The sequence below is a fragment of the Erigeron canadensis genome, chromosome 9 (genome assembly GCF_010389155.1).
Source record: "Erigeron canadensis isolate Cc75 chromosome 9, C_canadensis_v1, whole genome shotgun sequence".
Classification (NCBI taxonomy): domain Eukaryota; kingdom Viridiplantae; phylum Streptophyta; class Magnoliopsida; order Asterales; family Asteraceae; genus Erigeron; species Erigeron canadensis.
Window position 1 is genome coordinate 4,493,223 of NC_057769.1, and position 72,089 is coordinate 4,565,311.

At 32.5% G+C, this 72,089-nt stretch overlaps 9 protein-coding genes across 11 annotated transcripts; 3 read left to right on the forward strand and 6 right to left on the reverse strand.

Annotated features, from left to right (window-relative positions):
• Positions 1-5,822: 5,822 nt before the first annotated feature.
• Positions 5,823-7,354, reverse strand: LOC122581593 (wound-induced protein 1-like). The gene is made up of 2 exons (XM_043753836.1): positions 7,286-7,354; positions 5,823-6,212 (listed from the first exon to the last, which is right to left on the reverse strand). The coding sequence occupies exons 1-2, from the start codon at positions 7,352-7,354 to the stop codon at positions 5,823-5,825; spliced, it is 459 nt and encodes a 152-aa protein (XP_043609771.1).
• Positions 7,355-9,540: 2,186 nt separating this feature from the next.
• LOC122581594 (wound-induced protein 1-like) lies at positions 9,541-10,002 on the reverse strand. The gene has a single exon (XM_043753837.1). It carries the CDS (start codon positions 10,000-10,002, stop codon positions 9,541-9,543), a length of 462 nt encoding a protein of 153 aa, XP_043609772.1.
• Positions 10,003-13,421: 3,419 nt separating this feature from the next.
• On the reverse strand, positions 13,422-13,898 carry LOC122581596 (senescence associated gene 20-like). The gene has a single exon (XM_043753839.1). The coding sequence runs from the start codon at positions 13,896-13,898 to the stop codon at positions 13,422-13,424; it is 477 nt and encodes a 158-aa protein (XP_043609774.1).
• Positions 13,899-31,514: 17,616 nt separating this feature from the next.
• Positions 31,515-35,016, forward strand: LOC122582609 (protein NUCLEAR FUSION DEFECTIVE 4). Its single transcript, XM_043755022.1, has 2 exons — positions 31,515-32,780; positions 34,481-35,016. The coding sequence occupies exons 1-2, from the start codon at positions 31,645-31,647 to the stop codon at positions 34,887-34,889; spliced, it is 1,545 nt and encodes a 514-aa protein (XP_043610957.1). The 5' UTR covers positions 31,515-31,644; the 3' UTR covers positions 34,890-35,016.
• Positions 35,017-36,065: 1,049 nt separating this feature from the next.
• Positions 36,066-39,719, reverse strand: LOC122582229 (uncharacterized protein At3g17950-like). The gene is made up of 4 exons (XM_043754595.1): positions 38,570-39,719; positions 37,521-37,607; positions 37,154-37,314; positions 36,066-36,336 (listed from the first exon to the last, which is right to left on the reverse strand). The coding sequence occupies exon 1, from the start codon at positions 39,601-39,603 to the stop codon at positions 38,986-38,988; it is 618 nt and encodes a 205-aa protein (XP_043610530.1). The 5' UTR covers positions 39,604-39,719; the 3' UTR covers positions 36,066-36,336; positions 37,154-37,314; positions 37,521-37,607; positions 38,570-38,985.
• Positions 39,720-44,713: 4,994 nt separating this feature from the next.
• LOC122582230 (biogenesis of lysosome-related organelles complex 1 subunit 1) lies at positions 44,714-48,281 on the reverse strand. Of its 2 annotated transcripts, none has more exons than XM_043754597.1 (4): positions 48,118-48,281; positions 46,314-46,655; positions 46,034-46,239; positions 44,714-45,062 (listed from the first exon to the last, which is right to left on the reverse strand). In XM_043754597.1, the coding sequence occupies exons 2-4, from the start codon at positions 46,465-46,467 to the stop codon at positions 44,973-44,975; spliced, it is 450 nt and encodes a 149-aa protein (XP_043610532.1). In that variant the 5' UTR covers positions 46,468-46,655; positions 48,118-48,281; the 3' UTR covers positions 44,714-44,972. The 2 variants fall into 2 exon arrangements, with proteins under 2 accessions (XP_043610532.1, XP_043610531.1); XM_043754596.1 differs by having other exon boundaries at positions 46,314-46,658.
• Positions 48,282-49,944: 1,663 nt separating this feature from the next.
• On the forward strand, positions 49,945-53,923 carry LOC122582496 (peroxidase 4-like). Of its 2 annotated transcripts, XM_043754900.1 has the most exons (4): positions 49,945-49,958; positions 52,655-52,838; positions 52,980-53,171; positions 53,360-53,923. In XM_043754900.1, exons 1-4 carry the CDS (start codon positions 49,945-49,947, stop codon positions 53,921-53,923), a joined length of 954 nt encoding a protein of 317 aa, XP_043610835.1. The 2 variants fall into 2 exon arrangements, with proteins under 2 accessions (XP_043610835.1, XP_043610834.1); XM_043754899.1 differs by lacking the exon at positions 49,945-49,958 and having other exon boundaries at positions 52,617-52,838.
• A 9,383-nt stretch (positions 53,924-63,306) lies between these two features.
• LOC122581788 (peroxidase P7-like) lies at positions 63,307-65,252 on the forward strand. The gene is made up of 3 exons (XM_043754068.1): positions 63,307-63,637; positions 64,036-64,227; positions 64,500-65,252. Exons 1-3 carry the CDS (start codon positions 63,419-63,421, stop codon positions 65,061-65,063), a joined length of 975 nt encoding a protein of 324 aa, XP_043610003.1. The 5' UTR covers positions 63,307-63,418; the 3' UTR covers positions 65,064-65,252.
• A 3,344-nt stretch (positions 65,253-68,596) lies between these two features.
• LOC122582960 (LOB domain-containing protein 13) lies at positions 68,597-69,784 on the reverse strand. Its single transcript, XM_043755396.1, has 2 exons — positions 69,523-69,784; positions 68,597-69,062 (listed from the first exon to the last, which is right to left on the reverse strand). The coding sequence occupies exons 1-2, from the start codon at positions 69,715-69,717 to the stop codon at positions 68,607-68,609; spliced, it is 651 nt and encodes a 216-aa protein (XP_043611331.1). The 5' UTR covers positions 69,718-69,784; the 3' UTR covers positions 68,597-68,606.
• Between the last annotated feature and the right edge of the window lie 2,305 nt (positions 69,785-72,089).

Sequence of the window (72,089 nt, forward strand, 5' to 3'; positions counted from 1 at the left end):
AAGTAACCATGTATCTTGAGCTTTCGAACTCTAATTGATTGTTGGATTTGTAACTTGAGCTTTCGAACGGGAGTTGGTGTGCCTTTCCGTATTGAGAACCGGCACACACCACTTCTTTGTTGATGTCGAACATTGGTAATCCTTTTACTAGTTGTCTCTTCATCATCATCTCTAGTTTATCATACCCAACATGGCTCAACCGAGCATGCCAAAGATCAGCACTTTGATTCTCATTTGTTTTGTTGACATAAGCCGACTCGGCGGATAAAACATAAACAGTATCATTACGCCTTCCTTGTAAAATAGGAGTAGAGGATGTTTCAATTTTTTCATAGACATTAACATCATCAGGTCCAAATAATACATACTTGCCGATTGATGTCACTTGTGGCACGGAGAACAGATTCTTTTTCATTCCTGGTACGTAGAATACGTCTTCCAATATGAACTCTTTCTTACTCTTTTCTGCTGGAAATCAGACCTCCCCAACATTAGAGATTGGATGTTTTGAGTTGTCGACAATAACCACAACGTGGTTACCCGTATACTTCTTGCACTTGCTTAACCTTTCCTTTTCACCAGTCATGTGATTGGAGCACCCGGAGTCTATGATCCAATCGCCTAATTCATTAGTTTTAGGTTCAGTTGTGGCTGTGAGAGATGAGATCTTTCCTTCTTGGGCTACCATGGCTTCAACATCCCATGTCTCTTCTTGTTTTGTTGTAGCGGTGTTACCTTCTTCCTTTGGTTGTCTACAATCTTTTGCCATGTGACCACGACGTCCACAGTTGTAATATTGTAAGGAAACCTTTTCTGGTAGCCACCCTTTGGCTTTCGGTCTTTAGAAGATTCCCATTGTTGGCTGTCTTTTGGTTTCTTCTCATCAGTTTTCTTTGATCGGTCTCCACCTCGATTCTTGTTGTTCCATGGCTTGTTTCGGTTCCTTCCACTTTCAGCATACAATGCCTTCTCTTCCTCTGTTTTAACTGTTGCTTTGCTGAACTGCTTTGTAAGATTTTCTTGCCCAGTTAGCAAGTTTTCGAACTCCGTCAAAGATGGTTGAGTTTCCCATCCCTGGATGGCTGCTACAAAGGTTTGAAACTCCGGCCTAAGACCATGTATTATTATTCTTTTCATCCGTGCATCACCGATTTTTGCTTCAGCATCTAGGTCTCCAATTTCTCTGCACAATGTTTTCACTTTGTGAAAATATTGTGGTATCGTTGTTTCTTGCTGACTAACCGATAAGAGTTCATTCTCAAGAAGTTGCATCTTCACATCGTTCTTCTTGGTGAATAGGGCAGTTAGTGTATCCCATGCTTGCTTTGGTGTTGTGAGATCACGTATGTGATCCAGCAGTTCTTCTTCAATCGTAGTCTTGAGGATGAACATAGCTCTCCCGCATTTGATCTTCCACTTCTTGAGATCTCCATTGATGTCGTTTCTTGGCTGCACCACTTCTGACCCGTTAACAACCTCCCACAAGTCTTGCCCTTGCATATACGAACTTATGCAAGTGGACCATGTGTTGTAGTTTTGATTGTTAAGTTTCTTGATGCCGCCAATTAGCTGTAAATCTGCCATTCTGGACAATCTTTGAAGCTGGCTCTGATGCCACTTGTTGAATTATAGAAGAAGGATATCAAACTTCTGTTTTGATTCTGATAGAAACCAGAATAAACAAAACTTTCACTAATGGTAGATAGTTGCTCGACTTCGATAGAAACACAAAAACGGTGATACAACTAAAAACTATTATTATTAATAACTTCAACTAAAACAAATAATATGGAGAGACTTCGACTAACAACTAGAATGCATAATACGAAACATGACCAGGGCTTTATATTTATAGCCACACTTATTTGACTTTGACTACAACTAGAACTTGGACTCCAATACAAATTAGGAATGTGAAAACACTAAACCGACAATCCTAAACTTAATAGAATAGATATTTAGAGTTACTAACCAACTCGACTTCTAATGATCTCCTCCAGCCGCCCCTCGAGATCTAACCGTACCACCCTTGTGTTAACATTGATTTACTTTCAATAGTTTACTGTGTTGAAAACCACCCATAGTCGTTTACTGTGTCAATCTTAGATGGTTATTTTTATGAATTAGGGCAAATGATCTATACTGCAGCTGCACCCAAGCTAGGTGTAAAACTGTAATTGTTGTCACATATAATTTCACTGTGGGTATTTTTTGTATATTTTAAAAAGTTGAGGGTGGTGTCAATTTGTAAATGGCTACAACCGCACCCAACTGGGTACCGCGGAATTGGTGATGCTACACCCATCACCAATAATGTTCGGCATGTCATATTCCCAACAAAAGTTTCCACTAGAAACTAAAATCAAGGCCACCACGAAGACATTCATAAACAGCTACCGTAGCTTCTAACAAATAACCCCAATTTAGGATTTATAGTACACCCGAATAGGGGACAACCATACTAGCTTGTTCAATATATCTCTCTCAACTTGAATGCCGTTAGGTGGACTTTGGAAAGTTTTAACCTATGCAGTAAGTTTAAAAACTGAGATGCATGTTTTTGGCAATCAGTATAAAATTAATAATCATACACCATTATATATGTAAATGGCCGATAATACATACAGAGCCGGATCTTGGGGTGTGCAACCTGTTCAAGAGAACATGGCCTATATCCTTAAAAAGGCCTATACTTTTATTCCATATCTTGTTAAGGCCCATTTTCAGAGGTTTTATTTTTTAATTCAATACTAGTAAATTAGTTCAAGGAAGATAGGATACATCGTTTGTTTTATGTTCACATGATTTTCCCGATATTTATGCTAAAACACTCGTCGTTCATAAAACATTAATAATATATTCAAAAACCTTTCTTACTTAATTTAATTTAAATAGTTTATATCAAAATACAAATCAAAGAAATTACTCCATTGTTAACTGAGTCCTAAAAGTATTTTATATACTTGTATATACTTTTCATTTCTAACAACAAATTTGCATTATTTTTCATTTTTTTTATTTTGTAATTCAAATTTTTTTTTTTTTAGTTTTATATACTAATAGTTAAATTTCTTAATTGCTTAATTATTATATGCAAAATTTTCATATACAAAAAACCTATCTTTTAGATATTGAGCAGGGCCCCAGGACGGGCCTGAATACATAATACATACATCATCTTAGCAATTTAATTTTAACCAAAAAACAACGAATAAAGTCCGGACAATTTTTAAATATATACTGAATAATGTCATGTGATGGATATATGGTAAAATATAATCTGATAGCAAAGTTTATATATCAGCATGGAGAAACAGTGTAATTAACAAGATAAAAGGTTGCCCGTACATACCAGGGGCATGTCGAACGCAGTGTAAACACCATTCTAACATTTGACAAAAAGATTCTGCCCTTCGCCTTCACAGTCCCTCCATTAGCCCTGATCAAACATATATATATATATATATATATATATTAACAATTAAGCATCAATATGTTTATATTCATTCATTCTAACTTATAGAAAAGACAAATAATTAAAAAACAATAAACGGACGAGGTTTTCCATATTCAAATACGTACCCATGAATATTATTAATTAACCTCAAATTCAATACCGTCTCTTGTTAAAACAAACATCTCGTTGATGAATGCAACTAACCGGCATCCCGTTTGCATATAGTTATGGGTTCCAAGCCATTTTTTAAAGTTATTGTAAATTTTAATCGAAATTATCTTTTACGAATACGCGCGGGTTTTCTTTTTCAAAAATCACAAACAGAATTCTTATTATTTTATATTACAAAAATAAGTAAGAGGAACTAAACGGAATAACGGGATTTGTATTGTCGGTTTTATGAGGACTCCACGAAACTCCAAAGCTTCGGGAATTCAATTCAAGAGAGTTATCGCACGAATCCTTGTCGTTTACTAAAAAATTCAACTTTCGTCCTTTTAGTTTAATATTTACAGTGGTGATCCTTCATAAATCATAAGAGGATAAGGCTAAGGCCTAAGGAGATGATAAGGCTATATATAAGGTTTTCCTTCAAAATAGCCTTTTATAATCTTGTGAACGAATTTATTCACGTTTTTTATTCACATGTGACAAACGGTTTATTCTGAAAAAAAAATTTCTTCTGCAACATATATTTTTATAACGTTTCACATGTGAATGAACAGAAAAAAACATGTGATCCAATATGAAAGTTAGGAGACGGTTCTTATAAAAAAATGGGCTCTCAAAATAAAGGTCCCCTATTTTATATATATATATATATATATATATATATATATATATATATATATATTATTCTACCCAATATGAAAGTTCTCTACAGATATTTGGCATAGTTTAAGGAGATTCAAATGGAATATGAAAGCTTATAATGCTATGCATGATATATTGCAGGAGCTTATTAGACTTAAAGGGCAGAATAATATCAGAATTGTTGTCAACAAAATTATGTTTGCTGCTGCTGTTTATTATATTTGGCAGGAAAGGAACTTTAGAGTTTTTCAAAAGAAGGAAAGCAATGAGGAGAAGGTATGCAACATCATCAAGGATAGTATTAGAAATCAACTTTTAGCCATTAGAGTAAGGCAGACTAAGAATGTCATTAATATTAGAGCCCAATGGAGGTTGAGATGGATGAACTGCAGGCTTGTGGCAGATTGATTTTTTGCTGTTTTGTCTTCCAAAATTTGAAATATGTGTGCGAATGGGAATAGTGAGCTGTGCAAAATGAAGCTACTTGGTCCCATTCTAGCATATTTTAAATTTTTGTTAGTATTGTTTTGTTGTTTTGAGGCTGCTATGCATGAGAGGAAGTTGTATAAGGTTGTTGTGTCTTTGTGTTCTGTTTTAGTTGCATATGGCGTTGCCTTTAATATGAGTTTTGGGCCTGTCCAATTCTCTTTTGATGTTATTGTACATATTGATGAGCAATACAATTCACAGTTCTAATTAATATTATTTTATCCATGGTATAAATATCATTTCTCATAAATAAACGTTGGAACATACATTATGACTTTCTGATATTGAGATAAAGATTTGAATTGAAAGAATTGTATAAATCTAGTGCAGGTATTATAGTAGAAGTGTGAATAAAATAAGTAAATAAATGGATGTATGCAAATAAAAAGGGTTAACCAAAAGAAAAAAGATGGCTACTTTGGAGTTTGTTAAAAATATTATATTTTTAAAACAACGGCCAAATAAATTTTAAAAATGAAAATTTCTTTCTATAAAAAAGCAAACCTACAGTCGAATTGCCATTAGTACCCATCCCACCTCTTCTTTCTACAAAAGATCGACCAATATTTGTTTAGAATGGTATTGCAAAACGGTACAAATTACATTTTAATCACAAAAATTCGAAATTAAATACTAGTGACCGACAAATTTATAAATATGATCGTCTGGATTTGGATTTTGATAATATTATCACAAGTATCTTTAACATATTAAACTAATGATTTATTAAATTATATTAACACTAAAAGATTACCAATCATATCATTCGATTTTATCAAATTAATTTTTGTTTATGTCATTTAGTTTAATTGTAAATTAAAATTTATATACACGGCCACACGGGTATAAATCTAGTAAATGCTATTATGCTCTATACTGACTAGCTTGCAAGTGAGAACAACAATACACCAAATTATACTTTAATTAACTGAATTACAGAGATGAATTGTATTAAACATATAAATTTGAATCAAGATGGTATAAACTTAACTAGTACCAATTAACAAAACTTCGCCCCCATTTATATTCCTTGTCGCAAATAACTTTTTACGATTTAGTAAACTTAAATTACTAGTAGAAGACGAGGTACACAAACATTGTCAACAAGTTCACTCTCCCATATCTTTGTACCTTTAGGAGACCGCGGTGAAGGAATACATACATCACTCGATTTTATGATACGACTAACAGTAACGAATGTGTCTAGATACTCCCTCACTTGTGTCATGATCTTGCCATTCTCCACAGTCCAAACATGTACCCAATTTGTCTTCCGGTTTTCGTGAATGTGATACCCTTCTGCCACCACCATCGACCCAATACTAACGACAACAAGAGGTTTGTAAGAATCATTGGCGTCGACTAGAACACGACTACCAGTGAGCAATTGCATAAGGTTGTACTCCGTATTTGTGAGCAGGTGGACCGTGGAACCACCAGTCGATATCTGGAGCTAGGAGACATTGAACCGTGGCACAGTTTCAATTAAAATGATTTTACCACTTTTACGGATGTATTTTTCTTCTTAATAATTTTGACTAGTTTTTTTTTTTTTTTTTTGGATTTTATAATTATAATGGTCTTTCTAATGAGATTCTAAAAAATTTACACTTATTTGTAACTAAAATGTCTGTTACAGATTTAAATTTAAATTAATCAAAAGATATTTTTTACAATTATTTCTCTTACTCATATTTGTAAAAATGATACAATTCTTCTTTTTATATAAAAAATAGTTGACTATCCAAAAGAGCTAATAAAATATTTTATTTTTTGTTAAAAATTATTATTATTATTATCTTTATTAATTATATAGAGTTAAAAAAGACCCCGTGCATTAGAAATCTGTTTAATATTTAGTTAATATTGACTACTATTATAATCTACTTAATATTTTTATTTCAAATTCTCGCAAATACGGAGTATACCGTTTTAGGTGATGCGTAAAATGAAAATTTCAATTCGAAGTTTATTTTCTTAACTTATAAATTTGTAACATATAATTATTTAACAAGGATTGAACTCTTATCGTTCTACAACGTTATAAGCTCTTAAGTGGTACAAAATTATAGTAGAGGGCAATTTTTGGCTATCAAGCCCTGAGCATCAAATAACTCAGGACCGGCCCTGAACTGTGGGCAGTCAAAATGATCAACATATTTTTCCAACAAAAGACCCCGTGACCCACATGACATTCAAAAGACTATTATTATAAGGGGTTTTAGAGAAATAAATTATAAGGTAAAAATACTGTATCTCTTTCTTCTTGAACCAAACACACACAGGAAACTCAATTGAAACACACTTTAAGTTTTATTTTCACATTCAACTTCCCGTAACTAAATGAACATATTACCTTCATTATATTGTTTAGTTTAGTTATATTGATCATCCAAAATCTATATAATGACCACTATAGATTCATGCTCAGATCTAGTTCACATATAGCCCAAAAATTTTTGCCCCTATTTGTTTCTTGCTCAGGGATGTTGCCCAGCCCGCCCATGGTCAGGGCCGGCCTTGAACCGTGCTAGCGTCGTGGGCAGCCAATGCCTTGTAGAATTCACACACGATTTTCTTGTTAACTGCTTCCATTTTCTTAATTAAGTTTGAGTTTTTTAGTGATAGCTAGAGATGAAACTTTGTGTTTATATATATATAGTAGTTTGGACTTTGGTTTGACCAAAGGAGGACAAAATGCATGTCTACTTGTCTAGTCAATGTAAGAATAGAGTGTTATTTACGTGATGAAATAGAAAAATAGAGAAGAAAATCAAACTAGTAGACAAAGCATTTCCAATTTTCACCTATTAAATTTCGTAGCTTTGCTATAGGCGGTCATAGTGGACAAAAAAAAGGCTACCTTGACTAAAGAATAAGGACCATGTTTTCCAATATTCAGTCAAGTTAACAACCAAGATTTTAATCTTAAAAAGTATGATATAATAAAAATTGCTTTGATCAATTTAGTCAAAAATCTATTGAAATATTCGAATTCGCATTCGTGCTTTTTTGATTAAAGATCTTTTGAAAAGGTTAAATTATAATTATCAAAGCGACTGAATTACAATGAACTTCAAATTAATTCCATTAACCCCAAAAGTTGTTGGGGGCCTCTAGGAGTTTTTTAATTAAGCCAACTTAACGTACGTTGGATGTAGCCGCGGTGGTTTATGGTGGCTTATGATGTAGCCGAGGTCATAGGTTCGATCTTCATTTCATGTAGAGGTTGTAGGGTCTTTTTTATCATTTATGTTGAAAATATAAACAACCTCTCTACTTAGATAGAGGTAAGGTCTGCCTACATCTTAACTTTTCGAATACACCATTGAGGTATTGGGGCTTAAAACTTTGACACACAAAATCAAGCTACCTCTTTATTACGAACTATGTAGCACCGAAACGGGTACGGGAACGATACGGGAACGGGGAACGCCAAAACTAAAAAATCTAGGATACGGATACGACAATAAAAAAAATATACAAATATAAATTATATCAATTTTTTCATAAAGAGAGACTTGAGACTTGAGAGATTATGTATAATTACATATGTAGAACTGTATAATACATGCTTGAGTAGTGATTACTCATTGAATGTTTAGTGTTTAATAATTGATTTTAGAATATAAAAAATTTAATGTTGATCAAATTGTATATAACATAACATGTTTGGGTTTGGGGATTAGAAAAAGTCCTTTAAAACCTTGGTATTAATTAGAAACCGTATGAAAACTTCAAAGAAATGTTTCGGTATCTATAGAAAATTCCAGGGAATGTTTCATACGTGTTTCGTACGAGGAAACGTTTCCATGGAGTTGAGGAAACGTTTCCATGGAGTTTCGGAAACGGGTACGGCTACCTGTTTGAAGTTTCGGTGCATCATATATTACGAAAAATACACATTAATTAACTTTTTTTTAACAGCAAAATTATATTAGAAAAGATTACTAGCAAGATGCTAAAAGTTAAATACACAAGAAAAAATCTAGAATTAATTAAATCCAACTACACATTCTAGACTCATGACGTGATAGTAATTACGACTACTGCAAAATGAATAAAAAAAAAAAAATTGTATTAATCACAGCGAGCTAAGATATGAAAAAAAAGCACATATAATTATGGTATGTCTTCGGTTTTCATTTTGTGACGTTTATGATGTAGTTCTCTTCTTAGAATTTGTCCGATCATAGATTCCTATGTATTATGTTAATTTGGTTATACTTGTGTGTTGTTTTTCCATATGGCTGGTTTATTTCTATAATGTAGAACCGTGTTGAGCTCTGTATTCATCACATATATACGTATCTTGATATACTTTTCTTAAATATCTCGATCGATTTATTAATTATAGGTATGATTCATATGAGAATTATTCACATATAAACGTATATAATTTTAGGTATAACTTGATGTTTATAAATGCTTGAATTTGTTCATATATAACATTTACATATAAATACTAAATTATAATTTAAATGTTCTCGTGAATCTCCGATTCAAATGGTTCTCACATATGTCATATGTGCATATCTTCTAAATCGGGGTACAGGTATAACCATATAACCACTTTTACTCGAGTCATTGGAAGTTTGGAACACACTTAGTTAAGAAAAACTTATGAGATATTTCGTTTGTTTAATGTAGACGAAATTATATATGTTTACCAAGTTCCTATAATAATTTTTGGTATATAGGTGGAAATAGTACATATATGGAGACATTAATATAATAAAATTTCAAAACCTATCCAAACAATGTGAGAGGATTTAGTGAACTTAAATCACTAGAAGAAGACGAGGTACACAATCATTGTCAACAAGTTCACTCTCCCACATATTTTTACATTTAGGAGATCGCGGTGAAGACAAACATACATTACTAGATTCGTCGATACGATTAACAGTAACGAATGTGTCTATATACTCCCTCACTTGTGTCATGATGCCATTCTCGACAGTCCACGCATGTACCCAATAGGTTTTCTGGTTCTCGTGAATGTTACACCCCTCCGCTATCACCACTGACCCAATACCGATGACAACGTGAGGATTGTAAGAGTCTTCACCATCTAAAACACGACTACCGGTGAGCAATTGCATAAGGTTGTACTTATGAGCGGGCGGACCATGGAACCACCAATCGATATTTGGAGATAGGAGTCGTGGCACCATGTCGGAGTCGTGGGCAGCCAACGCCTTGTAGAAGTCACACACTATGTTCTTGTTGATTGCTTCCATTTTGTTTTGAATTAATTAGCTAGAGTAGAGACCAAAGTTTATGTTTATATAAGAGTTTGATTGATGTGATGATCAATTAAAGACAAAACTAACGTCTATTTTGTTAACATGTGATGTGATCCTTTAATGGTAAAAGAGTGTTGCTTACGTGAAGAAAATTAAACTAGATAGATATATGATTTTGCTATGTGGTCATTGGTCAAAGTGGACAAAATAAAGGTCAAATGTTATCGACTCAAGAATAACGACTCGGCCTGTTGGTAGGCCAATGTAAAAGTAAAACTGTAAACATATACCTCAGATGCTTATCAGTTAAGAATATCTCAAGAACACCTTTTTATCATCTAACATCCTTCTTTCACCACTTTCTCAAACATTTATCCGTTTTTGTAATTTTGATTGGTTAAAAAAACACTTAGCTCTTCCTTATCCTCGCTCATCGTATAGATGAGGAACGCATCCATGACGAGACTCAAAAGAGACGCTGCCATCCATGACGAGCTCGACGAGTCCAAAATCCCACGGCTAAATGGGTTGGAATGGATTTATTTACCTCCAAATCGACGCATCTAAAATTCTATCTATCTGTATTAAGTCAGCATCGATAGTAACTAAAAAACAACGTGTATTAAATTATAAAACAAGTTATATTTTAATAAATTAAATAAAAATAAGTTTACAAAAAGATTATATTACATTAATTTTTAATATATTTATATACCAATTTGTAGAAACGCTTTTGTATGTAAAGGGTTTAAAATAAATACAGTATATATTACTAGTAAAAATTATAAAACGGACAGCCAACAACGCCAACTGCCATTTCGATTATTTAAAATAAGGATGATCATATATATGATTGGTACCATTGTGTACCGATCTTGACATCAACTTTACTGGTCTTGAAAGTTAACAAACATGATATCGGCTCAGTCTCGTATGACTCGGTAAGTCGGTATCAGTAAAGGACCTGTTTTGGCATTTTTCTATACCGGTTGGAATTTGGAAACTATTAAAAGTGTTTATCAGTCTTGGACTCGGTCCACTTGAAATTTAATACTACTGTACTAATTTCCAGTACTGACTACTGAGAGTAAAAGTAAAGTAAGTAACTGCCCAGTCCTGTCTTCTGCGGGTTTTTGAGTCCTAATACCTCGACGGTGTATGGGGAGGTTAAGATGCATGTAGGCAGACCTTACCTCTACCTAACTAGAGAGGCTGCTTCCAGTTTCTACCTAAATGGTAGAAAAGTCCCTCCAACCTTTGCATGTGATGAGGATCAACCCCATGACCTCTGTCTCCAGAGGCAAGGATGTTTACCACTGATCCAACCATGCTGCTTAGAGTAAAAGTAAGGTAAGTAACTGCTCAGTGCCGCCTTCCGCGAGTTTTGAGCCCCAATACCTCAACAGTGTATGGGGGAGGTTAAGATGTAGGCAGACCTTACATCTACCTAAGTAGAGAGGTTGCTTCTAGTTTCTACCTAAATGGTAGAAAAGGCCCTCCAACCTTTGCATGGGATAAGGATCGACCCTATAACGTCTGTCTCCAAAGATAAGGATGTTTACCACTTATCTAACCTATTAAGACATAACTAGAATTGAAAGAAATATGCCAGCTCAACTGCTCAACACGAAATTAAAGATATGTCTCACGTGGTGGGCTTTAAAATAGTATTGCAAATTGGGTCGCTCAAAAGCCAACAGTCTCACAGCCCAACTCCCAAGCCCCCAAAACAAAATTTTCATTAACCAACATACAAAAAGAATCCCAGCAAAGCTAAGACATTCGGTTAATCCATTAACTATTGTCACGTGTGAGCAGACATGCCAAAAAAACCGGTTTTGGAAAAATTGACTTCTTAAACCGAAATTCAAACCGATTCTGGTTTTGGAAAAATCCCCGGTTTGGTTTACAGTTTCTAAAATTGTTTTTTTGCCGGTTCCATATTGGATCGGTTTCAATTTTGGGAGAAAAACCAATCAACCTTTTAACCAAAACCGGTTTGGATTTTGTCAAAACAAATTTTTTGATCACGTAGACCAAATTCGATTTCGGCTTGTAACCGGTTTTAAGGCATGGCTACGTGTGAGCATGTGACTACGCTATTGATAGTCCTAACTTTTATCCATTTAATAACTTATTAAAAGTTAGCAATGGTGGTAAAGATTAACTTATGTTCCCTTTTTTTCCTATAAATGACCGCAATACGACATATGTAAGTAGAATTCATAACTTATTTGTCGATTAGTAACTACATATAGTAGTAGGACTAATGGTGTGGTTGCAATAAACCAATTTTTGGTTTGGCTACCAATAATCAAATGGTGACACCTAGTTTGACCAAAACAAACTAAAAACGTAAAAGGCAGTCGAACTATTGAAACCAAAAGACCAAAAGAAAGAGGCGAGATAGAACAACCCACAAAGCAAAAACTAACGGCTATAGCATCGGCTTCATAAGTTCTATTTGGGGAAAGAAACCAAGAAACCACAACCAACCTTTAGGACCAAGACCCATAGGTCGGTAATCCATTTCAATCGATCGTTAATTACTTTTAGTTAAGCAAAACCATGTACGTTTTCATCTCTCTTTCCAAAAGACTAACATAAAAAATAATAATAATAATAATAATAATAATAATAATAATAATAATAATAATAATAATAATAATAATAATAAAATATCAAATCATTTTCCATCAAATTTCATAGAAATTCAACAACTAAACGAATTTATATCACGTACTTGAATCAATTTTTGGCCTTGACAATTTTTCTAGTTACAAAATTTTACTGACAAAATTCTATTTCATAACCTTTTACAATTTGCATACAGTATTATTTGTTTTCTTGCATATAATTTTTTAACTTTAAAGGGTGAATTTTATTAACATGCACAAAGTGAATTTTATTAACATGCACAAAGAGCACAACTGTACAGATCAATAATAAAACATGAAAACATTCATCCAAAAAAAGACTCAATTCAAGTACAAAGTCATTACTGCAATTCAACCAGCAAGCTCCACATTAGTGTTAGAATGGGACCAAGAAGCGTCATCTTGCACCGCTCTCTATTCTCATTCGCAACACTAACATAAACAGCCTGCAAACCTTCAAACCATCATCTCCTTTATTCTTGCATATAATTAGATTGTTACTAATATGAGTATATGACTACTACTTAATTATTAGTACATACTTTATTGCCGTTGGTTTCCAATCGCATTTAATCCCTTTCTTTTTGTCAAACGCAAGTAATGTATGTATACTCAGACTAAAATTTGTCCATAATTCAAATAACTATATCTTTTCATACGGGTATTAAATTGAACAATATAAATTAATCTAAAGAATTCCAAAAGCCATGTAAGTGATGATGGACGAACATCCCATATTTTAAGGGTGTAACAAATTTACAGCACAAGAAGAAGTCGAGGCAAATAAGCATTGTTAGCAAGTTTGCTTTGCCACATTTTACTCGGTTTAAGACACCCCGGTGAAGCCAAATCGACGACGTCATTAATAGACTTTTTAATTCGCGTAACTACTATAACCGAAGAGTTGTGATACTCTTTCACTTCTGTTATAATCTTCCCATTATCTACGGTCCACGCATGTACCCAATACGTTTTTCGGTTTTGATGAACTTGGTATCCCTCCGCTAGTACCATGGTCCCGATACCAACGATAGAAAGAGGCTCAAAAGATATGCTATGACAAGAAGAATAACCTTTACTGGTGAGCACTCTCATGAGGTTGCACTTATTTGATGGTGGACCATGGAACCACCACTCGATATCTGGCGCTAGGACGCGTTGCACCGTGGTGGTATCACCGGTAGCTAATGCCTTGTACAAGTCGTACACAATATTCTTGTTGTGTTCTTCCATATCTTTTTTCCTTTCTTTTACTTGGAAAGATATGATGGAGTTTAGTAGTCTTTATATAAGAGTTTGGAAGACAAAAAAAATAAAAATAAAAAATAGAGAAAAGAAGAGAACAGGGAGAAATCTCACATTGACTTGTTTTGTTCAATTATTTGTATCATCATCAGTGCGGTTTCCAATTTTGTCACATGAAGGATGAGGTTAAATTTGACCTAAGAAAAACAACAAAGCTACATTCATATATTTGCTAATTAAGAATGTTAACGAAAGGATTCTTTACGAACGCGGACAAATTAAAGAGCCTCAAGGGTATTAAGTCACAAGTCAAAACATTGAAGATTATCTATACCTACTATATCAAAATTATATCATCATGTTCAAAGTATAAAAAAAAATGGGTTATACGAATTGACCAAACTACCCTAATGAATAAAATCACCACAAACCCTTAATATTAAACGAGAGATAGTGTCCGCGCGTTGCGGCGGTGAGATGGTGGAGGTGATAGGTCAAGTCATAGAGTATGATAGTCAAATGTCTTAGTCGTACGGGTTCCGCCTTCGAATTTAAAAATTCATCGAAAGTATATCGAATGACATCTCTAATGAAAGAGCATGAAATTCTAAGAACATCCATACATTTTTTTTATAATTTATCGATATACGGTTTTTGAGATAAAATATTTTGAATGAATTAGAGGAATAAGATGATTTATGGATGAGGAAAAAAAATGAGTGGTTGAGATTTGAGGAGAAGAAAAAAATTAGTGGTTGAGATTTAAATTAGTGAATAAAGAATAAGGTTATTTTGGATAGTTCAAATCATCTTTTCTTAAAAAAAAGGCAAAATATTTTATAAGATAATATTAGATATTAAATAACACCATTAGTCCATTATATTATAAAGTATCTCTACTACCCTTTTAAATCAAACACATCTACATCAATTATCTACAACATTTGACGATAGATGCCACCAACATCACCATCCGTCACCGCCAACATACCGCCGTCATCGTCGCTGCATTGCGCGGATACCATGCTCGTTAAAGGACATGCAATACTTATGATACGAACTCTTTTTTAATACATGTATCAATATTGTTAGAATAATCAGTTATACAGTATATTATATGTATCGATCGTTACATCTTAGTGGTAAATATATCAAAGTAATGATACCAATATCATAAGGTACCAATATTTATTTTAAAATGTAATCTTTATTGAATTACATCTTGTGTGGGCATTTTGGATACAGCCCCACATTGTAAAAGGTGTAATTCTAATATTAGGAGAGATGGGATGAGAGATGGCCAAAAGTTTAATGACTTAATCAAAAGTTTAAAACTTAGGGGGTGTCTGGTCCAGAACTTAGGGGGTGTTTGGTCTAGATTTTATAAGGAGTTTTTAACTTTTTTACTTATTTTGAGAGAAAAAAAAATTATTTTAAGTATTTGTGTGAGCTTTTAAGTTTTTATAAGCCGTTTTTTAATAAGCTGGTAAAATCAAAGTTTTTTATCTTTTCTTTCTATTCTTTTTTCTTTTTCCTTCAAAAACTAAAAGTTAATCAAAACATTACATAAGAGCTTATAAACTTAAAGAAAAAAACCAAAAGTCAAGCCAAAAAATATAAGCTAGGCCAAACACCCCCTTAGCCTAATAAACATGAACAAATCATCTAATTGATTAAAATAAAATTAAAAAATAATAATAATAACGTACGGTATTGTTTAAGACAAAAACTATTGTAATAAGTAAACACGCATGCGTTGGTATACAAACGTTAAAACATGGAATATGCGAAGTATCCAATTTATGGAGTCGAATCGCAAAATGACGATGCCACTTCTGAAAAATTATCGATTCACCCCAATTTCGGGTATGTTTTGTAGCCAATTTTTTGGGTTCATTTGTCATTTATTAGTAAAGCAGCTATCTTGTATCAAAAATAGGTAATTTGAAGATAGAACAAAAAATATACTATGGATTTTTTTTAGGATAGAACCTAACAAAATAACATCACCCTTTGTAAAAGTATAATAATTTCCAAAGTGTGAATAAATATAAATCATATACTAACCGATACGGGATTTGCTGATTAAAATTCATGATTTTTTTTTTTTATTTTAACAGTAAGATTTACGATTTTTAACTTTGAATTTAATTTACACCATAATTTAAAATTTCATGATGATCCATCTATTATCGCATATCATGTAGGTGTGTTGGTATAAAGCGTTTGAGTTTTGTCTTAAAAGTTGAAACGATAAGTACATCAAATTAACTATTTTATCCCTAACATTATCGATCTATACTCTATTGTAAAGCTAAAATTGATCTTTTTGTTTAATTTAAGTTTCAACAATTTTAAGTTTCAACAATTAATCAAGACCATATTACATTAATAACCTACATTTTTTGTTGGCATTGCCGCCACCACCACCAATCGCCGCCACCATTACATCGCCACCGCCGCACGCCACGGCCACCGTTGTCGTCGCCGTCATTACATAACAACGGGTATCTTTCTAGTATATATATGGGAAAGTTTCATATATGTCATTGGTAAGTTATAAAATATCATATTTGCCCAATTAAATTTTGAATTATCATATATGTCATTTCTATTATATCAATATATCAAATATATCATTATTGAATAACAAAGTATCATATATGTCATTCCTAATTTATCAATATATCAAATATGTCATTGAATAATATCCAATATACCCGATTAAACTAATATAGTCAAAATTAAAACATAAAAAATCTTTAAAATTATTAATAAAATATTTAGAAATCACAGTTACACACATTTTTTTCTCTTTGCTTTTATAATTCAATCCATGTTTTTTCCTCTAACCGTGTAAATTTAATTCAATGTTACTGACATGATTAATTTTATTGATATTCTTAAATCCGTTAGTCTATTCAATTCATAGTATATAGTTAAGTGTTGCGATCTTGGTTTCTAAGTGACTCAACTACTTGAAGCTTTTATTTTTGCACAAGTAATTAGCTCTACGACATTTGATACAAGAAAAACTCATGAATTAAAGAAAAAGATAACAAGTACAATTTAATTTTTAATGATAAATTTGAAGTATTCAATATATTTCAGTGACATGTTACATATATCGAAAATAATGACCCCATATATAATATTTAATAATGTATTTAGACACATTTGATATATTTTATCTAATAATGGCATATTTGATATTTAAGGGTATTAGAAATAACATCTCATATTTCAAAATTTAATTGGGCAAATATGATATATTGTGATTTAAGGGTGACTTATATGAAATTTTCTCTATATATATATTACAAAATTAGATAGAATAAAGAATTAAATTGTGGTTTGGTTCAGAACTTTAAGAATGAAATAAACTTTAACAACACGTATAAGAATGATCAATTGGCCGAGGAGTGAATTCTTGACGTTAGTTATTGATTTTAACATCTTCCTTCACCTAAGATAATTTACATTCGTCAATTGATCATTATAATAGTATCTTGTAGGTAATGGCAGTACCAGAAAAAAATTACAGATTAAAAAATCCGTGAAAATATGAATATAAAAGGGGTCAAAATGTTAAAAACCTATAAAAAAAATTTTAAAATCGATGAAAAATTTAAAAATACATGATAAAATCTAAATTTTAAGAGGGGCATTTACCCCTTTTGCCCCCCATGTGGTACCGCCCCTGCTTGTATGAAAAGTAATTCTCGTACCTATGATTCGAAGCAAACTATAATAGAATACAATCACATATGTATTACATAAAAAAGTTTATAAAATTCGAAGTATATACAATGATTACAAAAAGAATAAAATATAAGACGAGTTTGATATGAAACCAAACTGAAACAATTATTAAAGAAAGAAGTTAAAATAATTAAATAGCATTATCAACGCACGATAAAGCCGAGGCCCGGATGATTTCACACCGTTTTCCTTAAGTTTGGCTCGTCATATCTGCTTGAAAAGTTGTTAGGAATTATAGAATGAACTTTGAGCAAGCTTTAGAAACATCATATGAATTTTCAGGTGTGCAAATATGTGGGTCGAGTGTATTTTATTCTTATTAGATTCCTAAGGGAGTGTCTATTCATCGGGTAATAGACCTAGCGATCACCAGCCATAATTTCTGGGTTTGAGTTTTGTTAAATACAAACTTAAGATAATTAAGAGATTATTAAGTGGTTTAGATCAACCTAGACACTAACTTGGCCAGAGGATTATTGTGTACCAAATGGTACATTAGATCATGAAGTTTTCATCCAGTTACTTTTTTTTTTTCCACACATAATAAAAAGACCCATTCCTAATTAATATCTACATCCTAACCTATATATATACTAGCCAATTAACCCGGGTTCAACCCGGGCTTATAAATAAAACTTTTGTAACATTAAGTTATGTCGATATTTAAGAACTATGAGATAGTTTAACCATATTCATAATCTCGAAATAGTATATCTTATATTTCGAATATATATTTAGCTTATTAACCTGCATAATATGCAGGTAATTTAAAAATCTATTATGATGAAAAATTAAAAGACCATGTATAAAACATTAGAGTTTTCAAAGGAAAATAAAAACTTATTTTTTTTATATATAGAAAAGAGCATCATAAATAACAAAAATAAAAATTATATAAACTTAAAGAAGGAAAGTGCTTAGAATATCATAAGAAAATTAAACAAAAAAAACTTAACTTTAAAAATAATTTAGAGATGAAAATTAAGCTATTTCACTTTTTTTTAAATGATAATTTTATAACAATTATTTTATTATTTAATACAGACGGGCTGATTGATAATACTAAGACGAAAATAGATGGTGATATTATATTTAAAAATTGACATATAGTCGTTTAAAAAAAATTTAGATAATTACATTTTATTTTACATTGGACTTAAGCTAAAAATAAAAGATATCATAAATCTATTAAAAAATAATTTAAACTTTTTAAAGAATGATGTCATAAATCAAGAAAATAAAAAGGATATAATTGATAGAAATGAATGTAATAATGACAACTAAATATTATTTAAAAAATCATGATATCATTAGAATTTTATTTTTTTTATATAATAGATACAAGATGGGAAATGATAAATTTCCCTAATTAAACATTTAAACCTCCTAAAAAATCTTTTAACAATAAGATCATGACATGTGTCAAAATCAAGAGTTGAAATTAGAAAAGAGAGTTAAAGATTTTTAAAAGAATTAATCATTTTCAATACAAAACACATTGTATTTGAGAAGCATTTGAATTTTGTCTTGAAACCTTAAACGTTACGTACATCAAATTAACTATTTCGTTTCTAAAATTATGTTACTTATCTATACTATCTTATAATAATTATTATTTTCTCTTTCATAAAAGTATTAGATAAAAAATTACCATTTTACCATTTATAAATTAATCTACATCATTAATCATTTATCTTCTAAACTATATCTACTATCACTTTACATCAATTACATTTACACAAATTACTTACAGAGTTGCACCCACCATGAACGCCATCACCACGGCCACCATCACCACCGCCAATCGTCATCAACACCAAATTAACCGCCGCTGCATCGCGTAGGTACAATGCTATATATATATAAGAGTTAAAACAACTTGACCATATAGTGCGATTCTTCTATAGTGACATGGTATGTTATTGAGTCCCTAAGAATGTACAGTATTGTGAGAAGGAGGTTTATTTGTGGGATAAAATGTGGTTCCCTTTTTTTCCTTATACAGTAACTATTTCCTACATTGGACCCGAGAAATGACATCTATTTTTGGTATTGGCGTTTGTGTGGTTTTGTTAATTTTAATTTTTTTTTACCCTAAATTTTTGGATCATTAACGGATTACTAGAATATAATCGTGTCACGGCCCTCCAGTGATACTGGTAGATCAAATTTAATATCAAGTCATCAATTTATGATGCAATCCGATATTTTGAAAAAAAAATCCCCAATATCTTATGATTAATGAGCCTTGTCCACTTCCAAAATACCCGTTGATCTAAACCAAAACGGTATTTTGCCAATTTCTAATAAGTCTTCTACAATCAGCATGATCTGATTTTTAACATGAAATATGTTTTACTATTTAAAATTAACTTAAAAAATAATAAATATATTAATAATACTAAAAGAATAATAACCAATATCACTTATTCATTTAAACACACAAGTAACTTCCACGAATAAACTTGTAATATAGTACATCATACTCGTATTTCATAGCCTAATCTCAAACATTTCTTTATATCCATTCAAATCTCAAGCATTTAAATATCGAATTGGTCGTCTGGTCTTAACAATTACGGAGTAATGATTAACAATTAATGATCGGGATTATCCAATATCACAAAACATTCAATTAGTATATCGAGCCAATGATGACTAGTACAACTGGTCAGAGAAATCTCAGGTTTTACTCAAGGTTTTGAGTTCGATCCTTAGGGATGATAAGTCTTGGGTTTTTTTCTCCGAATACTTATAACGGCCCATGGTCAACATCTCGTTGTTCAGGGTACGTGCAAGACTTCACCATTATACGCTAAGGTTTCCCTGATGTCGCATACCGACTGAATGTTCGGAAAAAAAATATTTAGTATATCGAATATTCCTTTTTGGAAAGTAAAGAGTTAAATGTTTTTAAATGCCAATGGGTTGATAGCCCGGTAACATCACAGACCTCCATTGAAGGTTTGTTCTTTAGGCAATCAGAGTTCGAATTCAAGAGGGCGCATGTTTTACCCCAAATGACAATGAATGTCGTAGGTGTCGTGCCGTTTGACGATTTATCCTTTAAAATTTAATAAATTAAAAAAAAAAAACGTTGTACGTTATAAATGTTCCCAAGACACATGTTAAACAATTTCTTAATAATAAATGTTAATGAAATAATGATATTTTAATTATATACGTGATTGTTAAACAAAAGGTTGTAGTCACTTTAAAATCGAAGAACGAGCATTTATGATATATATATGAGACAGTAATATCTCTTGATGTTCTAGGTACAAAGAAAATGATTATATCACGCTTTGTAATAGTAGTCAAACTACGTATGGCTATCCTTTTAACAACTGCCGTCGTTCTGTGCACCATGATGTTCAGGGTGTATATGTTACGTACATATACATCTATATCTATATCTAAAAGGCTATCTCCAAGTGCTCACGTGACAGTCTCTGAGCTCGCCACATCAGCATTTTCTTACGTGGCGTCACCATATTAATCCGAGCAACACGTTAGCGTCCATGTAAACGCTATATCGGCAGCCACATAAGCATGTAAGTAGGAGCAATAATGTTTTTAATTTTAAAAAAAAATGTTGTCAAAGGGATTGGAACCCACGCCAATCTTTTAGGAAACATAGAAACAAACCACTTCATCTATGTTTCTTTTTGTTTATCATTGTTGATGTTATAGTAATTAAAGGATATTAAAGTTATGGCAAGTTTGACATGTTTTTCATTCCATATCAAATTGACATATTTACGGATCTTGCTGTCGTATTTTTTTTAAAATTTGAATATTAGTTAAAATTTAGGAGAATTTAATTATAGCTTTCCACCTAATAATTTCAACTTTTTTTTTATCAATTCCTTAATTTTATTGAAATGGAAGTCCCTCATTTTATAGGAATTCAAATCCCTCACATATATTTTCATTGCCTTTGGATCATGATCTAAGTTTTTTTTCATCAGTAATAAGTTTCAAGAAATATTGTCAATATCATTTTCTGCCTTGGACTGATACGATTTTGAATAACAATAGATAACTTCAAATCCATAAATTTTAGGATTTGAGGGTTTTATATTAGAAGACGTTTATCCTAATTTTTAAAAGCAAAACCCTAGCCTCATCACTGCATGGATTCCAAGAGCAGGCATGTTCTTTTTAATATAAAAAAGCATTAATTCTTGTGTTTTTATGAATGAATTTTGATTAGGCCATCCACAACGGAGAATAGCTTTTAAAAGCTTTTTATTTTGCCACCTAATCCATTTACCATTTTCAACGTCTTAAAAAGTTATCTCCTCCAATGGATAGCTTTTTTTAAAGCCTTTTTTTTTACCACTAAACAAGAAAAAACCTTTTGATCAAAAGGTTGAGGATTGTCAACCTATTCATCAAAAAAACCATTCATTCCAATGATATCAACTTTTACAAAGACTTTTTGTTTCAAAAAAAGCTTTTCATTAACTCACCATTGGAGATGCTTTTAGTCCATAGATATAACTTCCTTCATAATCGAATTAGTACGATGCTCTATTTTTAATTTTTTTTCTTTGTTGGTGTTAATAGTTTTGAAATTGGTTTTATGTGCCTTCACTTAAATTGGTGTTAAAGTTTTAACAAAATTAGTTTTAATATCACATTTCATTTTAATAATTGACATTTTTAATATTTTTCATTTACATTTTAGCTGTAGATTACATTTCAATGTTGTCTATCTCATTTGGCATTTCGTCACTAAAAGTATCCGGTTATTAGTTTATCCATGCTATCTACTCTATCCTTTTTGTTCTCATTAGCGTATATTATAGCTTTGTATAATATACTAGCTAATCAACCCGCATATTATGCAGGTAGCTGAATAAATTTGATGTTAAGATTACAATGCTGAATAAATTGATGTTAAGATTACAATTTGTTTAAAAATCATAATATATAAATCACATTAGCTATGTTAAAAATCTAATAATGATTCAAATCTCATATTTCTAAATCCAAAATAATATTACAATAATCAATTTTAATTTACAAATCTGTTTTCTATTTTCATTAGGCTATCTTTGTCACAAGCTTTTCAAGAGATTTTCAAGACCTTTAACTTTACTTTTAAACTAAAAGCTCATATATTGTTAAAACTTTGTTTAGATGTAACTATCTTTAACTTTTATTTGAAAAAAAAAATTCCAAAACACAGTAGCGTTTCAGGAGCTTTTAATTTCGATGAAACTTTTAATTTTTTAAATTACACAAATACCTAGCTACATCAACCATATAAAACATATCTAGGAAATAAAAGCTTTAGGTAACCATTTTGTTTAAAAGCTAGAGCTTACAACTTTATCTAAAAGCTACATCTACCTTTGCCAAACATACTTTATAGTGTTTAAAATGTACCAATAATCTTAAATAGAGTTAAGATGAACATATGAGATTCTAAATGTATGCTTTTGTGAGGTCAGTTAGCTTTGAATTACACTAATATTAAAAAACAGTATTGAAAATATAAAATTTTATACACACTATATGGTTGCTACGACCACTTTTGCCCTCCGTGTAGCTCTGCCACTAAATTCTATGATCGTTTTGTTGTATATTATTTATGAGAAATCAATGAGAAATAAAATAGCTTGGGGCAACGCCCGGGTATAACCTAGTAACTATATATGTTAAAAATACATGGCTACATGTTTACATCTCTCCACGAGCATAATACCCGCACGTTGCGGCGGAATTTTGTTTTAGGAATGACAATTTGTTATCAGGGTAGATACGGTAATTTAGTGTTGTAGTGTACAGAGGATCATTTTGAGAACCATATATATAGTGAAAGGGGCTTTTTGGAAGAAAAAAAAAAGTTATTTTAATTTTTTAAGAGATGCCATAAATAAAACTTCAAAATGCTTTATAAGGAAGTATAGATATACTACGATTTACTCGTCGGTTTTATTTAGAATTAATTGATTTTTGATTGTGATAGTAATATCAGTTTTATGGGCTACATGTGTACCTCTCTCCATCCTCGATCGATTGATCCGGCCCAGAATGAGACCTCCAAAGTATTTGGACCATATATGCTATTGTCCATTGAGGGATTGGGATCTATTTTCAAAGTATCAGATATTAAACGCGTAATAGTTTTTAGAAACGTGTATTCATAGTGAGCATAAAATATTTATGTCTAATTAACCTGTACTAACCAAAATACGTTAGTACTAATTGAACTTGTCACTCTGTAGCTTTATTTTTATCTATATCTATATTATATTATAAAACAGATTTTTATTAGATTTTTAACATTGAACTTAAATTTTCAATATTCATTCTAAGTACCTGACCAAAATGTCCTTCCTATCTATTCTATATTTATCTAAAATAACTATAATACTCTTTCTTTCTCGTCAAATATCTACCAATCATTTTTTTCTCTCCTTCATAAATCATTTTATTATTTTAATTCATTCAAAATCTTTTATTTCTAAAATCGTACATCGATAAATTATAAAAATTATATGGTGTTCGAAAAATTTCATGTTCTTTCATTAGAGTGATCAGTGAGTCAGTCGATATACGTTCGATAAATTTTTAAACCTCATCCCCGTCACCACCGCCGCCATTGCCATTACATCACCAGCCTGCCAGCACCTCCATCACCGCTGCAATGTGCGAGTACCGTTCTCATGTATTTTGACGTTTTGTTAGATAGTGTAAATAAAATCTATCGTTAGAAAGAGAAAGAATTTGATCGTTTAAACATCGATTTTTGTGTAAAGAATAGTAGCATGGAATTTTTACTTTTTTCTATATTTGGGCTTGCATTATCCAATTTGTTTTGGACCCGCCTTAATTTTTTTTACTTTGGGCTTGGTAGACCGATTTTCGTAAAAAAATATATGTTTATCATTGTTGATGAGTGAGTTTTCTAACAATAATATGTTCCCAAAAGCTCATCAAGGTAAAATTTGAGTGGTATCTTAGTCCTCTCATGAGGTCTTGGACCTAGGTAGACTCAGCTTTGAATCTTGATGGAGTAAGGTTTACTCCTATTAACCATCATGACATTTAAAGGATTAATGAGAGGTTTCCTTTCTTCTGTGATTCCCTAAAAGTTAAAATGACGTCATGCCCGAAAGACGTAGGTGTCGATAGTGGAATAAACAGTCTCTGACCATTCGCACATCAAAAATAAAAATGTTATTGCTCCTATTCATATTACTTTTTCTGCTTTAACATTTCTATGCATATATCATTTATATATTTATTCAACCTAATCATTATATCCATATGTGAAATTTGTAGAAAATTAAAATATTAATATTCTTGTATGTCTGACAATCGGAAGTCGTTAGCTAACAAGTCGCCCATTGACCACCTCTTTTACTTCATGTACTGACATTTATTTTTGAATTTGATTCACACCAAAATTTGAAATTCTTTAAAAACTCAATGATTATAAGGGTATAAGGGTAATTTTAGTAGTTGAGATAAAAAAAAAAGTAGCTAAGGCAATCAAAAAAATTAAGAATTGTTTTGTGACATAAATAAAACAAGATAAATAATACTCGTAAAAGTGAAATTTGAGGGCATAGTAAAGTCTTATCTAATCATCACATTTTTTCATTTCTTTTTTATTATCAGGATCACAGGTGGAGATTTCTTTTAAGTTCCCCTACTTGACTGGGGGAATTTTAACCCTTGAGTTAAAATAAAAGATTATGATTCAAAGATTAACTTTTTTAACTTTTGATTTTAATCAAACGGTTGAGATACTTTTAACTTAACCCTCAAGTTATTTCCAACTTAAGAGAATTTCAATCCCAAAATCACATCATTTTTTTCATTAATGGTTATGTTAAGAAGACTTTTAAGATGGAAATTGATAATAGTATCACCTATTTTGATAAAGCTATCACAATTATGCATTATATGTTTGCATTGTTTGTTATATCAGTTGTACAGTGAGGTGTATCAATAAAAATATGTAATACAAGTATGTGCTCCCTTTTAAAATGATTGAATAAGAGAATTTATTATTTTCCTATAAAGTATCATTATCCAAAATAGTTTTTTTACATATCTTTCTTACTTCTTTCTCAAATAATTAATTATGTTTTGGAAAAAGTTAAACCTTTTTTCTAAATTGTAAAGGCACGTTTAGTTGTGAAAAAGGTATTCTAGTTTTATATTTCTAATTTTCTAAAAAATGAAATGAGTTTTTCATTTATAGAAAACAAATAAAAATTTTGAAAACATATTCAAAACTTTAATTGAAAATGTAAAACAATTTGAGGCTTTCAAAATATAAAAAATGAAAAATAAAAGGTGGAAAATAATAAAAAAGGTTTTTTTTAATTTTTCACAGAAAAATGGAAAATAATGTTTTGTTTTTTCATGAAAAACATTTTTGTAAAATTATGATTTAAACGCGTTTTTTATTTTTCATGTTTTATTAGAAATCAAAAATTAAAAACAAAGGGTTTTTTTCCCAACTAAAGCACTCTAAGGATTTTAAAAAGTTAATGCCCACCTCTTTTGTGAGAAATGTTTTCTCATGAGAAAATGTATACTTCTTTCTGACTTTCTTTAGAAAATATACTGAGAAAAAACCTTTTTGCCATTCATGTTCTTTTATAAACGGTTGAGAAAGTATGAGAACGAGAACGTTGTGCTGGTAAAAGCCTTATTATTGTCGTTCTCTATCTATTTTTGTTATCAAAGTAAATGTTATTCACTTATTTTTTTTTTTAAGAGACTTGAATATGAGTTTATAGAAAAAAAAGGTCAAGAAAACGTAAACAAAACAATATCCATGAGGAAAGTAGGCATGCCTAAATTAAAAAGAAAAAGGGGCCAACTTGAGGCTCACAAGAAACGTTTTTTCTAAAGATGCAATTTACGTTAGTAGATTTTGGTATCTATATATATGTACAAAATCATATTATCTAACTTCCCTGCCTTTGTTAGGATCCATCAACAACACATGTATTGAGGATCATTTGTCATGTTTTGCATGAGGAGCATTCTTGCTCGATAGTTTGTGACAATTCCCTCGACGAATATTTTATATATATATATATATAAGGATTTTTACCCCACACGATGCGCGACTCTTGAATTATATTTTCAAAACTTTTAGTATTGAATCAATAAAATCTTTAATAAGCAACGCTTAGATAAAAAATTATATAAAATAATTAAAAATATTTAAAAATCAAATATTCAAAATTTTCTTGATAGTCAAATCCACTGCATAAATGAGTGGACAAACAAAATATTAGAATACATACAAACAATTAGCAACAACAATTTTGTGAAATAAACTTGTTATATTGATTTAGTATAAAACACATATTGATATAGACGCTTCTATATGTTAGTAATTAACAAACTTATATATTGGAAAAAAGGTGCTAGCAATTATTTATTTGGAAACAAACTAAAAATTGATTATTTTATTCATAATATGTTGTGATTTTATTTTATTGATATTGTAACAAAAAATGAATGTAGTATATATTAAATGGGAAAAATTCATAAAAATGACATATAGGAAATATCTTATGTGACAAAATCTAAAGATAGCTTTAAGTTGAGTTGGATGACTTTAAAAAGCTAAGATAACTATTGTTTTATTAGATATATAGATATAGGTGTTGAAAATATTTGTCCCCCTATATATATATATATATATCTAGCGTGTACATATGAGTAATTTTTATTATTATTATTTTTTTTTTGATAAGGTACTTAGTGTGAGTAACGAAAGAAATCTAAAAGGAAAATATTCAACTTATGTATTTTATATTGCTTTGGAATACAATTATACAACAAGTCAACAACACACTTTTGAATCTTAATGTTGGAGTAACAGAACTGTTGTGGATGGGCCAAATTATGGCTATAGCGATATCTAAGAATATGTGTTTGATGTTTGGGTTTTTAATGGAAAAAGATTTATCCTCCTAAATAATTAGCCTAAAAATCCTTTTAATAGTTTTAGATGGTGACATGTGGATATTACTAATTCTCTTTCTTAATTTCATCTTTTGATTTTTCACATGTAACAATCTTATTAACTAAGAGGATTTTTAGACTAACAACTTAAGAAGATTGATCATTACCCGTTTTTAATGTTATCAACTTAAACGATATGCATTCTTGTTGTTTATTTGAGGGAATAATGAGGAGATCTTCGAAAACCTTCTCTTGCACGCATCTTCATTCATTAGTCTCTGTTTATATGGGTTTTTTTTTAACAACAAATCTTACACTATCTATACTATATTATAAAAAGAATAACCTCATGTTGAAAATTACATGGGGGAAAATATCTAAAATACCCTTAATGATATATTACACTTATGGTCTTTAATCTTTTAAAATATCTCGTTAACTCTTTAATCAATTACATTTACATCAAGTATCTATATCACTTGACACCGCCTCCACCACCAACCGTTGATTCCACCACCACACCGTCGCCGCCACAAACACCGTCGCATATCGCGGGTACCGTGCTAGTTTTTATTAAACTACATGATACAACATTTACTAAAAGTTAAATCTTGGTTTTTCTCGAGAAGCCAAAGCCTTTACCACTCTACCTAAGTAGTGATGACATCTCAATTTTTGAGACATGGTGTTTTGATGCCCAATCTGTTTAAACCCGGTTTGCGTTTCTAGCCCATCTTGTTATTTGTTTATAACTACTGTGTACTATTCAATATAAACTCGATCACTTAGAGGTTTATATATAAATGACCTTATATAAAACATAAATGTTTTATGATATTGTAACACCCCGAGCTAGGGCTTGGAATATTACAGAAATTAAATAGCACATGATAGAATTATCGTAGGCAACTAAATAAGATTAAAGGAATTCAGTGAATTCAACAAGGTAAGTCAAATACAAGCACAAAATGCATAAGGAGCAAGTAGTCATCAAACGTTTACAAAACAATCCAAAAGATGACAAACGATCCTAAGCATAATGCAAAAGAAGGGCAAATAAATCCTTGATCCATGTAACTCCAAGCCCGAGTCCAATCAATCTATCAAATCAAGCATCTTGCCTAGGGTTCACAAGGAACCATTGTCACTAATCACAATGTCAAATCACAACAAAATCCTATGGAGTAATGTAAATACGTGTAAGTAATGAGTACAAGTGATGCCAACGTCAAATCATGTATCGTATGTATGCAATGTCATAATCTATATCAAATGTGTGTCAACCACGCCATCAATGCAACAATTTAAGTATGCTTGCGTGTGTACCGCTCAAATAAGGTATGCTCGCGTGTGTACCGCACAAATAAGTATGCTTGCGTGTGTATCACGTAAATAAAGTAAGCTTGTGTGTGTGCCGCACAAGTCAAGTGTAACAATGCATAAATGTTTATTCCAACACAATCCCAATATTCATCAATTCCCCTAAAACAACACATACATACACTTCGGAGGGTTTTACTTTCATCAAGTTCTAGATGCTTATATATAGGGTTACCCGCAGCCTTTCCGCCACATCTAAAATCCTTTGAAGGCATAACTGACTTCCATGTAGGCAAAACTACCCTAAATAAATCATAATGTTACAATGATGCGCAAAATCAACCAAACAATCAATAAACCGTCAATCAATCAAACAAACACATGTACACTTTCCAGCCCGAATCTCAAGCGAGTAGAAAGCTACGGAACTCACCTTTGTCAAGCAATAACAAGTTAAGATTAAGTTATAAACATTCAATCGTCACGCACCCACAACCTATCAATGTACATAACATGTTTACGAATCAAGACTTTACATATGGTTTTTAAATAGTTCGTATAAATGTTATCAAACTAAATCCTTAGAACTAACAGACGTTAAAAATTAACAGATCTGGGTTCTGATTAGTTCATATGGGTTGTGAACTGTTGTCAAAAGCAGTCCTCAAAATTATCGGGCGTTAAAAACCTGCACAAAATCGACCCAAATTACACCCAAGTTTTTTTTACCTCAAAATCATTTAGGAAATACTCCCAAACTAATTTTCAAGCATAAATGAACATAACCCAAAACACAGACTCAATCCATAACATCTAATTTTGTCCAAACTCGTTCTTGACCCAAATCATAACCCTTGGAAAACCCTAATTCAACCCAAAAATCGATTTGACCATTTTAGAACCATTTGGAAGCCATCAATCATGTTATCAATATAATTTGAGCAAAACTCATCTTCAAACTCTTTCCATAACACGAATCCAAGACAAATCACACCCAAATCCACTTCAAAACACTAATTAGCTCAATTAATTCGTTCTTTGATTCTTTAAACCCACTTCATACATTGTTACTCGTAATTAATCATAACCAAACAAAACCCATATCACCAATTCATTTATGAGACTTAATTTGTGTTCAATTCGTTCTTAACCCATTTTTGACTTTTTGACAAAAACCCTAATTTCACTTAAATCCGGATTTGGAAAGCTTGGACTCATTTTGAAAGCTTGTATGAACATATTTAAACATAGCCCACTTCAAAAATTGACTCAAAACAACCTTTTTTAGCCTAAATCCAAATTTGACTGAAATTACTCACTTTGTAACCCTAATTTTGACCCATTTTGGTTTTGACTTAAACTTTGACTCAAGAATACTTAATTTTGACTAGAAACATGATTTTAACACAAAATGATGATTATGAGATGAATTTTACTTACCAAAACCTTCACCAAAAGCTCAAATCCGATTTTTGACCCGTTTGAAGAATTTCCTACACTTTGACTACCAAATTTGAGATATGATGATAAGGAGATGGGAGTGAGTGTGAGGAGAGGGTGGATAAGGTTAGGTCAAAAGTTGAGTCATGGGTGTGGGTATGATCCATGGGTTGACCCATACACATATTTAGTTAAATTAGATATTCGTCACGTATTGAGTCACATAATAAGTCGGTCAATCGAACTGTCAAACACGTAATCTAGTCATTTAATCATAAAATGCACAAAATCGTGTCATTAAATAAGAATATTAGTCAAATTACATGTAAATTCAAACGGTCAAATTTCGCGGATGTTACAGATATACTAGCACGGTACCCGCGCAATGCGTCGGTGGTTGTGGCGGCAACAGTGTGGTGATGGGAGTGAGTGTTGGTAGTGGAGGCGGCGTCGAGTGGTGTAGATAATTGATGTAAAAAGTTAATGGAGATATTTTGGATAAATGACTGATATTGTATTTTAATCATTAATGGGATTTTAGATAATTAATGTAAAAAGTTAATGGAGATATTTTGAATAAATGACTGATATTGTATTTTAATTATTAATGGTATTTTAGATAATTCTTCTATAACATTTAAAAAGAGGGTTGTTTTATTTATTAAATTGTATAAAAGTATAGAATAGGTGTTTAAGGGGAATTATGATTAAGAAATAAGGGTACATATTTTGAATATAAAGTGTTGAATTTTCTAAAATATAAGAGATCAATATGCTTTATAAGGGGTTATAGATATTGTAACGTCATTTATTAACTGAGAAATAATTTATAAATTTTAGAGAGCGCTTAAGTGCATAACTGTCATGGTGTATAATTATGCATTTCTAAAGTGATTTTTTTCTATTTTTGATTAAAAATGATTTGACTCTTTGATGTTTGATGTCAAGCAAATGTAATCCTTGCGAATGCAACTCCATAATAAATGACCCCTTTGCTGCATTCATATTCGTGTATGCATCTCCAAACAAACACCATGTGTACGTAGTACAAATGGTGGTGGCCTTTCATTAAACCACATGATCATATCATATACATATGCTTCATATATATCACTCCTTGTAACAACTTTTGCATACATAAACACACACTAATTCACTACTCCATATCTTATTTCCATCCAATTCTTGCTTAACAAAAAAAAAAAAAAAAATCAAAAAACACTCTTTATAAACTTCAAGAAATTAACCACTTCTTTAAATGACTCTTCAATGGTTAAGCTTAGTAGGTACAATTTGGCTTCAATCCATAAGTGGGACAAACACAAACTTCCCAGCGTACTCATCTCAACTCAAATTCCTTCTTTCACTCTCACAAATTCAACTCAACAACTTAGCTTTCGCTTCTGACGCTGGAAAACTTTTCGGTTTTCTATCTGGCATAGCCGCGGTGTATCTCCCTCTTTGGCTCGTTCTTTTGATAGGATCCTCGCTCGGGTTCATTGGTTATGGCATTCAATATCTTTTCCTTCTTACAAATAATATATCCTCTTTGCCATACGGTCTTGTTGTATTGCTAACAATTTTGGGTGGAAACAGCATTTGTTGGATCAACACAGTTTGTTACGTGATCGCTATAGAAAACTTCCCTTTTGATCGACAATTAGCGGTTGGGTTAACGACTAGTTATCAAGGGTTAAGTGCAAAAATATATTCGGACGTAATTGATATGTTTTTTAAATCCTCTTCATCATCAATAGAAAGAGCAAGATCATATCTTTTGTTGAATTGCATTCTACCCCTTATAGTTTGTGTGATATCCTCACCGTTGGTTCGTGTGACTAGTACGCCACGATCAAGAAGATTATCTAGCGGATTTCTTGTAATATTTGCAATCACAATATTTACAGGAACTTTTGCCGTGATTACGAGTTTAGGATATACTAAACGAGTATGTCCTCCTTTAGTAATCTTGATTGGTTTGTGTGTGTTCTTGGTGGCACCATTAGTGGTTCCATTGATGGAGAAGTTAAGAGAAAGAATGGAGAATAAATGCTTGATAAGAAACTATGGCAAGAAGGTATGTGATGAGAGTTGCATGGCAGTAGAAAATGGAGGGGTAAATAATGAAGATGTGGTTAAAGATCAAGGACTGTTTGTGAGTAGTGATGAGGGTCAAGAAATGGGCTACAAAGTAATGTTGAAGAGATTAAACTTTTGGTTATATTTCTTTGTGTATATGTTTGGTGCAACAGTTGGCATGGTGTATTTGAACAATTTGGGACAAATCGTGGAGTCTCGTGGGAGTTCAAAAACTTCTTCTTTGGTGTCATTGGCTTCTTCTTTTGGGTTCTTTGGTCGTATCTTTCCTTGCCTACTTGACTACTATATATCAAGGTACGTAATGACTTATACTGTTTTTTTTATATATATTCTTTTGGCATTTTTTAACTTTATTATAGAACAATCAAGAACAATCCAATAACATGGGTTGAGTAACCAAGAGGTCTTTTTGGCCCGAGAAAACCAAACAATTCACATGGCTCTAGCTAATTCTAAATCTTTTGAAAAATAAAAATACATTGGTGTATGATTATTGTAAGAAATTGATTAGATAAATTTAGTTCTTTTGGCATTGAAATGTGAAATTCGGAATAAAATTTGTCAAACTTAGCATATCTCATGAAGAGTCGCATATATAATTGGGTTTTTACCACGTGCAAACAAAAAGTATATGGGATCTTCGAAAAGTAAACTAGCTAGATACTTTAAAGTCACAAACTACTTTTATAAATATTTATTACCGGCCAAACCCATATGTTGGAATGGTGGTTCATTAACTTGATATTCTATCTTCTTGGTTTGTGTCTCATTTATAAGAACGTACCATAAATCTAACTACCAATATCCCTTTTTTTAATGATGGCTCCATTTACAAATTTGGAAAATGAAGTTGAAAATACAAATCGGATACCTTGATAACATGAAAATTTAATGATAACAAATGGAATGAAGTTAGCTATTCATTTTGTCCCATCTTTTTCATATCTTATTTTGCATTGTGAGAGTCCCATTTCCATTTGTTAACGACTTATGGAGTACTCTGTAACAGAATATGTTTTCATTATATAATATAAGGTCTTCTTTGTTTAGATTATCCAATAATGTGATTTAGTGGAATTCAAACATGAAACCCCATAAATTGTTACACAAATTATTACATGGTGATCTGTATATCTAGCTAGTCTAGAATCAGAATAAAACAAAAGTTACTTGGAAGAATTTACCCTATGCAAATCGGATATTTGACCACTGGATTTATGGTTAAAGTTGATTTAACTTTTTACTCTATGTAAATCGGATATTTTGACCATTGGATTTAATCCAATGGTTAAGTTGATCTAACATTTACCTACAAAGTTAGATCAACTTTAAAGGATTATAATCTATGCGAATCATCTCATTACTTAAATGCATAATAATAACCCTAATAATATCAAGATTAATATGCGGCTGTTAATGCATAAAATGTAAGCCGATATCGTGGAAAAATGGCAAACCTTACAATTTAGACTCCCAACAAGGTTGTGTTGTACATGAATATTTAATGTGACATTCAATGTTGACATAGAATGTTATGGTTGAAAATAATTCAAGCCTAGGTCTCACTTTTGCCACCATTTTTGGTATTCATTTATTCAGCATTGCCACTATTCCTACCAAACTTCTTTTTAACATTTCGATAGCGGAGCCATTCATCTGATCCAATGGACTATACATTTACTTTTGAACGAATGTTACCGCAAAAATTACAAGAAAAAGCCTTTAATAATCCGTCAAACAACACGACAACGTAACTTAATTAGAGGTAAAATTTTCACCCTTAAGACTCGAACCCGATCTCTTGATCAAAAAGTAGAGTAACTCCCAATGCCGTCTTCCACGGGTTTTGGGTCCCAATACCGTCTTCGACTTGCTGAAAGACTTGGGAGACCCACTGGGCTATTGTCACTTGCTACCAAACTATAATTATGGAAACTTCAACATTTACGATTTCATTAATGTACTAAGACCCCAAAAATGTTTCTCTTTTTCAGGACCAAAGGCAAAGTTTCAAGACCAGCACTCATAGCACTTATGATGGTACCGATGACCTCCGCCTTCTTCTTACTTCTCAACAACAGTAACATGTGTCTTTACATAAGCACGGCAACCATCGGGATATGCACGGGAGCCATCACCTCGATGTCTGTCTCAACCACGGCCGAGCTTTTTGGGGCCAAGAACTTTGGTGTGAACCATAACATTTTGGTCACTAATATCCCTATAGGGTCATTCTTCTTTGGAAACTTGGCAGCGTTACTATACCGCAAACAAGGGCTTAACGATGATGGAATTTGCATGGGCACGACATGTTATCAAACAAGTTTCATAATTTGGGGTAGCCTTTGTTTTTTAGGGACAGTTTTAGCTATAATTCTCCACTCAAGGGCTAAAAAGACTTAATTACATGTAGATTTTGACTTGTATAAGTTAATTTATAGAGACGCATAACATATACGACTAGATAATGAACGCACTAGTATATGTATATATCTCTTTTTCCTTTAAAACAAATACTTCAAGTTTGGTATCGGTTTCTACCAATTATACAGTTTAATTAAAAGGGTAAGTAGGAGCTAGAAACATTAGAAAAGTGGACGCAACAACAAACATGATATTTTAGACAGCGTATACGAAGTAGCTTGATAAACTAAAGCGTGATATTTTAGACAGCGTTCACATGGTTGGGGGAATGTTGCCTAATTAACAGTTGAGATATGAAGGCGAAATACACGTTTTTGTTTGTTACATTTGTAATTGAAACTTAGATCCGAATCATGAACATGAAGTCTTTTCTGAACCTCCCATGTGTAAGTTTTTGTGTCATTTCCTAGAAGAAAGAAAGTAACAACTATTAATCATGAACACAAAGAAACTTTTTGATACTTTACGTAGAAGCCACAGCTTTCATCTTTATTTTGTATTTGTATTTTTTTTGTCGAAATCCTACCAAAAAGAATAGAATTCAAGTCATTAAAGGTTCAAGCCTAGTGTTGACACGAGATCGAATTAGTCATTATATAACGACAAAAGAAAGCCGAATCAGCAAGCTTTGGGTTTTTCTATTACAGGAAAAAGAATTATTGGTTAAATATGACATGATCACAAACGATCAAATTTAGTGTTTGTTTCAGAGGCAAAAATATATACTCGAAGAGTTCCATTATAAACAGTTACAAGCAACTAGTTATAGCGCTGTGAACATAGTGCGTAGCGGTGTAATCGAGCTGAGTAAATTCGAGCTCGACTCGATTTCTAAACTTGAAACTCGACGAGCCTTTGTTTCCAAGCTGGAACTCTGTTAACTATTTGAACCTATATAGATTGGCTCGATTTGACTCAACTCGATTTAGGTGTTAAACTAAGTACTGATTAAAGCTAGCAGTGATGTGACTGTGTGAGCTTGATAATAACATGCTAGACCCTACACTTTTGAGGTCGATGTCCTACAAAAGTTTTTTTTTTCCCCTCTTATTTTTATCACTAAGGTTTATGGCCATCAACCAATAGGTTTAGATTCAAGTCTCACTAAAGATAAATAGTGTAAATAATTCGGTGGTATAGAAATGAAGTCTTTGCTTTTCAAAAAGAAAAATACGACTTAATTCAGATAGTCAATATCAACACCTCATGAATAAATTTATGAATATGTTAACTACACGATTTGAACCCACAACCTTTTAGTTGAATAAATTCAGATATGAGGCCTTTAGATTGCTAAAGAGATTATAGACTCGTTCAACTCGATTCACTTGAGTGTGATCAGCAAGGACAGTTGACACACGACATCTTCACCCAATTGCTTTTGGTATCAAGAGGCATACAACATCAGCAAGCAATATGAGCATCCCTGTGACATCGTGAAGTGTGCTTAGTAATTTTCCTTTCGATTTTTTTTTTTGTTTACAAACCCTACTCCTTTCTTCTTCTTGTTGGTTGGATTATGGTGAAAAAATTAAGATACAAAAACTAGCAAATACAGGTAACAGGCCTATAAGAACGTGCAGCATGTTTAGCATTCTAATTCAAATAGTATACTAACAACAAAATTATACTTACATACTGGTATCCGATAACACCCTTAATTTTCACCTACCACGGCATGCGTTGTTGATCATAATTATCGACTATGGCAGATTAAAACAAATCTTTGGAAAAAAAAAAAACTTTAGATCAAGATAAAAGATGCTATTCAAACTTGAAACCTATCAAAAATTATACTTAGATTTCTAATTCATAAAGCTTTGCAATACATTGGATCGATAAGAGGTAGGAGTTCTAAGCGCATACTTGACTAGTCTAAATGAATTTGAAGTGCCCAAAATCTGGGAATTGCTACGGATATGTGTGTGTGTGATTATTTTGCATTTGTTGTAACTTGGTGCTTACTTTATGGAACATCCTGCCTTAATCTTGTAGACTTGTACCCACAGAGACGTTGTGTACCACTAGTTTGTGATTAAGAAAACTTTATTACTTAAAAATAAATAAATGAATTTTTGGGGGAAAAAAATTCGATTAAAAATAAATATAGACCTTTAACATTATCTATAAAAAGGTTATATTTATATAAGGTAAACTGCGAATATATGCAACAAGACAGTGGAATCAATGTTACTAAAGATTGGAATATAAGTCATTGAGTAAATAAAGGATTAGAACAAGACCTGTGATTAAGGACGTTTGCTGTCAGCCATAGCTTTTTTTGATTATGACATCATTTAAGTAGTAAACTACATCTTAGCTACTATCCTTGATTAAATCAGTTGATGTAATAGCTTCACTTCACACTTCGCAGAAATTTCAACCATCGCATCAATCGTGATCCCTTCAGTGCAATCGAAGTGCTTCACTTAGACAGTTCAAATACATGTGGATGTCCATAGGAAAGCTAAGGGTCATTTCAGGTGGCCATTAAGAAGGGTCGTCGATAATGGGTGTAATGTGTGCAATGTGCAACCATACAGGGCATCCAAAATTTATATTACTAATAAAAAAATTATAAAAACTTAAGTTGGATTTTGGGAAACTAACTTTGGTCCATACACAACTTTCAGCGCCAATCATCGAGTTTGGGCCCTCACATCGCCTCCAAAGGCTCAGCAAACCTCGACTATAGCCCTGCCATAGAGTGAACCAACATTAGTACAAAATGTAAACAATGCTTATACAAATCAACTTCAGTTGGAGAAAGAAAACGAGGGGTGCACTGAAAATCACAAGCATTCCTCAAAAGAATCAAGTGGATAAGAGGTCTAACAAGCGATATTCAATATCAACTGCACTGAAGTTAAAAAAACTATGAACTTTCACCCACTTCCTTTATATAACAAAGGCATCCGAGACAAACTTTGGTTTATGACTAAAAAAAGAAAAAAAGGAAAATACAAAACAAGCTACATTTGATGGTAGTGACAGTTGAGATCTGGTTTTACAGTTATATACACATACACATATAAACCAACCCCTACGTTTCCTCCATCTTATAGTCTCTCCAAATCCCAACATACATGTATCATCAGCCGTATAATTTTTGCAGGCCACCGAGAAAACTTGAAGCACATACATGGGCATATCAACAACAATCCTTAGACAAGCTACTCATTTGAAAAAGCATCCAAAGAAACAGGCCATGTATGACACTAATCTATTTCTGTCCTTTCATAAAGTCTCTACTGGTTTGTAAAATAGCTAAAATTGGTATTATTCTAAAACAACATATGGAGTAGCGGGTAATCTTGATCAAGAGATGCTAGCAGACTAGAACTAAATTAAGAAAGCCTTTCTATCAAAGGAGAGCTAAACTACTAATCACCACAGACTTTAATTTTGAGATGATAAAAACAGCTTGAGTAGGCCTAAACTTAATTAATAATATCTTTTTTCCTCTACAATGATATGTTTTCGCTATTGTGGATTGTGTTAAAGCACTTTGTAAGCATTTGGGTAAAATGTTTGATGGCTTCTAACGATAAATAAGCCCTTCTCATTAAGCGCCTAACTTGATGCTTATTCTAAATCCGCTATCAGAAATAAGCACAGGATCACATCAATATTAGATCATTTCAGCCTAAGGCGACTACCTGGGCAGTGGGCATATTGCTTTCATTTCAGCCGTTCTTGAACCTCTTGGAAATACTTCAAAAAATTTCTAAAACCATTTATCCGTTTAGACCGCTAAGCCACCTCCAACTTGTTTCATCTGTTCTTCACATAAATCAAAACCATCTTAAGCTACTAGAAAATTTTAAAAAATGTCATTCTATTAAGTAAGAATCAATACAAAACAACAAGTCAGATCGAATTGCATAATCTTTTAAGTATTAGCTATCAAATCAAATGTTTAGGGCAATTAACTTTTTTTATAAATAGAATCAGAGAGCTACAATAATAACGACAATAACAATGATATCAATTCCGTTAGCTACAATATCTCATCATTTCATTTCCTACATATACATACAGTTTTCCCCAAAACAATTTATAAAAAAAAAAAATCTCATCCACCACTAGTACAAATTCCAGCAAGCGAAACCGAAAACGGACAAAACGAACAAACCGATGTCGTTTCGCCATCACATTCCTCCGCCTTTTGCGGTGGAGGCAAAACCCTACCATCAGCAAACAACATTCCTTCACCATTGCTATTATTATTATTATTATTATTATTACCATTCCTATTAACATCAGCATTATCACCAAACGACACCGTTTCACATCCAAACACAGCTTCTTCACCAAACCGTCTTTCAACCTCCAAAAACTCACCTAATGACGACGGTTTCAAAAAATCATCACCGCTACATAACCACCACCACCGCCGTCGTCGTAACCGCTTCCTCCGCCTCTCCACCACCGCATCGGTATTACTCCGGCGACGTCTCCGGTAACCGGAAAATCCGCCTGGAGTATAATTAACCGGAATCGGAGTCGCCTGAGTGGCCGGAGTTCCGGTGATGATCGGAAAAGTAGTTCCGACGCCCATAAGTGTGCCTAAAGATATGCTCCGGTCATGGAAGAAAGATCCGGTGGATTCAGTGTCGAGATCGGAAGATGAGATTGATGAGATTGTTGGTGATGAGAATGGGGGAAGTAATTCCATACCTGGATCATGCATTTTTTTCGGATTATTTTGAAATATATTTTTGGAAAATAGAGATGTATAGATACAGGGGATGTGTATGTATATATTGGTGGGAGAGGTGAGTGATGAATGGACTAAACGATCCTCCTCATGTGAATAAGGTGATGTCAGAAAAGATAATGTCAGGACAAATATTTCTTTTGAAAAAATGGGGCTCAAAAAATAGGATTATTTAAAATTTTTACTTAGGGTGTTAGGCACTAATATCATCACTCACTTCCAACCAATCACATTATGTCGCCTCAAATTCATCACTCACTCTTCACTCATTCAATTTTTGATGGCATTGTCATCACTCACTCATCACTTACTACAATTTTATTTTTATTTTTTAAACTAAAATTTCATTAAACATAAAACTATTACATAATATTAAATAAAACATAACATACTTTTTTGAAAGGTGAATTTCGCTGAAAACTTCGTATCGCGATTCGACAACGAGAGATCTAACATACGTTGTCTTAACCGGATCCGCGCTAGAGAGCTCCCTCGAAGTAGAAATGCTTATTTCAAATATAACATACTTGGTTAATAAAACATTACACAATACTAAATAAAACATAAAAAACATCACATAAGACTAAATAAAACATAATAAAGTGTTACATAATAAAATACGTAAACCTAACACTTGGAATAGCCTGAGTCCACGGTATTGTCACCGTCGTTTCGGTGAATGTAGTGGTAGGGCTCGGGAGACCCTACTCTGTCGCCAGGTTGAGGAGATACGTACTCCTCCCTCGGGTCAGAGTAGTAAGGTACATCCTCACCATCACCAACACTGCCTTGCCAGAACACCTCGTGGTCTAGCGTGGGTGTCAAAGTCGTAGAGGCGGTGGTAAGCTGAAAAATAAATTGATTCAACCTACCCATCTTCTCACGAAGATACACGACATACTCACATTCGTTGCGGTTAAGAACTCGATTAGGAGCCGTCAATCGGTCGATCTGGGCTTGGTAAGCCGCCATGTTTTCAGAGACGTTCTGAATGATGTTGTTGACTAAAGATCGTTGTCTGTCGTCGTGATTCATGTGGATTTGCATCGACATTTTTACTGTGCCATTTTAGAAAGTGTGTTTGTGTTGTTACGTCACCGATGTCACGTCATCAGTCTTGATGACGTGGCACTTGACTTTGACCGGCCTAATTTCGATATATATGAGTCGGTCAAAGTCAAGTGTCACGTCATCAAAACTGATGACGTGGCACTTAACGAGCTCCGTCTGTCAAAAACTAACGATATACCCTTTATTAGGAATTTTTTGAAAATAAGATCCTATAAATAGACGAAAACAAAATAGGTTACCTTTAATAGGAATTTTATGTAAATAGGTTACCTTTTTATGAAATTTTCCCATATATATATATAACAGTTTAGAAAAAAAAAATTAAAAAAAATAGCCGTTCAAAATGGTCAAATATGCATTATAAAACTGAACCACTCACTCTTCACGCGATGTGGTCGGACCACGCAAAAGCTCCCACGCGTGGGTCGTCCCGCGTTGGCGGCGGTGTGCAAGTGAGTGGTCGGACGTCTCACTACCTCGACCACTCGGCGTTGCCAACACCCTTAGAAAATTATATACCTTTAACCTTCTTAAGAAAAAACCTTTTTCTAGTAATCCATTATGACATATGACGAAATTAAAGAATAGGATTAAGAGGGAATCAGTGATATATTTATGATATTAAGAGTATCATTACGATTTTTTTAGAATGCCAGATATTATATGAGATTTTTCGTATTAGTTTAGTTCGCTATTCTTACGAACAACTTAATTAGAATATCACAGTTTTTTTTGATACATCATTCCCACAAAACTATTTGTACTGATATCGATAACATATTCCTTTTTTTTTACAAATATCAAATCAATATATATGTATGATTAATATCTGAAAAAAGTGCGTATATGATTGTTAAACATCTAAGCTTGAGTGTGGAATCTCTCACATACTAATTTTTCTAACCACCACCCCCCCCCCCCCCCCCCCCCCTCCTCCTTCACCATGTATGAGCTTTTCTTTGAAAAGGAACAAAGCTTTTTAATGGAATGAAAAATATCAAAAACTAGATTACTAAATTACAAATGATGTAGAATTTTGAATAAACATTCGATGTTAGTGATACATTTATGGTTAAACATATAATTGAGGTAGCAAGCAACATAAATTATTTGAACCATGTACATAAGTATATTGTCGAACCATGTACATACAGAGGTGGGCATTGGATCGGAACCGATGGAACCGGAATTGGTTCCGGTTAACATGACGAATAACCGGTATGGAACCGGTTCTTGATCAAGATTTGACCGCTTTTTTTCAGTTCGAAACCGAGAAGAAACCGATTTTTGGATCTAAAAGTGGAACCAGTTCCTATCTATCGGTTCTTGAGAAACCAAAACCGGTTCTTCAAGAACCGGTTCCATTCGGTTCCGGTTCTAAGATTATTCAAATCGGTTTTTTTGCCCATGTCTATGTACATAAATTATTTGAACGACAAAACCATATAGAGATCGCAAGACCTCCAAGACACTTAGACACACCGCCAACTTTCGGTAATGCCTTTGATAACGTTAAGTTCATCAACTTCTAGAGTTCTAGTGTCGTACGAAACATAACACCATGGCATACATGATAATTGAGAAAGTTAGGCAAGAACAAGTTATAATGTACAAAGAAGTATAGCTTTAAATTACTCGACCTCTATTACATTTGTACATCCAAGTTACTTCATTTAAAACATCAGGCTATAGGCTTTTAAGAATATAATGTCACTATAAAGGTGAAACTTTTGTAGGTGTAGACTGGTCTAGTTTATAGGTAATCGCTTCATTTATTTGATGAAAAAGGAAAGTATAATAATAATATAAAATCTCTTTAATAATAGATGAATGATGATTTGATGAGTATGCTTTAATTGTAGTTACTTTTTAGTAATTATGATATGGAATGGGTAGTTACTTTTTCAAAGAAAGTCTTTGAAGAAAATGGCAAAAGTAAGTAGAGCATCAGGTATTGTTTATGTTTACGTGACTTTAGACGACCACATATATCACATCAAATATCACATTATTTTTTCATCACACCACGAGCCAATTTTGTAAAAGTTTGATTGTAAGGCCGAGTAATCGTCTAGTACCAGCTAAATGGTTAGCGACCGAGGTGAGTTGAGGAATATCAGAGTAATCGATACATGTTTCACAATTTGATCAAAATTTAGTCAAAAATAGGTCAACCAGGACCAAAATCAACAATATTTTATTGCACTTGGTGTTATATCAATCAAAAATCAACAAATTATTATGTTAAACATGTTTATTAAGTAATTGTGCAAGATGTTTATGTAAGGTATTATATTTTGTGGTTCATTACTTCATTTTTTTCATTTTTATGTTTGATCATGCTGAATGTTTTGGGTTTTTATTGTGAGGCAACTTATATCTGATACCATAGTTGGATTACATGGTTTAATCTAGTAAAAAACAAATAACACAAATGAAAAGGATGACGATACATGAGAAAGTCTAAACTCTTTTCATGTGGTTGACACCAATCCTTCTTTAAAAACAAAATGATGGGCCAAAGAAAATGATTTGACAAAGAAAAACAACACTGTGTATAATCTTCTTTCATGCACAAACATTTTATTCAAATAGAGAAATGATATTCATTTGATTGTGACTAGTAATAGAATGAAAAGTAAGATTTTTTTTAAAATGAATATATACAAAGCATAAGCTGTTAAATATAACATCGCTCTTGGCAAAATACCATAAAGTATAGAAAAAGTATGATGCATATAGAGCATATTACTCCTACCAATTACATACAATACGACCAACTAATAATTCCAAAACCAGCTTCGAAGTGGTCTAGTGGTAGGAGACCAAAAGTCTCGCAGTAGACCAGGTTAACAGGTTTCAAACCTGGGTAAACAAACACCTTGGAATGGCTAGCGAAAGTCTACAAAAAGGTCATGGAAATAACAGTTAAACCACATACACCAAAGCTTTGGCTCTGCTCTCCCCGATTAGCCTGAACAACCCCTTTGTTAACTCGTTTTTCTCTATATAACAAGGTTTGAGTCTATAGCAAAAAATTGTGAGGGACAACTTATGCTGCTAGGAGAAAAGCTTTTTGATCATGATCTGACTGAACCTATGGGTAATTGGTTATCTTCTACAAACACCATTATCCACTCACAAAATATAAATCAAGCCTACACTCTCAAACCAAAGGAGTCATAACCCGCAGCGACACTCTTGCTACCAACTATTCCAAGAGCAGTACAATACGAAAAAATGCAAGTGTTTGTACAGTGGCACAGCATCCGTGCTTTATATTGCAACCTTTTTTGTTTATTAAGCAAATTCTACTAATTTGTAATGCTTGACAATAACACAGCTAAGCTACAGTGGACATATATATCAAGAATGTGGTATGATAAAATAATCATCCACATGAATGTAACAATGTCATGTGTTTCTACCAAATATTTACAAGTTATAATAGTCTTCAAATGCTATTGTTAAACAGTCTTCATTATGTTTGGATGTACAATATTATGTAATTTGTCAGTAGTGTAATTACAGAAACTCAATTAGTGCAATTAAAGTTTAGATACAGAGAGGTAGTTTTACATTACCTAAACTCAATTCTGTTACATATCCAAATCTGTTTCAGATTGTCATGACTCATGACCCAAAAAACCATCATTATCACAGTTAGACTTGTCTAAACTTGTACGTTAGTTGCACAACAAAACAAGCCGATATTATTATATTGAACATCATATACTACCCATAGGTGATAATAGAAGTCGCATAGATATGTAGTCTTGTACTATCCAGACAAAACTTACTCAATCACAAGATCCCAATTCATAGTAGTTCAGTTTTACAATTTGTATGTGTCATTTAGGTCGAACCCAGCTGAACCCACACAGCCAGGCCATTTCGCAGTATATAGCGTTCAGACACTACACAACATTTAGTCCTGATGTTGGAATGGGCTATCTAAACTTAAAGGTAAAATACATGGCAAATAAGATAATAATCAGTGAGCACCTAACCCTTTACAAAATGCGATGATATATGGCGCATCATATAATCTTTGTAAGAACAGCTCGAACTATACTATGAAACAGATTATGGCTTAAATATATCATTTCATTCATTCAAATTATTCACATTTGAATTCCTACCATCATATGAAAGAATAAAGCAGAATATAACCATAATAGAGAAAAAATCATAGTAAATAGAACTGCACCTAAGTTATCCACTTGCAAGCAATTCGGTCACTCGTGTCACGAGTTGAGTTGGTCATGCTATCATGACTGGTGAATGTTGGAGATGGCTGCAGTGATGCTTTTACAATCTAATTCCATAGTCTTCATCCAATTCTCAAAATCTCCTATTTCCTGTGCAATCAATAGAATTTCAAGAAATTGTTAAAAAAATACAAAAGGAGAATCTCAAAGCTAAAGGACAAGCCATACAAGCTATTCTAAAGACTCAAATATTCATGATCTAACTATGGTGCAAGGATTAGGCGATTAGCCCATGTGTCTTAAAAAGAAAATGAAAAACCAATAAAGTCTGAATGTCCAATTTTCTGTAAGTAAAAAAAATAAAGTGCCCCCAAGATGTTAACTTCACCATTGAAACTTTAGTCCAGCTCTCTGTATACACCCTTAACCAAATGACCATATACATATCTTATTTCAGTTCCTACTTAGTTTAATCCTGATGAACCTAAAAATGTAAGTATACATTGGGGAATTGAGCTTCAGACTACACAGTTTTTCAAGAAAGATTTAGAGTGGGACCAAGTCTTCAAAAGAAACATTCAACACTTCGATATCAAACCGTATATACACACATAACACATTCAATAAACAAGTAAAGCTTCAGTTGAGAGATTAAGCACTGTATGTCACAAGAAACCTCACAGATATTATATTTTGATCTTCCGTGTTTGAGCAACATGCATATATTTATGCAACTCAATCATAATTCTCAATATCCGACCTATTTCTATATATTTGAGCAATTTCCTAACCCCTGTTCTCCATTATACCATAGTTACAATAGCATTCACAATTAATGTCTAATAATTACTTTAGAACAGAAAAACACTTTCGCATGTTTGGATGGAGTACATACCCATCAACACTAAGTCACAAACAGTTTGGTAATCGCTTATTGTTAAAGCAAAAGATTGGTAAAAATTAAGCAATACAAACACGCCCTTCCTTGAAAATTCGTAATTCTAGAAATTACTCTCGATTAGAAGTTCTTCAAAAAAAGAAAAAAAAAACTTGCACAAGTAGTCATTTATAATTAATGGCAAACAAGCTGGTAAAACTATAAGTAAAGGTGAACCGTGAACCTTGATAGCATTGTTAATAGCATGAGTTGAAGCAAGCCATTGATCAGTCTGCTTCCCAAATCGTGTAATAGTAGCCTTCAACGCTCGGATTTCAACTTCTATTCGCTTCTCGTTCACGAAACACTCTTCTACCCCTCCATTAACAGCATCCACTAACAGATCAGACACACGAGAAGCACTCTTGATCGCCTCTTTCTTTGATTTCTCTGTAATTATTAACTTGTAACTCTCAAAATCAAATTCTACAAAACCTCAAGCTCTGAAAGAAACAAACTCAAACCTGTCTGTTCTCGGAGTCGGACAGAGGTATTCTGATGATCATTGACAAGCCGGAGTAGAGATGACTCTAAACTTCCGGAATGAATATCTGGTCGATTAATCTCTGATGATGATCTTACGTGAGCACGTGCCGGCATTCGCCGTGGTGAACTCATTTTGGCAACTACAAACCCACTAAAACTGGACCGATTTTCTGTAGATTCCTTTTTTCGAACTTGAAAAATGTTGTTTATAATTAAAATTACATCCAACTCCACAAAGTAACTCTAGTGAAGCAAATTCTGAGAGCCATCAATAAGGAACTCAAATTTTACTTTCCTCCAGAAGTAGAACATTCCACTTACTTCTGTGTAAAAAAGATTATAATAATGGATCAATTGTTGTCATTTTTTTTGGAACAGCATAAATATATTATTGAAAACAACTAGCAAGACGCTAGTTGTTAGTAAGAAATCAATTGTTGTCATTTTGCTTCATTTTCAAATTTAAAAACATACTAACCATAGCTTACACAAAAGCTCCTTCAAACTGGAGCTTTGTGTTTCATAGCAACCAGCAATAATATTCATACCCACACCAAACCTTTGGATGGTTGAATAATACTTATTTTAGAAGATATTCCTGGGAGTTTATCCGAATAAAAGAGAATTGAAGTTCAAAGTATATAAAAGTCTGCTTGTTAACCAATAAATAAGTCAAAAGTAACTCAGCTGGATTTCGTTACTTGTAACCTCCAACATCCTTGTCAAATTTAACTTTGATAAAAAAAAAAAGAAGCATGCTTTTAAGATTTAGTTAGAATCAGTACAAGAAACACCTATAAATGTACTATGTTTCTTGTTCATACCTCTCCTAATGTTACTTTACAACTGTTAAACGATCTATACCTTTGAACACTAATAAATATAGAAATAAGTTAACCCTAACTAACTAATAAGTAATAAGACACGACTTCATCTCAAGTTTGATAGAACTCTTTCTTTGTTAGTAACCTAGTTCGTATTTCCAACTCATTTTGGTCGTATAATCCTTGTCACGTATGTTTTAATGTAGTTTTATGCCTTGGATCTGTAACATGTTTGCTAATGGCTTTATTTGATATTTAAAAATTGATATATTTGTGTGTCTGCATACACACACACTTACGTCTGAACAAATGATCTATCATTTACTCGTATATAAAACCACACACCAAAACGTTACAAATCCAAGACAGAAATTAGTACCCAACATGTTTGAAGATCACACACAAACTATCAACTCTAGGTTACTAACATAAACAAAGATCAAACAAACTTGGCATTCAGGATTCGAAACGACCTTGAACTCGACTAGTAATTTTAAACCTAAAACTAGCACAACTAAGCCGGCGGAAACACTATACTCTGGAACACTCAAAATGATGTAGTAGTGACAAATTAGTTGCTAAAGGTTTAACTAATTACTACATTAATTAAGTTTCCGAGGTCTAAACTTCACTTTAAACATTACAATCTAAATTTCAGTCGAAAATTTTTGTCGTAGTGTTGGTCTACTTGAAAGGCGAGCTAAATTTGTATCACGCCGCAACTCCCGGGTTGAATTTCATTGTTCATATTGTGTCTCAAAAACAGTATAATAAGTCTATAACTAATAAATGATTAAATTGACAAGATTTTTGCCAACAATATGAGGACAAATTAAACCTAATTTTATATATATATAATATTATCATGTATATAAGGAATTCAGAGCAAAAAAAAAAAATTAACAGAGAAATGAAAACAGATTTGAATTTATTAAATCTAAAGAGGTAAGCTGCTAACCTGAGAAAGTAACGGTGGCAGACGGAAGCGGCGGTGGATTGTGATGCGACGGCGAGACTCTCCGGGAAACCGTTTGAGATTTGGCCAGTTTCGTAATTTAGAATAGCCCGACCCGAACAGGATCACAATTTTTACAGAGGGGTGTTTGGTCTAGCAGCTTAGGGGTTTTGCGTCAAACCAAAGCCGACCTTAGTTTATTTTTTACTTTTATGAACTTAATCATTCAATCTTTATGTTTTTTTTTTTACTTAATAACATAAAATAACCGTCAATTATCTTTACTTTACCTTAATACATACAAACATTTTTTATGCATTCAGCAACTTAATGAGTAATGACTAAAAAAAGAAACGGAGCCTAGTTTGTTTTCGATTTTAATTGTATATTTTGTTTTTAACAACTGCAATTACCAGCCTCTCGTCGCTTTTCAAAAATTAAAGCATTTTGCGAGTAAGAGGTCCCCATAAAGTGTTGGTTTTTCAATCACATAAACTTTTTAAAAACCTCTTTCTTATCGACTTATAACTCACTTTTTACATCGGACTTCATATTTGTATTAAAAAGTTTACTTCGTTGGTCACCCCACTGAAACCACCGTTAAAGCTATCAGTTGAAGTTAGAGTTCAACCACCAACTACCTATCGAGTTCAATCCTTTGCTGCTGCCAAATATCGTTTGAGTTTAGCAACTAATGATCGTAAATCATCGTTGAGACCTTATAAAAGGAAGTGGGTATTAGTGTATTAGTACCGGTGGTATAAGGGAAAAAAAAGACATTTTCATGTTTATATAAAATGCATTATTACAAGTTTTTTTAAAAAACTATGTTTAATGAGCATTATATCTATGCATTAAAACTGTTATTTTGAAGATGCATGCAAATTTTGAATAAGTAAAGATATAGATATTATGAGATGGGTCTTTGTTTTTAGCCATAACAAATGAAGATAAAAATTTTTTTTTGTGGGTTTTAAATTAATTTTTTTAATGTTTTTTTGTTAAAAATTATAATTGTGTGTAGGCAAAAGGGAGTGAAAAGTTCTCATTACTTCTAGGGTTTTCACATGTGGAGTTTTAGAATGAAGTGGATTTTCCCTTTAGAGTAAGAGTTCTCATAACCCTCAAATTAAATATATATATATATATATATATATATAAAAATGCTTTAAAAAAAGGGACCATTAGGAAATGTGCATAGAGCCGTTCAACTGTCTGATCGGTAGTGGGACCCATAACATCCATGGGACAATATAGCCGGCGTTATGTGGACGTTACGTGCACTTTTTAGGCGTTTCTTAGAGAGTTAACGCCTTTCTTTATATGGTCTTATTGACAATATGATAATTATTGAAAGAGAAAATCACATGATTAGCATTTTATTGTGATTGTATCAAATTAGCCAAAATTTTTTGGATTTTTACAAAATAACCAACAAAATCGTAATAAACTGACAATATCACAATGAGATTTACAAAATCGCAATGAGAACTTCAAAATCGCAATGAGATATTGTAGTTACGCTACGAGATTCTAAGAATCACAATGCGATTATGAGAATCTATATGCGACTCTGATAATCTCGTAAAGATTTTGCAGAAGAATCTCATTGTGATTCTCATAGACTCGTTGCGATTTTTCATAATCTTATTGCGATTTTGTAGAATTTTATTGCGATTTTGATGTTTTCATTGCGATTTTGAAGATTTCATTGTGATTTTGTCAAATTATTGCAATTTTGTTGTCCAATTTGTGAAAATCCAAAAAACTTAGCTAATATGATATAATTGCAATGAAATTTGCCTAATGACGTGATTTTCTCTTATTGAAATGCTAAAAATAGTGTGTATAAACATTTAGACATTTCACAAAAAAAAAATCTATCATATTTAAATTTTAGACTTTAAAAACACTCATATAACTTATGATTCAAAAGTATCATTCAGATTCATACATCAACTTATTAAGAATAAACTTTAGGTCATGGATTAACACAACTAACATATATTTGGTATATAAATTGAATTTGGATTAACATTTGTAATCTTTTTACAACCTGTCCATTAAAATGCAAAAAATTGATATTATTAATATAAATTCAAATCTTTAGTTTAAAATATTGAGCTATTTTATTTTATTTTTTTAATATTTTTATCTTTTATACTTATTTATAAAGCATTCAAGTATATTTTCATCTAAAAAATTACTTAAAGTTCAAGATTGAAAATGACTTTTGTTTAGTCAACAAAATCATTATACTTATTTTTCAAAATGATTACTTAAATTAAAATATTGAGTATGTTTAAATTGATATGTGTAGATAAATATTATTTGTAAAATAAGTCTGGAAATCATTTTGTGCATTTTGAGGGTCACGTATGTCAATATCAACTTTAATTATTATATAAAATTATTTAAGTATTGAGAACTTAATAGTTTTATAAATAGACTAACATGATACTTGCATAATGCGGCAAGGTGACGGTGATGGCGGTTTAGTGGTGTCGGTGACGGTGACGGGTGGTGATGACATTGACAATTGGTACCGAGTGATGTAACCGTGTAAGTTGATGTAATGGGATAATGAAAATATTTTAAAAGATAATGACTTAAAGTGCAATATAAATAAAGTAAGATTGTGATGACATAATATTTTTAAAAAAAAATCTTATTTGGCATCACTAGACTTTTTCTTATTAGTTATGTATTTTTTATCTAATTAATTTATGACATCATCTTTTGAATTTAAAATTTTAGTACCTTCATTTGAAACTTTTTAAATCTTTCAACCCTAATGTAATATAAGTCTAATGTATAATAACATTGCTTACTTGCCTCTAAAATATAGACATTTTTACTTACGATTTTTTTTATATTTCATTATGATAATAAACATGTATTTATGAAACTTGTTTAAAAATACCCGGGCTAAACCCGAGATAATTAGCTAGTTAATTTATTAAAGTCAAATTTGGTAATCACTAACAACTCTTTCCATAAAGGATGTTTATTAAGGATAATGTAGTACTTTTACATATAACCATTTTTTTTACACTTTCCTAAACAGAAGGTTGATAATTATTATTAAGGAGTATAGATAAATATGAATATGAGTTTATATATTTACTTATTTAGTAGTTCAATATAAGAGAACACTATATCAACCTAATTACCTAAGAAATAATGTCTATATTAAGAATAGTACCTTCAATATAAGATGCAAAAGCTCTAGTAATATATTTCCATGATGACAAAATAAGCGCAATCGAATAATAGTATAGTATCCTTAATAAGTATTGCAAAATAATTTGGGATTGCATAAAGTTAGTGCTAGACCCCTAGCTAGGTAAAGTATTATCTATATTCTTTTATAAAGAAAAAGGCCCATTTCTATTTTGGGTAATTCTATTTTTGAATTATCAGAATTACTCTTGACTTTTTATATATATCCCTTAATAAATTAATTTACACTCTAAACCTCTATTTTAATAATTAACACTTTAAGCCCTTATTTTCTAAAAATTTCCACTATCACAATTATATCAACTTACACCACTTGACACCGCCAGCATCACGAATAGGTACCATCACCGACACCACTAGACCGCCTTCCCCACCACTGTCACTGGATTGCGCGGGTACCATGCTTGTTACCACTTTACGAGTACTATATGAATTATGACTTTTTGTAGAATTGTAGTTGTAATAACTCATCTATGGGAGTATTAGGCGGAATGGAGTGGGGCGAACTCATCCTTGGTCGCTATCTAGTTCGCCTAAAACACCATTTCCACTATGTGATTTGGGGAAAAAAATTTTTTTGGCGACTTCTACATATCGTCTGATACACATTCATCTATGAGTACCATCTCTCTTTGATTATCTTTACCATCGCTTCCTCTTTTACCTTTTCACTTCCTAACCAATCATTTAGAGCCATTTGTAGAAAGTCACCTTGCCCAACTACATAACCCAACTCTTACATTTTTAAGGGGCTACCCAAGGGGCTACCCAATGTATGACATGATAGCACATTTTACGAGTCGCCCACAATTGAAATAGCCCTACTTCTCCCAGCTTTTACAAAAGCTTTAGCATTAAAGGAGATTGTAAGAATATCTTTTTAACAAATAAATATTAGATGTGATATAAAAGTGATAACGCCGCTGTTTACCAATAATAATGTGGTGTTGTCACCCGGAAAAAATTGCCTATGACGTCATTTTTAAGAGTACAAAAACCAGCCACCATTCAATTATTGAAATGAAGTTTTACCAACATAATTACTATTAAAAAATTATATTAGTATTATATTAGAATAATTGCCTCTAAGCTAATTATAGACCGAACTAGAAAGGCAGTAAAAGGTCGAGTCCACAACTAGTCAGTTTCGAAAGTTGAAAGTAGTCTAACATACCAACCTAAAATCCCTACTATATATACTACGAGTATATAGTAAACCCTTGCCCTTTGTTCTTCCTACAATAATATATAGTGACAAAATGGCATCATCTATGACCATCTCCTTTAGACTATTCAGTTTTACCTTGATCATAATGATATTGATGGGTACTTCTTTGGCTCAACTAACTCCCAACTTCTACTTGAGAAGTTGTCCGCAAGTTTTTGAGGTCGTTGGGTCAGTGGTTTGGACCGTTGTATCAATGGAGAGGCGTATGGGTGCATCCCTTCTTCGGCTCCAGTTTCATGATTGTTTCGTCAATGTATGCATATTTTTTTTCTCTTTAGTTAATGTAAATACAGTTTCAATTAAAATAATCATGTACAAAGCTCTTTGTGTAATTTGATCATAAAAGTTAATTTTGAGAATGTCTATATTTATCTCCTGACGCTGCCTCTTGCAGGGTTGTGACGCATCAATTCTACTAGATGATACACCTACACTCGAAGGGGAAAAAACCGCCGCACCAAATATCAATTCTGCTAGGGGATTTGAGGTGATAGATATTATCAAGTCGAATGTTGAAAAAGTTTGTCCCGGTGTTGTCTCTTGTGCTGATATAATAGCCATTACTGCTCTAGAATCCGTTCTTGCTGTAAGTATATAATCCTTAAATCTATAAGCATCATATTCTGCCACTAACAATACTTCTCATGAGCAAATTACAACTCTTCACCCTTTACATCAATAATTGTCATTAACATTGTAATAATCTTACTGATTTAATTTGACATCTTACAAATATATATCTAAGATGACATATATTTTTGTGTATATGTATAGTTAGGCGGTCCTAGATGGAAAGTTAAGCTAGGAAGAAGAGACTCATTGTCAGCAAGCTTTTCCGCAGCTAATGGTAGCGCCATTCCACTACCAACATTCTCCCTCAAAAACCTCATTTCCACCTTCCAAGCGGTTGGTCTTTCCGCACATGACATGGTAGCCCTTACAGGCGCGCATACAATTGGAAAAGCACATTGTCCTAGTTTCAGGTCACGTATATACAACGAAATCAACATTGATCCTTTATTCGCCAGCATAATGCAATTAAATTGCCCACAAAGTTCGGGTTTTGGGGATAATAACCTTGCACCAATTGACCTTAAAACACCAAACTATTTTGACAATAGTTACTATAAGAACTTGGTCAAGCAAAAAGGTTTGCTGCATTCTGATCAAGAATTTTATAGTGGAGGTTTTACGGATTCGTTGGTGGAACATTACAGTAAAAATCCTTTAAGTTTTGAAAAGGATTTTGCAGCTGCCATGATCAAAATGGGAGATATTAGTCCTCTTACAGGTGACCATGGCGAGATTAGGAAAAACTGCAGGGTGATTAACTCGTAATTGGTTTCAAAATTGTCATTGTTAGTTTTTATTTATTTAAGCATTAATTCTTCTCAATTGTTTTACTAGGAGGGTGTTTGGGAATACGTTTTGAAGTGATTATCTGATTATTACGTTTGTAAAACACAAATAATTTAAAAAAGTGTTTGTGTGAAAAAGTGATTATATGCAATGAAAACGCATAATCTATTTTGAAAACGCATAATCTGTTTTGTAATCACAATAACAAACACCCCTTAGATGTGATTTTCGGTAGGAAGGAAAAAAAATAAAGTTTCTTCTTTTTCTTGTTTTACTTACTATTGTGTTCTTAATTAAGTTAAAATTTGTTAGTAATTTTTTATTTTGTGATGTGACATTTCTAAGTTATGATTTTACCAAGACAATATTAAAGTAAAGCCATGATTTTTTAGTACCATAAGAATCAGAAACCAAAAGTCATAAAAAAAAAAACAATCGAACTAAACAGCGTGATATAAAATCAAAACCCAAATTGAATATATACGGACTCATACTTTAAAAAAAAAAAAACCCAAATAAATCCGAAAGCTAAAAAGACCGTGTAGAACACTTCGGTTACACTCCGAACCGAACCGAACCGATTTTAAATGTATGTTTACATTTTCACTTGTCGAATTGAAATTAGTGGATCACCAAACAACTTTCATAATACTAATAACAGGAAAATTAAATTATAAAGTTCACCAATAGGACTGTTAGAAGCAAGGGGTTCTCAAGAACCCCAAAACTTGCACTTTTTGTGCCATGTAGGATGTCATGTCATCAGAAGGCATACCCCTTCCAATCTTTGGAGTAAGACTTCCTCTAGAATCCCTCAAGAAGTCCTCCTATGCACCCCGTCTATTTCCAGTCGGCCTCACCAAATTTTCCCTCGAGAACGTCGCTTGGAGCGGTGTAGATGGCGTCTTATTGGCGTTTCCAGGCGTTCTCGACCACTTTTTGGCCGAGTAACACCTTGCTCCTACTAATATAAGTTGGTGGTCCATTGGTAAGTTCTTAAACCTTAGAAAAATCCACGAGGATTCAAATCTTACTTTCTATATTTGTAATAGTGAATTATTAGGGGGAGTTTTCGAGAGTCATGAGTTTCATCCAAGACATGCTTATTGGTTTGAGCTCCGCATACGGTCTATTTGAATGTTACCGTGACGTCTCGAATGTTAACCCTTAAAATACTAGCTCGCTGTTAAAAAAGAAAAGTGAAATTATATCATGAATTATTAATTACCTTTAAAATAAATAAATACATAAAAATTGTATTTAAAATATAAAACTAGAATTTTATATACATTTTGAGATTGACATAAATACCCTGACCATCACATCTCTCTGCACCACTATTGTCCCCGGTAAAGCATGAAAAAGGAAAAAAAATTTTAATGATAACCGAGTCCAAAAAAAGGAATTAAATTTTATAGCTAACCCGAGCAGACAGAACCGTTTGCAGCCTGTATAATCAATTCATAATTTCATATGACCCGTTTATTTATTTCTACTGCATGGAAATCTGAATTCACTTTTCTGTATCCGATCATCCGGTAATATTTTTCACATTTCACTCTGTTTTCAGATTCATCATATATACATACTTTTTTTTTATGTATATATTTATATAGGGAAAATGAAATGTGCAGCAAGCAGAAGAAATATAAATATGTAGCAAAGAAGGTTTTTTTCAAGAAAAATTATAAACTAAACCTTTTTAATTTACAAATAAACATCTTTGCCCCCTGAATTGTACAGATTTTGTTACTTAAAAAAAAGTAAGTAACCCCAATGCGGTATTTCACGTGTTTTGGGCCCAAAAACTGTGTATGGAGGAGGTAAAGAGGTAGACAACTTTACCCTACCAAAAGGCAGAGAGGTTGCTTCGAGGTTCTACCAAAGTTAGAAAATGACCTCCAGCCTGGCAAGACTTAAGGATTGAACCCTTGACTCTGTCTACAGAGGCCAGGGTTCCAACCACTTGATCCAACCCAGTTGGTTTTGTTATAAATGCTTGATTGTTACTTGATCCAACCACAAATTTGTTACTTGATTGTTTGATTTATATTCACCGATCGATTAGGGTTTATGTATTTGTATGTATATATTGATTGTTATGCTTGTTTTTGATGTTATATTGTTTGTGTGATTATGTGTGCGCATGTGCAATATGATGCGTCTGATGTTATGTTGTGTTTTGTTATATAATGCTTTTAAGGTTGATTTAGTCGACGTCGATTTTGGAGGAAACTTTGAGTTAAGCCCCAAAATAGAAATTTTGGAAAAAAAGTCGGGATGTTTGGAACTCAATATGTTGGAATCAGGTTTGAATAAGGAAATAACGTTGCTGGTGTTGGTGATGGATAGGAATGTAGAGGTTGAGAGTGTTGTTGAGGAAGATGATGGTAATGTGTTTGGGGATAATAACTTTATAAGTGAGGATAGTAGTGATGTTGATGACGAAATGAAGAAGATGAGAGATGAAGAGGACAGTGAAAGTGATGGCGGTGTTGTGGTTAAAAAAGGTGAAAGCAAGAGGAAGAGGAAAGTTGTAGGGAGTTCTGAAATGGTGGAAGTTGAAAATGATGGAGTTAGAGTTAGTGGCAGGGTGTTGCGGTCAAGTGTAATTACGAGTGGGAGTGTTCAGGTGGATGGGAATAGACTGAATGAGAGTGTGGTTGGTTTTAAGAGACAGATGGAAGCAGAATGTTTTGACCCGACGGAGCTTGATAAGGAAGTGGATGAGAATAGTCAAGTGATGGTTAGACTGAATAGGAAACAAAAGCTGCAAGTTGAGATTGGTTTTAGTGGAAAAGTTTTAGCTGGAAACGACGTTGAGGAGGTTGATGAAAGCGCTTTGCTGATTGGTAAAGGCCAGAAGAAACGAATGTGTCGCAGGAGACCTCCTAAAACGCAGGGTATGAAAAATAGCATTGGAGGGGCAGGCAGTAGTAGAATGGAACAACAGTTGGTGAGAGATAAATTAGTTAGCATGCTTATGAAGGCAGGTTGGACGATTGAGTATAGACCGAGGCAAAACAGAAAGTATCTGGATGCAGTATATATCGATATGCAAGGTAAAACACATTGGTCTACCACCAAGGCGTACTTTAGTCTCAAAACGAAAATTGAAAAAGGTGTGGCTTGTAATAAAGAAGTTTCCGCATTTACTACAATACATGATGAGGAACTGAGCATACTATCAAAGCCGGTTTCAAAGGTAAGAAGCGATAAGAATATGAAGCAGAAAGAAAAAAGGAAGGCATGTAAGGCTGAAATAATCATCACTGGAGTGGCTCAACTTAAAAGGCATAGGAAAAAACTTGACAAGAAGATCAAAGAGAAGAAAGCAAAACAAACGTCTGCAAATAAATCACCATCAATTAAAATAGGACCAAAGGAAAATCAGAAAGATAGGCAAGGCAGAAAGCCACATTTTTTAGCGTGTAGCAGTAGTAAGGGGGCTGAATCAAGACAATGCCGATTCTGCGTTATGGAGGGGGAAGCAGAATCTTTTGACGTAACTGATAGAGTCCGGGGTTATCATGCCGCGTAGCAAATTGCGTTATGGCGAAATTAGGTATATATATAGATGAATGTTATAGACCGCGGGTCTTATATGAAGTTATGTTGAATTGATGGTTGCTATATATGATTTCCTGGATCGTGACTAGTGACATAAACTCATGTTAACTATATATATTTAGCTTTTGTCTGACTAAATTTGCCAGAGCTTGCACTTGTTTATTAAGAAATCAAGCGTATAGACATTATATTATGTTTGCGAATGGAATGCCAATAAGAACGATTCCAGGTTCCCCCATTTAAGTAGTGATCCTCACAAAAAATAATTCTCACCAAACTCGTATTGTCACATTTTTTTCTATATATCTATTATTTAAGCCAAGTCAATCAATAATTTGATGGAGAAAGTTTCCAGTTTTTAGTTAACTTGTTTGGCTTATATTTAAGGGTGGACTTAAATTAAGTTTATGTAGACAAAATATACATTATTGAAAAGTTCAATCAAAAAGTAGTATTTAACTGGACATGATAACAACATTGCGTTGAAAAGGAGTAACGGCGGCTACTAGTAAAATTATTCATTAACGTACAGATAAACAAATGAGAAAAAGTTGAATGCAATGGACTTGGTCCTCTTCACAACCTCTCAACATCACAAGGAATAGAAAAACAGATGGATTTATAAATGAATGATCATTTGATCAACTGTCTAGCTACTACTCCATATCGGTCTAAAAGTCTCAAGAGATATGATACATATCAATGATGGATCCAAAAGTTCATAAATTTATGAAGTAAGAGGCTATGAAAAATAACCATAGAAGTACATATATGGAAACTCGTAATCCTAATTTACGAATTAAGCTCAAACTGTATATATATACACATAAAAATTTCCACTAACAAAATCAATCTGAGGGTGTGGTGGTCCCCTCAACGAAAAATTGCATCCGCCAATGTTACATATGAATATGATTATATACAGATTGTATAGGCCAGTTAGGGATAAACAAAGTTAAAAAAATAAAAAATATCGCTAATGAATACCGGTACCAATGGTATGTGCGAAACACTATTACACAACTTTAATATTACTAGAAAAACACACATCTCCTGTTACAGTGTTTCTTTTCTTATTGATATCGTATGTCAGTGGTAACTAATTAGATGCATGACCATAGTTTCTAAGGTGCATTATTGATATTCATCTTACTTACCATTAAATGCATTTTAGTTTAAGGATATATTTCAGTCACACATGGTTTTTCTTATCGAAAACTGTATAATATATAGTGGTAAATAAGATGTATCTCAGTACATGTATCTTAGTTAACACTGACATACGAAATTGTTAAATATGATAATTTTGATCAATCGTTTCTAATTTAGGATAATAAATGAGACCTAATTTCTAATAATGATAACTTTGATAGATTGTTTCTAATGATAGTAATATTACCAAAGTTCATTTTTATATTTATTCCCTTTTAAAATGAATACTATTGTTGGATATTTTAATTTATACTAGACTTATGCTCGCGCAATACGGCGGTGGTGGGTAGTGATGGCGGAGGTTGTGGTGGTGACGGTGGTGGGTGCGGCAATGGAGACGACACTGGGGACAGTGATGGGGCGATGATTGTGGTGAATGTAAAAATAGTTGATGTGAAATATGGTATTGTAGTTACATTGTAATTTATTTCAGGTATATTGGACGGAGATGTTTAAATTAGTGAATAAAAGAAAAAGATATTTTTTATTTTTCAAAGGTCATAAAATTTAAGGAAAAAATTGTGTGGTTTATTTTATTAAGTACGAGTAGTATAGATATTATTATACATATCTTATTCGTCTTAGTGTTGTGACTCGTTCCGTTAATAGTTGATATGGGGATGGTTTCCATATATTGGTAGAAGTAGACAAGTAGTCTAATCACAATGATTGAAATATGGAGCAAATAATTTTTTCTTTTTGATACCTTAAGTTATGTAGATATTAATGAGTAAACAAATTAAATTTTATGTAGACATTAAATAAGAAAATAAACAAATTAAAATTTGCTATTTAGATTATTTGAAAAAGGTGGTTCTTATTTCTATTAGTATTTTTTTTCAGTGGTTTGCTAAATACAGTCCTTAGGGCTGTGTTTAAGGTGTATAAATTGTTTGTACATTTACCATGAAAATCAGGGGGCGAACTTTTAATATGGAAGGTACAAGTTTTTTTATGCACATTAAATACAGTCATAAGGGCTGTATTTAGCATTTTCCTTTTTTTAAACAAAAATGAATGCAACTTAATTAATCAATACATCTTTAACATTCCACTACTGACGATTTATAGAATTTTACCTGAAATTTGAGGGCATCTCAAAGAGGCATGTTCAAACTTGTAAACATTTTACGAGATATTGATCATTAGACATTTTACTGATAATTTCTCATTTAAGTTTTCTTGATATTTAAGCAAATTAAAAAATTAGATAAAATATATATATATAGAGAGAGTTTTTTTATTTTGAGAATCATTTTTTTGTAAGAACCGTGAGAACTCTTAAATTATATATTTGATTACATGTTTTTTTTTGTTCATTCACATGTGAAATGATATAAAAATGTATGTTGTAGCATAAACTTTTTGAAGAAACCTTCAAAGTAGCATTTTGTGAACTGGTGAATGAATTTGTTCACGTTTTCCGTTCACATATGACAAACGGCTATATATAATGTTTTGAATAAAAGTTTCTTTTGCAACATACATTTTATAACGTTTCACATATGAATGAACAAAAAAAACATGTGATTCAATATAAAATTTAAGAGTTCTCACGGTTCTAATAAAAATATGGGTTCTATATATATAAAGATAAAAAGCTAGATAATGATGATTTCTAATTCGATTATTGGTTTTTGATTGTTTGAAAGTAATATATGTATCCGTCTCTAAAACTTTATTACTATAATAGAACTATAGAAGTCAACCGATGATTGTTGTTTTTAGTTTTTGAAAGCAACACAACTTTAATTATAGATTAGGTTTTGACAAAATTGTTTCAACAACTTCTTATAAGCAACGAACCCATGACATTTTGTTATATAATCAATCGTAGGCTTTTGTTATAAAATTTAACAATATATAAAAAACATATGTACTACACCTAAATAAGTACATAGTACAATCCTATACGCTCACATAAACACTTTTCTATTTTGGTATGGGATCAGGGACGGAGCCAGAAATTATTATGTGAGGGGACAATTTTAAAATTTGTTTGTCATACTTAGAAGAGACATATTTAGTAATGTAAAGAAAAATATGGACCCTAGCTTGAGAATAAAAAATAGACCATCAAATAAATTATTACTCGCACTGGGTGTAACACTCACATTTAAAAATACCAATTTTTTTTTAATAAATAAAGACCACTGTCAGACAAGGTCTTATTAAATGAAAACGTATTCAATCATAATATACGAAACCAAAAAAATATACTTTTTAAGAAATGATTAGCTTGTAAAAATATCTTTTCTAACATAACTATTATCATTGTCATTATTAATTGTTTATTATAAATATATATAATAATTTGAAAGAAAATAATTTTTTTATAAATAGTTACACTATTAATGTATTACACATTTACATACTCAAATGGAGAAAACTTTTTTTAAAACCTTTCTTTATTCTTTTAATAAAAATCTTTATTCCCCAATGAAAATATCTATTTCAGAATTAATATTTCGATGATAAGTGGACTTTTAAAGAATAAGCTTATAACAACGAAAGTAATATTTGTATTTATTTCTTACTTATTTTTTCTCAATTTTAGAAAATAATCACAAATATATCATTTAAATTGTGAAAAATTACATTGTACTAACATTGGAGTGGGGACAAGTGACCCCACTGCCCCATGTTGTCTCCTCCATGCATGGGATATAACGAACCATTTTTAAATTTAGATATAACGACATAACTAGATTATTTGATTTTGATTTGATGTACGTAGCAGTCTTACTAGATTTTTCTACTTATGGCAGATTTAATTAAAAAAACCTTAAGCGCGACAATCTAAACCTGATATTTTTTGGACGAAAACAAAACTTATTACCACTAACCAATCGATTGTGGTTTGCGTATATAACATACATATGCAATATCAATTTCAAAATTATACTACTAACTATACTTCAACCAAATATGAGAAGTAATAGGATGGCAACTTCAATTCTCGTTTAAGACCGTCTCAATTCAATTACTCAGTTCGTATAAAGCTGTCACATGCATTATCGATTTTCACGCTATACATTTTACCTCCATCCTTCATATTTAAAACTTGGTTTAATTTAAGCCGCCAAATTCTTAACAAGAGTTCTATTCATATGAAACCACCAAAATTGGTGAAACCCAAGGGTTCAATTTCAGCTCTTAGATCAAATCTAATGAATATTCAAGATTAAAGGGAAATTGTCATCTCTGATCGTTTTTTGTCATCATCTCTGGCGATTCCTTCATCTCCAACGAAATTCCGGTGAATTATTCCGGTCACGACCGCCGTTTAATAACTTCGGCGATCTACTCCGCCGTTTAATCATCACCACCGTCGAAAAACTCCGGCGAATTACTCCACCCTTTAAGCTAACCATCAAATTTGATTGGTAATCAAATTTTCGGGTGGATACGGTAGGGGCCAGTGGCTCTTATCCGTTATAAGTTGACCGTCAAGGGACGCATATGAGAATCGTATGGATTTGATGGGCGGCGATCCAAGAGATGGTGACGGTTTGATACGGTATGAGCTCCACCCTTTATGCCGGCGCCGTGGTTTTCTCGCTGGAGAAGAAGGAGGAGGAGGTGGTGGCAGCGCCTGTATCGCCGGAGAAGAAGAAACAGGTGGTGATCGGCGGCTGTATCGCCGAAAAAGAAGAATTGAAGAAGGTATTGGTCGAAAAAAAAAGAGAGAAAAGGGGAGAAAGAGGATTAATCTCATTCATTGATAAAGATAAATCAAAGGCCAAGATTTGGTCCTTGGTTTCACCAAAAATTAAGGATTCATTTGAACAGTCCTCTTCTTTAACAATATATAATAACTATTTTATACATATATATCCGTTAGAAAGCAAAAGGGAAAAAAAAAAAAAACTTTCAAATCGAACACACACCACAAACTAACACAACAATCCCAGCATTCAATTCGTGCAAGCCTTTAATGCCGGGCCTCTAACCCATTTGCGCCGAGGTTTGAGAGGGCCTAACAAGACAAGATTAATGTTGCATGGATATATTTGGAACAAATTGATTTGGTCAATAAGAAAATTACAGTATATCATTATAATAAAAGGCTCTAAAATAGCTAGGAAATAAAAGAAAAAAAAATTATATGAAACACAAAGCAAAATTAGTTACGAGTACATGTCAAGGGGGTCTAATCAAGTGGCAAACAAGTACTGTCAAGTCAAAGAAAAACAAAGAAGGCTCTGATGGCTATCGGCTTAATTAGGGCCGATCCAAATGGAAAATTAATTTATATTCTCGAACACTATTGAAAAGTTACATCTCACGGAGGTTTAGCTAGTGGAAAATTTGGTTTGTACGAATGCTAAGTAACTACTATATCAAAAAGAGAATAAAGACATAATATTCCATTCAACACATCATATAGTTATGCATGGCAATGTACGATGTATATTAAAAAGAAAAAAAATCTAATCCATACTAATAATGCATGAAAGGACCTACATTTGACAAATTCATAAGTGTGTCCTATCACGTTAACGAGTTTTCAAGTAAAGGTTATTAAATTAAAGGTCCATGCAAATTTAGTCCATATTATTAGGTTAGCTGCTATGTTGCTCCTTTGAAGTTTCAACCTCGACCTATTACGTACGAGTACTATATATTGCAATGCACCCTTGGTTATTTCAACACACTCGCTACTTATAACTTATTACTAGCAAAAATTAAATGGCTTCTACTTCTATGATTATCTCTTTTGCATTTCTTGTTTGCACCTTGTTCTTGATGAGCAATACTTCTTCGGCTCAACTAACACCCAACTTCTACTCGAAAACTTGCCCGAAGGTTTCTGAGACCGTACGCTCAGTTGTTCGAGCCGCTGTGGCCAAGGAGAAGCGTATGGGTGCATCTCTCCTTAGGCTCCATTTCCATGATTGTTTTGTCAATGTAGGTGGCCTCTTTTATTTTTCTCTGGTTGATTTGAGTTTAAAAGTTAATTAACTAGAGTGACTTGTTTGACTATAAAAGTCAAAGCTAGATAACGGCTTTTTTAATTTTAATTACTAGATAACTAAACAAATATATATACGCAATTTTTATAAACCATCTATGATGAAAACTTGAATAGGTTAATTAATAGATATATATATACCGTTATGCTAATTAAGTTTATTTGTAAATTTGCAAACAAAAAACATATAGTGGCCGGCCCATGAAGTAAACCGGCCAATTTTTTGCTTTTTAATTTGTTTAATATTTCTGTCTCATGCAACATCATTTTCTAACTATGTAATATTTCTAATTTCTGATTTATTTATTATTAAATTGGTCGTGTGTGTATATAGGGTTGTGATGGTTCACTTTTACTAGACGACACGTCTTCCTTCACAGGAGAAAAAACCGCGGGGCCAAATGTTAATTCGGTTAGGGGTTTTAATGTGATCGATGATGTCAAGAAGAAGGTCGAAAAAGTTTGCCCTGGTGTTGTCTCGTGCGCCGATATATTAGCGATTTCCGCTCTCGAAGGTGTTCTTGCTGTAAGTATACATAATTAACTTCATTAATAAAAATTAGCTGATCGATGTGACGCTGCTATGAAATATAAACTTAAAAAAATCATGCATAATAATATATATTATTGATTTTCTAGTAACTAAAATATCTAGTAACCCCTATCTTTTGTATTTGTCAATATGTCATTTTCAAGGTAAGTGGAATGATGCGTATTGTATGGGTTTTTGTATAATAATATATACTCGTATTATTGATTTTCTAGTAACTAAAATATCTATATTTATCATATATGTAGTTAGATGGGCCTAGTTGGAAAGTTAAACTAGGAAGGCGAGACGCGAAAACAGCCAGCCTAGCAGCAGCCAACAGCGGCGTCATCCCACCACCGCAATCCACCCTAAGCAACCTCATCAACCGATTCCAAGCAGTAGGCCTCTCAGCCAAAGACATGGTGGCTCTTTCGGGTGCTCATACAATCGGACGAGCGAGATGCACCACATTTAGAGCACGAATTTACAACGACACCAACATTGATGCTTCATTCGCTAGAACACGACAATCTAGATGCCCAAGAACATCCGGTTCCGGTGACAACAACCTTGCACCACTTGATGTAACAACACAGGACAACTTTGACAATAAGTATTATCAGGACTTGATCAGCCAAAAGGGCTTGCTACGTTCGGACCAGCAGTTGCATAATGGTGGCTCGACCGATTCTTTGGTTGAACGGTACAGTAAAAGTGCTGGAAGTTTTTATGCGGATTTCGCAACTGCCATGATCAAGATGGGTGATATTCGTCCCTTGACTGGTTCCAATGGTGAGATCAGGAAGAATTGCAGGGTGGTTAACTCGTAATTACATGTTAATTTGGATAATGTTTCATTACTTTTGTTGGTTTGTCAAAGTGTGATTTTTCTTATTTGAGTCGTTGAGTGTGATTTGTTTTATTTATCTTACATTTAAACTTGGACAAGAAGTGTAATTTATTTCATATAGTCAAATATGAGCATCTCTAATATTATGTTGCTCTATAGATTTTTATAATTATTCATCTTATATACCTGTATTTATGACTAACACGGTACCCGCACAATTACATTGCCGATTGCGGCGACTAATGGCGATGGCGGAAACTATTTGTTGTGGCGCCGACGTCAAGTGATACGTGTAAGTTAATGTAAATGTAATTGATATTTGAGATTTTTTTAAAGATATAAGTTTACGTATAAGTTAGTTCAGTAAGAACAAATTAAATAATAAAACGGGGTTAATTAAGAGTAGTTGGATCATTTTCATTTTTTCCCCTTAAGGTAGTAGATAAACCTCATAAACATGGACAATTTGATGACAAGTGACCAAGTCATAATAAACCTCATTAGTAAAGACGGGTTGCAATAGGGCCCAAATGTTGCTTTGGCCCAATCCAGAAATGTTCTCTTCTGTCAATAAAGTTGGGCATAAATCGGTTTAATTTGACCCAACCTAGAATTGTATAAGGTAGAATTGCAAATGCCCCTGTAGATAAGTATGTTAGCATATGACATCGACAATAATATACCGCTTAAAATGGATGGGCGTTCGACACGGTAGCTACTACTGTTGCAGGCCTAGGGGTTTTATAAGTTTATAACAAAAACTAAAGTACTCGTCTTCTATATTTTGATTTTTGAGCCTAAATATTTTCTTTTTAACTGGGCCATGTATGAGCCCAATTCTGTATTTCTAATTTGGACTGTAACAATGAAAAGGTACATCGTTATTTCCAGACCACCTAATTTTCCAAAGCAATATTAAACATCTTTACTTTCAAGGAAAAGACAACCATCCTGGTATAATTTAAGGTCTTCATAATCAAGTTCCAAAAGCTACAATTTAACTTCAGTTTTTCTTTTTCTTAACTGATGTATCTCGAATAAACCTGCATAACTTGTCAAATACAAAACTCATACCTTAAAAATTACACACTTCTAAATTGATTTTCTGATTAAACCCTATTTCACCTCCTCTCCACTTCTAATTTGATTTCGTCTCTTCCACAACATATATGTCAACTCTTTTGTGTCTAAGAAGACTCGTGTCGTTATTTTTGTTTTTGTCAGTACTGTCGTGATCGCTAGTAAAAGTATTTCATAGTTTTATTTCAAAGTAAATGGGGCCTATAATCATAATATCAAGTATCTTAGTATAACGATAATGATGTGATATTAATGTCACGATATCAAGATCATCTTATACTATATCCACCTAATTGCAAAAGTTAACTTACAATTGTTACGTATATCTAATTAATCTTCTATAGATTTAAACATTTTGTTTATCTATACTCCTTTATAAAAATTATCCACTCCCTACAAATAGAAAGTGTTACTCAAATATTATATATGAAAGTGTTATATTATCCTTCATAAAAACCCACTATGGAAAGAGCTTTTATAAATGACCAAATTTATCTTTAATAAATTAATTTTTACTTATTTTAATAATTAACACTTTAAGTATTTTACATAAACCTACATCACTTGACACCTCCACCACCACCAATAATACTGTTACCGACACCAATAAATTAGTATACATTTTGTTTATCTATACTCCTTTATAAAAGTTATCCACTCCCTACAAATAGAAAGTGTTACTCAAATATTATATACGAAAGTGTTAGATTGCCCTTCATAAAAACCCACTAGGGAAAGAGCTTTTATAAATGACCAAATTTGCATTTAATAAATTAATTTTTACCCTAAAGTCTTAAACCCTTATTTTAATAATTAACACTTTAACCCCTTTACATAAACCTACATCACTTGACGCTGCTACCACCACCAATAATACCGTTACCGACACCACTACACCGCCATCCCCACCACCGATGCCGCATTTGTGCGGGTATCATACTCGTTAAGATATAATTAAGATCTGGAAATCTATAAATTAAGAAAAATAGCTATCCTTATGAAATAAATTAGTATATATAGTTACGATAAAAGTCAACTACGTGCTTAGGTGTTGGAACTCTCTTCTTATAATTTTCACTAAAATAACTTTATTTTATAATTCATCTTGAGATTGCAGCAAAATAAAATGAATTGTATTTACACATTAATTGCCTGCAACATGGTTGGTATGGCATTTCCCCCCCTCCTTTAGTCAAGATTCTAGTTTCAGGAGTGTTTTAATGAGTTAATTATTCTGAGGTGTAATATCATATTCATACAATAAATTCTTGATAAATAAAATATATATTGGTCCTTCTCTATACAGAGTTTACTCTGGTTCATAATTAAGTATCAATTTCTTTGTTTCTTTTGTTAAAAAAAAAAAGGTCTTATTTCTTTTGATAGTTACAGGTTTAAAAATCAAAATTGCAATAGTTGCATTAGGTTTAAAGAAATATGTACTTGATCTCAAAGTAGATTTTAACTTGAGTCATTTCTTCGATCTAGATCTGTAAAAATATATAACTTTCATGAACAAAACTAATTAAAATGGTCTAAATTAAAAAACCAAAACAAAAGAAAAAAAAGCAAAAATCTGTAAAATAAGAATAAATCATAAATGTGAGTTTGAAGGAAGTTGAGGTGAAAGGGAGGCAGAATACGATTTGTCTCCCCCCAACGTGTGCGTGGGCTTTAATTGCATCTCACGTCCTCTTACTTTATTCTGCCTCTGACCAACACCAATATATTTATACATATATACACACACTACTCGTATCAAGGAATACCGATGTAATGTAACACAATTACGAGTAGTACTTCTTTTTTCCTTTAAAGATGACATGATCATTATTCTTTTAATTTGCACCTAGGCTTGATAACGTTATCAACATTTAATTTACGGTCTAAGTTATCAAGCGTAATATAAGCTTAATATGGTTCATTGTCATAGAACTTTTATAATTGTTCAAAGTTTATGTTTTTTTCAATATAGTTCTACTTAGATGATCACTAATTAGCTTGTTAGGGTTAAGCTTTTTATAAGCTTGACATTTAAACATTGTTACATCTTAAGTTGAGTTAGCAATAAATTTGACAATTATATACGACCCTATGGTTGAATATATATTATGACATTTGATCTAAGTCATGACGTACAATTATTGAATGATATAAATCTAATTTGATCTAAATTAATCATGACAATTATTGAACGATAATCTATTCGCTCAGCTCATTAATTACTTTAGGGTCCTAATAACAAGAAACTTCATTATCAACGTAGATCCGAAATCTTGATTAATGAACTCACAAGTAATATTGTGAGAAAACAACTTCAAAACATGCAATTATAACCTTTCTACTCGTAAGATTTAATCATTTGGTCATATTTTTTGTAACTAATACACAACAATAACAAAAAAAATAAAATAAAATAAAACTAGGGTTTCATATAAAATTATCAAGCAAAGTAACTTGATACATTATTATTATTAGGAATATTAGTACTAGTACTATAACCGGAAGTGCTAGAAGGGATCCCGTAAAGATGAACAGAAGACGAAGATGATGATGAAGACGACGAGGAGGAGGAAGAAGAGATGACAATGGACGGTTGTGGTGGCGGCGGTGTAGGCGGTGCTGGGATGGTTGAGAGCTGATGAGCCGCTGTGATGGGGCCGGAAGAAACCAAAGTAGACGCAATAATGTTGAGGTCATGAGTGTTGGCAGCTGCTTCTCTATATTTATATCTCAAAATTTCGGACCGAACTGCATTGAGGTCAGCTTGTAAAGATTGGATTTGTTGTTGTAATGCGGAAATAGCACCCATGCAGCCATAGATTGGATCTCTTAGCCTCACATTTGCTTCATATACCAAACTATTTGCTGCATCTGCTCTTTGGCTTTCAGGCACTTCCTATATATAATTAGAGAAACAAATTAATTACAAAAAAAACAAACTTTGGATTTATGTATAAACTTAACCCCTAGCTACAAAATTTGAAAAACGATTGATCTAGTTGTGAGCTTCAATTAAGTAGTGGAAATTATTTATAATTAATTCCTTACATGATCAACTATATGTCTTGTGTTATGTATAGTAGCTAAGGAAAACATCAAACTAGCTAGGTGTGCACATGATATATACATGAACTAGTTAATTATGTTATGTAGCTAGTCGGTTTTTTTTTTTTAGAAAATGAAAGAGAAGAAAAAGTATATTGGCTTAAAGATTGACCAAGAAAACATAATAAAACCCTAAACTATAGAAATCTAATTAGTTTAAACTCAAAGCTAATGTGTACATGATATATACGTGAACAAGAAAATACATAACTATATATATATATTGTATATAAAAAAAGGAGCATATATACCATGAGCAACTTTGAGACGTTGCTTGCACCAAATATTTTGTGAACAGCAGCAAACTTATGAGGTTCATGAGGGGAAAAATAAGGAGAAAAGGGACACTCTTCTGCACATCTTCTTCTTAGCAACTTACACGCCGCACACGGTGTGATCGTATTCAAAGTTCCTGGTGCCGGAATCAACATCTGTCTCCTTCCCATTTGAGCAGTCGTTGTCGTGTTGATATACGCATCGATCTCTCTTTTTATCCTCTTTCCTGCATCATCATAGAATTCCCTACATAATAAAAAAAAAAACCATCAAATTAATTAAATCATCAAAGTTAATTTAATTATTTGTTGGTGACTATGAATATAAACTATATGCTTTCTTCTTAATATATATTTATCTAGCTTTTAGTAAATAAAAAAATAAGTGAATTAATGCTTACATGAGTTGAATCTAAAGAGGGAGATTGGTTGTGTCTACCTTCCTTTAGATTTTTAAGAAATTAATTAACCTGAAAATGAAGAGAAAAGAGAAATAGAGAAAGGAGAGGGAGGAATTGAAGGTGGGAGAAGAAGAAGAAGCATTAAGAGGAAGAGGAAAATAGTGCTTTAAAGGCAAGGAAAGTAGTGAATTTCCAACATAGAAAAATAAATCACTAATTAATTTGATTAATTTAAGTTAGGTCTAAGTTGGACTACCATTATTTTTATGAATTTCTTCAAGGTTTTATATATATGCTTCATATATAATTCATACTCAACAAATATGAAATATATAATTAAACAGTAGTTTCTATTTTGTATGTAGCATTCTAGTATATAAAGATTTATATTGACATAATGCGTTTGTTAGAATTCATTAGTCCATGTTTGCAGACGCTTCTAACCCTATGATTTGGTACGTTTACTATAGATGCTAATATGGTAATCTAAAATAAACAATGCCACTAGGTTTGTAATGAACTGAACGCTTATAGAAGAATTCATTAGTTGGTCGGTGGGGGAGTTCATCCAATTATTTGTTTAGTTAAATGAAAAAACATCAACGAACATGTCTCTATTTGTTTCTTTCTTTATGCCCATAAACGTTAATATTTTTAAAAGTGTTTACGAACATTTGTTCGTTTTTATATATGTATAATATTAATTTCATTTGCAGTTATCGTATATAATAGCTAGAGATTTCTTGTATTAAATTGAGAAAAACATACTACCCTTTTATCCTTTTATAATGGAGACCAACTATATTTGTCATTCCAAAGTAACACTTTTTTTCTTCCTACTTTTATACTAAATATAAAGAAAAGAAAAAGGGTAATGGTCTAAGAGCCCTTTAGTCCAATGACAGAATTTTTTTTTTCTTCCAGTCTAGCGACCATACAACGATGATTAACGATGAGACATTAAAAACCTTGGTTGAGGAACGAAGATTTTAACTCCCGTCTATATAAACATCAGACAGTTTTTTAAAGAAACAGGTAGCCACTAGGCTGTAACCCAAAAGTTTTCTATGTCAAATACGTACCAAAGCCTTGATCTTAAGTAATTAAGATCCTCTCAATGTTAGTATTGCTATTCGAGAACCGGCCTTCCATATGCATGCATCTATAAACGATTTATCTATTTAACCATTACTTCGGTAAGAGTATGTATCATTATTACTCCGTAATAAAGAGTACAAATATGAAATATATATATATACAATAGATATACAATGTTGTTCGTGATGGTTTTTGCCAAGAGTAGGAGTGTGGCCGGGTCAAAGGTCAGCCACGTGCGGGTAATTACGGGTGTTGACTTTAAGGCAAAGAAGCAGCTAGCTATAGCTGTGAATTTCTCACACGTTGAAAATGTAACCCATCCACCCCTGCCTTTTTTTTACGACTTCTTCTTTCGCCTCAATTATAAAATTAAGGGTAGCAGGTTTTTTTTTCCTTATGTCAGGTAAAACCCTTAAAGGGTTGTTAATTACCAAGTTTACAATTTTTAGCATGTTTCTCAACAAATAAAAACTTGTCACATCAACATTTAATTTATCCAAAAATGTGACATTTATATGAGCAATATATTGTTGCAACTTGCAAAGATGCATAAGTCGATATCAAATAAAACTCACATGCCCTCGGATATCAGATTGAATGTGTTGGTGACGTACTGGTCGATTTTTACCGAACGATGAAGAAGCAATGTCGCTGAGTCCAATCACCCCTGTTCAAATAAAAAATCAAACCCACATGCCAAATTGTCAATCCATGCCGGTTGTGGTTGTTGTTGGCATACATAAACCGATTTCTCTTGTTAAGGTGCGGTGTTACTGCTTACCTATTTGTAGTGCCAATTAACCATATATACCGCCTCCCTTCATTCTTTTAAAATTTATATTATGATTATTAGCCAACCATATTGTCTCGGAAACTCATAATTGTCTCCAACTCTTTCTATAAACCAAAACATCATATATCCTTTGCATGTGCTATTGAACTTGTATTGAATTCGATATTACAAGTTTAAAGTACATGCATTAGCCTTCAAGCTTACTACCGCAGGAATTAGGCTTCAATCTAGAACCATAAATTATATACCCT

Excerpts from the sequence above, each read along its gene's own strand:
- LOC122581788 (XM_043754068.1), top strand. The coding sequence starts at position 63,419 with ATGGCTTCTACTTCTATGATTATCTCTTTTGCATTTCTTGTTTGCACC. Across the intron at positions 63,638-64,035 it reads TCCATGATTGTTTTGTCAAT|GGTTGTGATGGTTCACTTTT; the intron begins GTAGGTGGCCTC and ends GTGTGTATATAG. Across the intron at positions 64,228-64,499 it reads CTCTCGAAGGTGTTCTTGCT|TTAGATGGGCCTAGTTGGAA; the intron begins GTAAGTATACAT and ends TCATATATGTAG.
- LOC122582230 (XM_043754597.1), bottom strand. The coding sequence starts at position 46,467 with ATGAGTTCACCACGGCGAATGCCGGCACGTGCTCACGTAAGATCATCA. Across the intron at positions 46,240-46,313 it reads CCGACTCCGAGAACAGACAG|AGAAATCAAAGAAAGAGGCG; the intron begins GTTTGAGTTTGT and ends TAATAATTACAG. Across the intron at positions 45,063-46,033 it reads CTATTAACAATGCTATCAAG|GAAATAGGAGATTTTGAGAA; the intron begins GTTCACGGTTCA and ends TTGATTGCACAG.
- LOC122581594 (XM_043753837.1), bottom strand. The coding sequence starts at position 10,002 with ATGGAAGCAATCAACAAGAACATAGTGTGTGACTTCTACAAGGCGTTG.
- LOC122582229 (XM_043754595.1), bottom strand. The coding sequence starts at position 39,603 with ATGCATGATCCAGGTATGGAATTACTTCCCCCATTCTCATCACCAACA.
- LOC122582609 (XM_043755022.1), top strand. The coding sequence starts at position 31,645 with ATGACTCTTCAATGGTTAAGCTTAGTAGGTACAATTTGGCTTCAATCC. Across the intron at positions 32,781-34,480 it reads CTTGACTACTATATATCAAG|GACCAAAGGCAAAGTTTCAA; the intron begins GTACGTAATGAC and ends TCTCTTTTTCAG.
- LOC122581596 (XM_043753839.1), bottom strand. The coding sequence starts at position 13,898 with ATGGAAGAACACAACAAGAATATTGTGTACGACTTGTACAAGGCATTA.
- LOC122582496 (XM_043754899.1), top strand. The coding sequence starts at position 52,617 with ATGGCATCATCTATGACCATCTCCTTTAGACTATTCAGTTTTACCTTG. Across the intron at positions 52,839-52,979 it reads TTCATGATTGTTTCGTCAAT|GGTTGTGACGCATCAATTCT; the intron begins GTATGCATATTT and ends TGCCTCTTGCAG. Across the intron at positions 53,172-53,359 it reads CTCTAGAATCCGTTCTTGCT|TTAGGCGGTCCTAGATGGAA; the intron begins GTAAGTATATAA and ends GTATATGTATAG.
- LOC122582960 (XM_043755396.1), bottom strand. The coding sequence starts at position 69,717 with ATGGGAAGGAGACAGATGTTGATTCCGGCACCAGGAACTTTGAATACG. Across the intron at positions 69,063-69,522 it reads ACGTCTCAAAGTTGCTCATG|GAAGTGCCTGAAAGCCAAAG; the intron begins GTATATATGCTC and ends AATTATATATAG.
- LOC122581593 (XM_043753836.1), bottom strand. The coding sequence starts at position 7,354 with ATGGAAGCAGTTAACAAGAAAATCGTGTGTGAATTCTACAAGGCATTG. Across the intron at positions 6,213-7,285 it reads CTGCCCACGACGCTAGCACG|CTCCAGATATCGACTGGTGG; the intron begins GTTCAAGGCCGG and ends AATGTCTCCTAG.